Here is a 72089-nt window from a genome sequence, read left to right on the forward strand (position 1 = left end):
CATTTATGGATTGAAACAAGCATCTCGTAGCTGGAATCTTTGTTTTGATGAGAAGGTCAAAGAGTTTGGCTTCTCGAGAAGTGAAGATGAGTCTTGCGTGTATGTCAGAGCTAGTGGGAGTATAGTTAGCTTCTTGGTACTGTATGTGGATGACATACTACTTATAGGAAATGACATCCCAACCTTGCAGGAGGTTAAGTCCTGGCTTGGGAAGTGCTTTGCTATGAAGGACCTAGGGGAGGCTACCTATATCCTAGGGATAAGGATATTAAGAGAAAGGAGTAAGAGACTAATTGGACTTAGTCAGAGTACCTACTTGGATAAGGTGTTAAAAAGGTTCAACATGCAAAATTCCAAGAAAGGAGATTTACCGATCCAAAGCAATGCCAAACTGAGTAAGACTTAGAGTCCGAGTACAGAGGCAGAGATAGCTGAGATGAGCCAATTACCGTATGCTTCCGCTGTTGGCTCGATCATGTATGCAATGACTTGTACCCGCCCTGATGTGACATTTGCTTTGAGCATGGTCAGCAGGTATCAGGGGAACCCTAGCAAGGCTCATTGGACCGCGGTAAAGAACATTCTCAAGTATCTACGAAGGACTAAGGATTTGATCCTTACCCTTGGTGGGAGTGATGACTTGAGAGTATTAGGGTATAGTGATGCTGGTTTTCAGACTGATAGGGATAACTTCCGCTCTCAGTCGGGCTGGGTCTTTACCTTAAGTGGAGGGGCAATTTCTTGGAAGAGTTCCAAGCAGGAGACGGTGGCTGATTCGACTTGTGAATCAGAGTATATAGCAGCGAGTGAAGCAGCGAAGGAGGCGATATGGCTAAAGAACTTCATCGGAGACCTTGGAGTTGTACCAGCTATTAAGGAACCTATGGAGATTTTCTGTGACAACAATAGTGCGGTTGCCTTAGCCAAGGAACCAAGAGATCATGGCAGATCCCGACACATTGACAGAAAATATCACTTCATAAGACACAAGATTGAAGAAGGACTCCTCGTGACAAGGAGGATATCGTCGGATGAGAATCCTGCAGATCCCCTTACAAAGGGACTGATGAGGGTTAAGCATTTTCAGCATGCGAGGCGCATTAGGCTGAGGGACGATATTAGTTTTACAGATTAGATAGTTTTCCTGAAACTTGTAAAATGTAATCGACGTTTGATGATGAATAAAATTTGTGATTTATTTATGAGTAAAGTGTTACTATCATTGTCAATTATTTACTATTGTTTCAGTTTTGCATGCTTTGACTTCCAGAATAATTAATTTATTCAAACCTCCATAATTGGTCATACATCGGAAGTAGGTATGAATCAAGATTGTCATGAATTGGGTTTGTAGATGGCTAAAAGTGTTTAGACATGGAAATGGTTGCTGCAACGTTCATGAGTACTTATAAGTTATGAGTATTGGTATAAACCCACGCCCACTTGTATCACTTCATGGAATTTATCTCGAGTGATTGTGAGACGATAATATCATATAAGTCTTCAAACCTAGAGATATGAGTTGTTACCTATGAGTTGGTTGTGCATTGATTGCACGTAAACGCATCAGTAACTTGATGTTATAAAACGTGCCTTTGTGTACAATTTAACAAGTAGTAGAACAAGCATATGAGTCGAAGTTTATCTGTTCCTTCTAGAAATAGAAGCGATATTTGGGCCCCTCGATGATTTTGTGTTGACCCATGTACCGGGCCCGGTCAGAACTAAACTGATGTGTTCAGTAAAGTTCTTTGTCAAAAAAATCGGAAATCGAGAAACAACTGCCAGACAATAAGCAAGACATAGTTCCATGTGTTTGTCCGGTTGATATCATGAGAACAGAGGATTAAATGATCACTTGTCTTAAAATGGCGCTTCATAGTTCAACAGAGTTTTCGAGAGCTACGATTGCTGGTTGGTTCCTGAAGTTATATAGGCAAATAGAGTTATTAGACTTATCCAAGTGGGAGTCTGTTGGATAAGGTGTCTAAGTCCATAACTTATTTGGTATATACTTGACCCGACCCGGCATGGTCCATTTGGGTTGCATTTCACCCGAACAATTTATGGATAATTTTATGACAGTTATACACATATGTTTATTAATATATTATAAGTTATAATATATTAATGTGAGGTTATGTTATTTAATTAGTCTTAGTCTTAAATTAATTATGAATTAATTTAGAGATTAAAAGGAAGACTAATTAGATTATGGGCTATTGGTTTTATATGGTGTGGGCTAACACTCATTTGTTAATGGGCTAGGCTTGGATGGAAGTCCATGGATGATCCATGGAGCTTTTAACCCATGGATCCTTGGAAAAGGAAAGGTCATGGGTTATTAGGGTTTCAACCTAACCATGTACACTATATAAGCATGCTTATGGTGCATGAAATGGAAACTAGTGAACTAGTGTGTGTGCTTGTGTGTGGCCGAAATTAGTGTGTGTATACACTCTCTCAAAGTTTTCCAAGTGTTTGTGGTGATTTGTGATTCCATTTGAGGCATTCACATTATTGGTGCTTGGCCCTCAAACTCCTCAAGAATCAAACTCATCAAAAAGGTATGTAATCTCTTCTAACTCTTTTATGTTGAAATGTTCCCCATGCCATGTTAGATAGGTTATGAACCTTGGAAAATTATTATTTTGCATGTATTTAGATAAACATAGATCCAAGGTTTATTAGGGTTGCATGCACACTTAGGAAGTGTTAGATTGCTCAAAACCCAACAGAGACATCATATCTATAGAATTGTTTCTGATAGAGATTGGCCAAGTCTTGATGATTTTGAGTTATGACCTTACGAAAGAATCATTGCATAAAATGTTAGAATCTAGCATAAGTAACAAGAATTTGATATTCTTATACTTATGATAAGGACTAGGAGTTGTGAAATGAGTATGATTGGAAATGTGTTCATTTAATCTATTTCACAAAGTAAGGACCGTAGATAAGCATTGTGTGCATGCTGAGAGCATGGGACAAGTGTTGTAATAATTCAAGTAAGAAGTTGATTACCCGAAACAACAAATAATGAGTAATCAATAAGGTGATTAAATAAAATGTTTTATTTATATCCAGAGTTTGGGGCCATATGGGATTAGTATTATTCTTGTGTTTCACTTTGCATGTTTTGACTTCCTGAATAATTAAATTGGTTCAGAACAATCAAATTATTCGAACGAACCACAGTCGTTCATATGTTGGAAGTAGGTATGAACGAAGACTGTCGTGAATTGGTGTGTGTATTGTTTAAAGTGTATTAGACATAAGCAAATGTTTGATGCAACGTTCATGAGTGCTTATGAATATGATTTGAGCATTGGATTAAACCCACGCTCACTTGGATCACTTCATGAATTTTATCACGAGTGATTGGTGAGACGATAATATCTTATATTCTTGAAACCGAGATGTGTGAGTTGTATCTTGCGAGTCGGTTACACATTGATAATATGTAAACGCACCAATAACTTGGTGTTATAAAACATATTGTTGTGTGTGATTCGGTGAGTGAGTGCAAGCAAGCATTGAATCAAAGTTTATCCGTTCCTTTTATCCAAAGTAGGATAAAAGCGATATATTTGGGCCCTCGATGATTTAGTGATGACACCTAAGCGCTTGGCCAAGCTGGGACTAATTTGATGTGTTCAATTGTAGTCTGTTGTCAGTCGTCATAAATCGGAAATCGGGAAACAGTATAGAGAGAATGATTGAAATCCATGTCTCAGTCTATACGATATCTAGAATGGAGGAATATATGATCATTTATCTAAAGGACACGCTTCTGATAAAATCAGAGTTGACAATGGCTTTTGAAAGCTACGATTGCAGACCAGGATCTGAAGTCATACGCAGAATAGTTATTAGACTTATCCAAGTGGGAGAATGTTGGATTAGTGTCTAAGTCCATAACTATTTTGGTATGTACTTGACCCGATGGTGCATGGTCCTTTTGGGTTGCCTTCATCAAAGCAACTTGATAGGATGAATTATGAAGAGAAAGGATTAATTATGATTTATTAATATATTATGAGAATAATATATTAAAGGAGAAATCATATTGTTTAATTAATATTAGTCAATAATTCATTGATAATTAATTTTGTGGCTAAAAGAGATTAATTAAACTTAAGGGACTAGAACTGTAATTATAAGATAATTGCATTTAGGCTATGGATCACCTTAGAATAATAGGTTAGACGAATCCTATGGGGAAACCCATTAGAAATCGTCCAAGGGATATTCTAAAAGGGTCCATGGGCTGCTTAGGGCTTAAGCAGTCAAATTAGGGTTTCCTAGTTGAAAACCCTAATAGCCTACATGTATATATAGTACCCTTAAACCCCAAAAACGTGCTAAGAGTTCCACTAGGGTTTCTGGACGTTTTTGGGCAGCCTCCTCTCTCCTTATTCTTCATCCTCTTGCTCTTGGTGTTTGTGAGCCATTAGAGGAGTGACATTTGTGACTCTAAGCTTTCTAAAGCCATTACAAGGAGGATTTGAGATTGTTATTGCTACATAACAATCAAGGTAAGATCTAAAAACCTTTCACATGTTAATATGATTAATTGTATGCTAGAACTAGGGTTTAAAGTCTTGGATGAATTGCATGTACAATAGAGAAACCTAGATCCAAGCATTAGGGTTTACATGAGCACATAGGATGTTATTATAGCTAAAACCCTTCAGAGCCAATGGAAATTTTTTCTGATAGTGAAAGTGCAGTTGCCTTAGCCAATGAACCAAGGAATCACGGGAGATCCAGACACATTGACAGAAAATACCATTTCATCAGACATCGAATAGAAGAATGATTCATCGTGGCAAAGAGGGTATCATCGGATGAGAACCCGACATATCCCCTCACGAAGGGATTGAGTAGGGTTAAACATGGGCTGAAGGATGATATTAGTTTTAGTAGTTAGATAGCTCTGAAATTTGTAAAGTGTAATTGACATTTGATGATGAATAAAAGTTATGTTTATCTATGAGTAAAGTGTTGCTCTCTTTTGTCAATCGTTTACTATATTTCTTTTGCATGTTTTGACTTCCAGAATATTTATGTTATGTGTTACATATTATTCAAATTCTCCACAGTCGGTCGTATGTTGGAAGTAGGTATGAATCAAGACTGTCATGAGTTGGTTGTAGAGGTCTAAGATGTTGGATATGGCTACAACACTCATGAGTGCTCATAATTTCTGAGTATTGGATTCAACCCACGCTCACTGGTATCACTTCATGGAATTTATCTCGAGTGATCGTGAGACGGTAATATCATATAAGTCATCAAACCTAGAGATATGAATTTTTACCTATGAATTGGTTATACATTGATTGTATTAAAACGCATTGGTAACTTGATGTTATAAAACGTGCTTTTGTGTGTGATTCAACAAGTAGTAGAATAAGCATATGAGTCGAAGTTTATCTGTTCCTTCTTGGATTAGAAGCGATATTTGGGCCCCTCGATGATTTTGTTTTGACCCATGTACCGGGGCGGGTCAGAACTAAGTTGATGTGTTCGATTAAGTTCTTTGTCAAACAAATCAAAAATCGGGAAACAAACTGTTGGACAATAAGTAAGACATTGCTCCATGTATTTGTACGGTTGATATCTAGAACAGAGGATTATATGATCACTTATATTAAATGGCATAACATCATCTCCTCAGTTCCGACATACCTTGAAAAGAGCTATGATTGTTGATCGGTTCCTGAAGTCGTACTTGCAGTTATAGTTATTAGACTTATCCAAGTGGGAGACTGTTGGATAAGGTGTCTAAGTCCATAACTATTTATGGTATGTACTTGACCCGACCCGACATAGTCCATTTGGGTTGCATGGCATCATGCATTTGGATAAACTAAAATGAGAGAAATAACATTTATGGTTTATTAATATATTATAAGTTCTAATATATTAATAATATTATGTAATTAGTATTGATCAATAATTAATCGAAAATTAACTAAGTGATCAAAAAGGAGATTAATTAAATATATGGGTTGATTGTGTAAATCATCCATACTTAGATAGTGGGCTAGATGCTCCATGGATTATCAAGTTGGGCTAAGGTCCATAGGATGCTCCATGGGAGTTACAAACCCATGGGTCATGGAAATGAAGAGTCATGTCATATTAGGGTTTACATGGTATAACCCTAATTGTAACACACTATATAAATGATATGAAGCTCACCAAAATCGGTTACTAGTGGAAAAATAGAGGGCAAGCCGACTTCTAAGTGTAACATTCTCTCTCAAAGTTTATTCCAAGAGCATTTGGTGTTGTGTGAAACATTTGAAGCATCACACTTGAGGTGCTAGGCTCTCAAGGTTTTCAAGGAATCAAATCAACTACAAGGTATGTAATTCTAGCCATCTTTTATGTTTAAAGTTCCCATGTATGCTAGATAGGATTATGAACCTTAGAAAAAGTATTTTGCATGTATCTTAGTCAAACATAGATCCAAGGATTCTAGGGTTACATGAACACCTTAGGAGTGTTAGAATGCTCAAAACCCTTCAAATTGTTCGCAGCAGCAAGCTTTGAGGATGAAGCCTAGTTTAAGTAGAGGAGAGTTGTGACATCCCAAGATTTGTCATTTATAGTCCCTGTGGATGGGAGGGTGAAGCCATGAAAAGTCTAAGGGCTAAATTGCAATTTTGGGATCAGGAGGAGTACGTTGTGCGTACATAAGGGTACGTTGAGTGTACTAGGCGCGCCCTAGTACGCTGGGTGTACACTAGAAACCCTAATATTTAGGGTTTGGGGCTATATAAGCAACATTATGAGCACCCTCCCATACCCCAGCCTCCACGGCTTAGAGCCGTTTTCCCCAAACTCTAGCCATTTCCTTGAGTGTTTGAGCTTATTGAGTGTTTCTTGAGCATTTTAAGAAGAAGGTGTTGCATCAAGGAGTTGGAGAAGAAGATCAAGCTTGTAGATCTGAAGTTGGTTTGTGCCCTAGAAGCTCCAGAAGGTAAAAATCTTCAAACTTTATGCATATATGTATAAATCTTGCCATTTTTGCTTTAAAGAACCATTCCTTGTCCCAAAAAGTCCCAAGATGGTGCATGATGTGATTGGGACGAAATGAACTATCCTTCTAGACTCTTGAAGGGGTTTTGAGTGATAAAAATGAGGTCTCAATGGCTTAACATGTACCATGCATGGAGTAGGCAGGTCTTAATGGATTAAGACCAAGTATTAAGAGCTTTATGGACGTCCAAAGTGACAAAGTTCGTGACTTTATGGGTCCTAGACACATTTGGTCACTGGATCTGAATTTTGGGCTTAAGTGGTTAAGCCATTAAGCACTTATTCAGATTTTGGCAAACCACTACATACGCCCAACGTAATTCCAGTACGCCCAGCGTATTGGGTCAACCACCCCGATGGTGGTCAACATCGGGACGAGTATCCCCAGCGTACCAGAGGAGTATGCCCTGCGTACATCCTCTTTTGGGACTTTGACAATCGGGCTTCAGGTTTTGGGTTGTTTATGGACTAGTTGGATTTGGGCCTTTGCTGGACTTTATGAATATAATGTTTTGGGCCAAGTTTTGACAATGGATCTTGGAATTAGGCCCAATTAGGTAGTTAGGCCCAATTTAATGAGCTTTGCATAAGGACTTTCAAGGTTATGGACTTGGCATTGGGCCTTGGCCCAATAAAGAGAATGGACGTGATGGATTGTGTGGACCCTTAGTCAAGATTGTTACGTTGTGTAATGAATTAATATTCATTATTTTGATAGTTCGGGATTTTTGGTGAGGCATAGATTCGGGAGTTCGATTCTTCAGTTTAGATCGGCATTGCGAGGTGAGTTATCCTCACTGTACGTAATGGTCTAAGGCACCAAGGCTGACCATTTGATTTGTTATTTGGAATTGTTACTGTTGTGATATGTTAGCTCGGTATCCTTGTAGATAGGATGGTTATATGCTAGTATGATCTGTTAGATCGGTATCTTGGTAGATAGGATGTGGTTATGCTTAGTGACCTATAGTTTGGTCTGACTATCTGTATGCTAGTAGATAGGATGTGGTTATGCTTAGTGACCTATAGACCTAAATAGGCCATCCTATCACTGAACGATCAGTACTAGCATGCAAGTCTACATGCTCATGCATATAGGCCTATAAATGCATCTCTCCTAGTAGTATATCATGTAAATCATGAGCAGATCCTTAGCCCTAACTAGCATGTGATTCAAAAATTCACAAATCAAATCATATAATAAAATATAAATGCTTATTTTGGGAAAACTTACTTGAGCTCGGTCGATTGAATGCACCACACCCCTTTTCTTTTATTAGAAAACCCCTTTTATAAAAACATTTCTTTTTGAAAAATCTACCAAACCCTCATATTGAGTTCAAACACACCCAAGAGTATGCCAGAATCCCTCAAACTAAGGCTCTGATACCAACTTGTAATGTCCCAAAATTTAAGACTAAAATTTTTGACTTTTAAATTATTAAAACCAGCATCCAAGACAACATCATCAAAACCATAGTGAATCAAAGTGTATCAATAACATTCAAATATATAAGAGTAATATAAAATACGGAACGATGTGGTATGTGCACTGCAATCATCCCAGGCGCTTCCCCTTCTAACCAGAAGTTCTTGAAATACAAACTAAAAATCGTAAGCACAAATCTTAGTGGGTTCCCTAATATACCACATACCATACATATCAAACATATAATGGGCTCCGCTTGGTAGACAGATCTGTCAGTCATCAGGCCCCGCCCGATATACATATAAACATGTAAACATATAAACACATAAACACATGAAATAATCACAAAGATAAATATCATACATAATAGTCATTGGGCCCCGCCCGGTAAACATGTAAACACATAACATATGTAAGAGTAACGCTGACATCTAACATCCTAAACATAGCAAACCATGAGCCTGCATTGGTGCCTTCGACCCGCTAAATACAGTGAGGAAACTCACCTAAAGCCGTTGAATCTCACAATAAAATCTCGGTCTGCTGATCCAGAAAATCCCCGTGCGCTAGCACCATCAAATAATATCCAATTAATAATTGGATCTCAACCCATAATCAAGAATTTAAATTACTTGTCCAATATTCATGGTAAAAGACCATTTTACCCTTTTCTTACTTTGCCAAAACCAAGGCCCAACCCATTTGCTCAAAAATCCCAATTTCCTAAATGGCATCCCAAGGCCCAATATGGCCTAACTTCTTAATTGGGCCCAAAACCATCATGGACCTAATTCCAAGAAAGCCCAAAATCTATCTATGTTCCAAAGTCAGAAGTCCAATGGCCCAACAAGCCCCACACCCTAAAAGGCCCAAAATGGACATCCTGGGGAGTACGCCTTGCGTACCAGAAACGTACGCCCCACATAGTCACTCATAAAGCACAACGTACAAGCTGTTGATACATGATATCAGTATTACACTGAGCGTACTCCTATGTACGCCCAACGTACTCCTCAGAGGAAAAAAATCCATATTAAGTTCTTATTGGGTGAAGACAAGTCGTCCAAACACATATATGATCCCTAGAAAAGGTCTTAAACCATAAAGTTTCCAGCTTTACTCCCTTGCATGCCTTAATGGGACCCCAAATCCATTTCTAACCCTCTAAGCCCATAATATGAACACCAACTTAATCATGACTTACCCAAACCTATCAAGATAACATTTTTACGCACCCACAACCTCATAACCACTAGGATCCAACATTCTAAGCTCTTGGAGTAGCTCATACTCACAAAGATGACTTTAAGGACCAAAATAAACCCAAAAATACCCCATGCTAGATCTAGCACATAGAGCTAACAAGTTAGAAACTTTATACCTCCTCGAAGCTGATGAAGATGATTAAAGCATGGATCCACAAGCTCCAAGCCAGGCAATGCTTCCAATAAGAACTCCGTCTTCTCCATGGCATACCCAAATCACACCAAAAACCTCAAAATGCTCAAATGCAAGTTAGGGTTTAGAATATAGGGTTGAATGAGATGTAGGCTGAAGATAAGAGGGGTTGGAGTGGAGTTAAGGTCATTAAATAGGGTCCAAGACCCTAAATTAAGGTTTGCATGAGCCTGGAGTATGCCCAACGTACTTTAAATGATGCTCACGATCCTTCTGCCTAGTATGCCCAACGTACTAGGCTTGACCTTAAACCCACAAACTTCCGAAGGCCATAACTTCTTCGTTCTACGTCCGATTTCGACAATCCTTATATCCACAAAAATGTAATGAGAAACTCTACACTTCTATTAACCCCCATTGCCATAAAACTTTCAGAACTAAAATCTAAAATTTATAAAAAAAAAAAACCCAAATTGTCACTTTACCGATATATTCTTGGACTCCAAAACACAAACCGAACTCTCAGATCCTCTAACATATATTGTCTACACTTAAAGGGGTCTAAGTCTCAATCCCAAAGGCCCTAAGTGTGACATCCCCAAAATTACTTGGCCATAAAATACCGATTTAGTTTATGCTTTTTAAAATAAAATCAAAGTAATCTTCCAAAAGATGTTGCGAAATTTGTCCCCAAAATAAAATATGATAAAAATTGTCAAAGCATTTCCGAAAGAAATGTATTTTCATTATATAACAAAACCTCGGGATGTCATGTTCCGATACAGACCAAAAACATAAACAATACATTATAAGCCTTACAACAATTATTTACATCTACTGGCATATAATCCAAAAATCCCTCGTCATCAACCAACTATGCTCTGGGTCCACTACATCTAATATAAAGAAGCTGAGTGGGTCAGACTTGGGAGTCTAGTGAGCATATATGGTTTTCAACCCACAAATAATAATAAATTTATTAATTCCATCAGCCAATAATACATTTATTAATTTAATCAACCAACAACAACACTGAATACCCGTTCCCGTTATCCTCACTTTACGTCCCTAAACACATATCATAAGGGACCTAGCCTAAGGATTTTCATCGGGGTGACAACACTACTTTAGGATTTCTCAACAATTTTTGTCAAATAAGGCAACCACGAGGGGGATGGAGTACAGCAGAGAACCTATAGTTCATCAACACCTACAAGTTGCGAGCCTGATAGCACTAGACTGTCTAGAAAGGTCCGTGTTCGTCATCTATACTCAGCTAGATGACCACCACCACAACAACAACAACAACATCGAGGCCTCTCATCATTTTAGCACACATCAACTATTTCATCTACCTGTGTTTTACCCAACATATTTGTTGATAAAAAAAATACATATACATTTTAAAACTTGTATAAAACATCTATTCAACATCATCTCAAATAAACAAACAATATAATTACAGATAACACGTATTTTATAGAAAATACTTCATATCTATGTATAAGATGAAAGTGACTATACACTCAACTGATAAGACGACGGTTTGACAAAGCTTCTTCACTTAAAACATTTTTTTTTCGATAAAACTGGAATGTTTTCTCAAAAACCGATTTCACGCGGGTAGAGTTTTGTCTCGAAAAACTCTTTTCTTGGGATCTTCGGGCTCTCCGGGGTTTGCTTACGATGCTAGGATAATATTTTAGGTTTAGGGGTAATTTTTGCAATATAGAAGAAAGTATAGGGGTGAGAGGATGAAAATTGTAACAACAATTCAGCTGGCATCGTCCACTATTTATAGTGGCTGAACACTCTAGTTACGTTGGGCGTAACTCTATGGTACGCGGGACGTACTACTTCACCAGCCACTACGTTGGGCGTACGAAGGGATCATCTCGAACGCGTAAAGGCTACGAAATTGCGTCTATCATGCAAAGGAGTAGGTGACGTGGTCAACTTCAGACCGAGTACACGAGTACACTGGGCATACTCCGATTCTTCAAACTTAAAAAAAATTGTAACTGATATGTGCATAATTAGTTAATTATTTAGTATACATTTTTATTCATTTTTAACTAATTATGTGAATAATATGGACAAAAGGTACTTAATATTGTTTAAATTTTGTTTTCAGTTCAAAAGACATGCTTGGGAGTAAAAGGGAGCAAGGGAAAGCAATTGAAGACCAAAGAATGAAGATTGTGGAACAAAAGCCATCTACTCGGCGAGTACACGAGTATACTCGGCGAGTCCAGCTGAATATTCCAGAAGATAAACATGACTCCTGATCTAAGACGGATAACAACGAGTCTACTCGGCGAGTTGGGTCTGCTACTCGCCGAGTACCCCCTGTTTTGAGATATCTATAAAAATCAAACCTTTATCTGATGAGAGGACACTTTTGACGATTTTTGAAGATCCTTCTGCGATTAAGAACACTGGAAGACGCTGAGGAATTCTAATCTCCAACCTTTTGAAGAATTGAAGCAACTAGGTTAATCATTCCACTTAACTTTAGGATTTGAGTATGTCTAATCTAGTTGAACTTGTTTTTGTGTGTGATTTTACTGCAACTATGAACTAATTTCGTTTTTGTTTCTGTTTGGGGAATACCAAGGAACTCCTATGGTTTAATTCTTAGTTTTTGATTAATTGCTTATTGGTGATTTATTAAATTAAGTTTGTTAAAGACCCTTATGCCTTAATCATGATTATTTTTTGTTAATTAGAAGACAATTAAGCTGCATGAACATCTCTTAGTTGTTAACCTCATATGTCTAATGTGAACACTAATTCATATGCTTAGGAATAATGATTATGAAACTAAGATTAATAAGACAATAATTAGATTAATGTGTGAGCTTGTTTGAGAAACCATCAACAAGAGGTTAATTGATTTACTAAATTGATTCACCACTACAAATCTTAATTAATCCAAATTATTAATCTAGGGAATTAATTAGTTTAAACATTTGATCACCGCTTAAATTAGTTAATTGTCTAAGAGTTAGGAGTAATGAACATGAACCTAACCACTTTAATTGGTAGCCAATAACAATTAATCTATCATAAATACAAATAACCATAGGAGTGAATTGGTTGAACCTAAATAGAAACATCTTTATCAAATTTGGTGAATTAGTTGTTTGCTTTAGTCATTTAGTTAATTAAGTGTTGCTTAAGTTTCTAGTCTTGTAAAACTAGAAGAAAAACCTTTTACTTTCATTAATTGCTTTAGTTAAAAATTAGTTATTAGTTTAATTTTCCGTTCCCTGAGTTCGACACCTTACTTACTAAGCTATACTACTAAAAGACAGGTTCACCGCCTTTGTGTGCTAAATATATCAATAAAAGTAGGGATAAAACAAGTGTATTTTACACACATCAAGTTTTTGGCGCCGTTGTCGGGGAACGGTTCTAAATAATTAATCTAATTCCTAATTTTTTCGATCCTTTGTGTGAGTTTACTTGCATAAAGTTACTTTATTTCAGTTAGTAGTCAGTAATTAGGTTTTAGTATCTGTTTTAGTTCTAATAGTAAGCTTATAATTTTTTTCAAAAACACATTGGTACTCGCCGAGTGCAGTCGCTCCTACTCGGCGAGTACAAGCGTAATCAGCAGTTAATTTTCGATTTCTTTTAGTACATTTTTTTTGTTCTTTTTACGCTTTTATTCTGTTTATTTCAGGACTTTCATGACCAGAGGATCAAACACCCCGTTGGTACCCCTGTTTGAAGATCCCGAAACCGCATTGAAAAGAAACAAAGGAAAGGACGTGGAGAGTTCGAGTACACCAAAGAAGTCGCCCTTGTCCAATTTGAAGACTGTTTTTGGGAAAAAGAAGAGCAACAAGTCAAGAGCATCCAACGCTTCCTTAGTAATCGACGAACCGGCGAAGGAGGATATCGAGTACGAGACCGAGGAAGAAGAGGACCCGACATACGAGCACGAAACCGAGTCTGAGGAAGAGTTAGCTGTCACAATGGATAACATTGATGAAATCCCCATGGGAGAATGGAAGAAGAGGATGCGGGACGACACTGGCCCGGGACTTGTGCAACCCGCAATTCCCGCGACTGCTACCTTCGAGCTAAAGGGTCATATCCTAGCTTTACTAAAGGAAATACCTTTTTATGGAAAAGACCATGAAGATGCCTACAAACATTTGGATGAAGTCAATGATGTAGCTGATTACTTCAATGTTCTAAACGTGCCCCGCGAGACTCAGCTACTTCGTATGCTTCCGGTGACATTCAAAGGTGCTGCAAAAGACTGGCTCAAGTCACTTCCCCCCGGATCAGTCACCACTTGGGCCAAGATGAAAGAAGAATTCATTGATCACTTTTGCCCACCTTCCAAGATAGCCAAGTTGAAGAAGGCCATTGCTAACTTTGAACAACAAGCTGGAGAGTCGCTATATGAAGCATGGGAGAGGTACAAGAGCTTACTAAGAAACTGCCCACACCATGACCTAAACAGCCAGCAAGAAGTATCCATCTTCTATGATGGAGTTAATGTCACAACCAGGCAGTTACTAGACTCGCAAGGCCCGCTCACAAAGAAGCCACCCCCGGTGATCAAAGAATTGATTGAAGAATTCTCTAAACACTCTAGAGAATACCACAACCCTAGGCATGATGTCACTAGGGGAGCCACTTATGCAGCTACTGAAGACTTATCCGCGTTCATGGCTATGCTAAAAACAATGGATAGGAGGATGGATAAGATGGATCAAACAATCCATGCTATTCGGGTGGGTTGTGAAAACTGCAATGGGCCTCACCTCACTAGAGACTGTGATTTAGATGAGAATGGCAACAAGAAGGCGCAAGTGTGTTATTCAAGTGGGGACCGATTTGATGAAGACTGGCGCAAACAAAAGAAAGAGTGGCTCCCTTATGAAAAATACAAATAACCATAGGAGTGAATTGGTTGAACCTAAATAGAAACATCTTTATCAAATTTGGTGAATTAGTTGTTTGCTTTAGTCATTTAGTTAATTAAGTGTTGCTTAAGTTTCTAGTCTTGTAAAACTAGAAGAAAAACCTTTTACTTTCATTAATTGCTTTAGTTAAAAATTAGTTATTAGTTTAATTTTCCGTTCCCTGAGTTCGACACCTTACTTACTAAGCTATACTACTAAAAGACAGGTTCACTGCCTTTGTGTGCTAAATATATCAATAAAAGTAGGGATAAAACAAGTGCATTTTACACACATCAATAACTTTCGCATCCGAACTTCGTTTTTGATGTTTTTATATCCACACGTAGGTGAGACCATGCTCTACAACTTTCATTTAGACACCGTCGGTTAATTTTGACTTTATTTTTAAAGTTATATTTTTAACAGGTTGGGATAGGGAAAGTCTGTTAAAAATTCATAACTTCTTCATCCGACGTCCGTTTTGTCTGTCTTTTTACCGTTAAACTACAATCGATAATATCTACGATTCTCGTTTAGGTTGTGTTGGCTAAAGATCGTCCGATCTAAAATTCGAGTTTAGGTTGCATATCACTTTGCCAAGACTTAGAAAGTTCATAACTTCTTCATACGATGTCAGATTTGGACATTCTTTTTATGCACACTCTCGGTTTAACGTATACTACGACTTTCATTTAGATTGCTAAGGCTAAAAAGTGTTTTATCGTAAATTCACTTTTTACGTCATACAGCGTCGTGTTGGTTCAGTCGCGAAATTCAACATGTCATAACTCGAATTTTAGTATTTTATCTCCAAAATCCTTGTTTCAACCACTATAACTTTCTTCATAGATATCAGCTTTATCTAACATTTATTTTCGATGCTTATTTTTATACTTAATTCATTAAATCATAATAATTAAGTATAAAACACATAATACTCAAATAATACATCTTATTATCTCAAAACAAATTACAAATGTTGACCTAGACTATTACATCTGATGGGTTTTGGTCCTAAGAACATCCTATGTGCTCATACAAACCCTAATGCTTGGATCTAGGTTTCTCTATTGTACATGCAAGTTATCCAAGACTATAAACCTTAATTCTAGCATTCAAGTAATCATATTAACATGAGAATAGGTTTAAGATCATACCTTGATTGTTATGTAGCAATAACAATCCTAATTCCTCTTTGTATTGACTTTAGAAAGCCTAGAGTCACAAATGTCACTCCTTTAATGGTTCACAAACACCATAAGCAAGAGGATGAATAGGAGAGAGGAAGGAGGCTGCCCTAAAACGTGTGAAACCCTAGAATGAAGCTTAGCCACGTTTTTGGTCCTTAAGGGGTCTATATATAGTGAGGCTATTAGGGTTATCTAACAAGGAAACCCTAATTTGGATGCTTAAGCCCTAAGCAACCCATGGATCCCTTTCCTTAAGGCCTTGGACGATTTCCTTATGGGCTTCCCCATAGAATTCGTCCACTCCTTATTATAAGGCAATCCATGGCCCAAATTGCAGTTATCTTATAATTACAATTCCAGTCCCTTAAGTTTAATTAATCTCTTTTAGTCACAAAACTAATTACCAATTAATTACTGACTAATATTAATTAAACAATATGATCTCTCCTTTAATATATTATTCTCATAATATATTAATAAATCATATTTAATCCTTTCTCTCCATAATTCATCCTATCAAGTTGCTTTGGTGAAGGCAACCCAAAAGGACCATGCACCATCGGGTCAAGTACATACCAAAATAGTTATAGACTTAGACACTAATCCAACAGTCTCCCACTTGGATAAGTCTAATAACTATTATGCGTATGACTTAAGATCCTGATCTGCAATCGTAGCTTTCCAAAGCCGCTGTCAACTCTGATCCTATCAGATACACGTGTCCTTTAGATAAGGGATCATATATTCCTCCATGCTAGATATCATATGAGATATGATTTCAAATCATTCTCTTTGTACTATATCTCGATTTCCGATTTATGACGACTGACTAATTGAACAAATCAAATTAGCCCTAGCCCGACCAAACATTTACGTTTGTCATCACTAAATCATCGAGGGGCCCAAAGATATCGCTTTTATCCTACTTTGGATAAAAGGAACGGATAAACTTTGATACAATGCTTGCTTGCACTTACTCACCAAATCACACACAACAATATGTTTTATAACACCAAGTTACTAGTGCATTTACATATTATCAATGTGCAACCGCTTTGCAAGATACAACTCACACATCTCGGTTTCAACAATATAAGATGTTATCGTCTCACCAATCACTCGTGATACAATTCATGGAGTGATCCAAGTGAGCGTGGGTTTAATCCAATGCTCAAATTCATATTCATAAGCACTCATGAACGTTGCAGCAAACATTTGCTTATGTCTAATGCTCTTTAGACAATCCACACACCAATTCACGACAGTCTTCATTCATACTTACTTCCAACATATGAACGACTGTGGCCCGTTCGAATAATTCGATTATTCTTAATAAACTCAATTATTTTGGAAGTCAAAACATGCAAAGTGAAACACAAGAATAATACTAATCCCATATGGCCTCAAACCTTTGAGTATAAATAAAACTCCTTTTATTTATCACCATACCGATTACTCATTATTTGTCGTTTCGGGTAATCAACTTCTTACTTGAATTATTACACTTGTCCCATGCTCCTAGCATGCACACAATGTTTACCTATGGTTCTTACTTTGTGAAATAGATCAAATTGAAAACACTTCCAATCATTCTCATTTCACAACTCCAAATCCTTTTTCATAAGTGAAAGAATATCAAATTTTTGCTACTTATAGAATATGCTAGATTCTAATATCCTATGCAACGATCCTTTCGTAATGTCACTGCACCAAGGTCACAACGACTATTGCCAATGATATTACAAAGTCTTCTATCGGGGATTGTTACAAGACAATTCCTTAGATATGATGTCTCTCACTCAAAGTACATTCCTTTGAACATCCTTTTGCATAAAAGTTTCTAATCTAGTCATAGATTTTTCAATATTCAATTCCCAATATGGACACGCTTTCATATTTTCCATATGACTACTCATTCTTAATATAATCTTGTCTATTCGTAATAAAGTCGATATGGTCCATTCAATATGGAAACATTTCCATATTTTCCATATGACAACTCATCGTTAATAGAATCTTTTCTATTCATAATAATGTCGATATGGTCCATTCAATACCATGCTTCCAACTACTCACAAGCAACCAATCATCGTCGAACTTTGGATTGTCCTTTGATAGTTGTTTAATTATTTTAGTCAAAACCAATTCTAGTCCCTTTTCCCTCTAAATGCGCTAGACATTTGGAAAATTTTAGAATGGTCAAACATTAAAGCATTTGCAATCAATCATATACCCGAAGCGTATGGGACACGACGCATAATGCTTTATTTGCTATGTTCTCAAAATTTGAATTGTGAAGAGGAATGCCGTAATCATAATCGAAATTTTAAGAACACACTATGTACCTTTGACTAAATTTTATTAACATTCCACAACCTAAGCCTTTAGATTTGAAATGAAGCATAATATTCTCTCCCTTAATTATAACAAAACAACTATTCCATCCTTACAACTTTGCAAAGAATGACTCTTGTTTTCTATAATTAATATTGCCAACTTGCAATACTTTCCTTAATAATCATACAATCATAACATTTATGCTCCCACTATCATGATGATTATTATAAAACATAACACTTATGCTCCCACTAGCTTTGACATGCATTCAGAAACAGCCTAACTTTCAGAAAAACAATACTTATTGAATTTCTTAAGTTCATGTTTCCAATACCTAATGTTTTGATAATCTTTTATCAAGGCTTATACACCTTTGCCTTAGATAGTTCATGTGTGTGTCTAAACAATTGCCAAACCTCACAATTCAAATTATGGAAAGGGATACCGTAACCATAATCGAATTCGAGAATGCAATTTTACAATCACTATCTTCTTAAAATCTTTCTTAGTGAAAGTATTTCCTCACAATTATTTTCATGAAGGAGGAAATCTTATGACACTTAGATTTAAACGGTGTATTTGTTCCTATCCATGTGAATTTTTCACAACCAAAGTTTACGACAAATTCAAACTCATATGGATCGAACTTTCTTAATCTCGATTTCTTGCCTTATGGTAGCACAACTGCCCACCATGTCTTCCAATTAGTTAAGCAGCTCACCCTTTCCTATCAATGTACCTTTCATTCATTAAGGTGCCTTGCCTTTTATGCGTTTAAAATGAGAACTCATAGAACTCACATGCATAATTAACTCAATTGGAATGGCACAGAAACAAAATAATGTCAACACGATAGGTTGTAAACCTCAACTCGTGTGCCAGTAATGATCAATAAGGTCTATTTTGATTTGTTCTTGAAACCTTTCAAGACCATTAAGACTCCCACTGAATCCTTGACATATAAGATTCTCTTGTCAATAAACATTTCTGGACAAACAAATATTCAAGAGTTAGTGTGGTTTTTATCAAAACACTTCATAAATTGGTCCTAGTTGGTCTTTGTCTTATCCAAGACATCACAACTCTCCACATTTGATGAATGTTATAAACCTTCTTAATACTTATCACTCAATGTCGCAATCTTAACTCTAAGACTTGTTTTGGAACGAAGTATGATTGACCTCTTGATTTAACCATTTCTCCAATCCTTGATTCCTCTTCTTAAACATACAATTGTACTAAGACTCACTTAGAGGATCAATTGAGATATGGTTCTTAATTATTAAGACCTATCATAAAGCATAAAAGCTATTCTCCTTTCTTCTTAGAATGGAGAAACTTTTATCTTTCTGCCTACTTGATTCTTCTTATTCGTTCTGCTATTGATTTAAACTTTTTCAATCAATTCAGAATTACACTTAATCTTGTAAGTATAATCATATTTACTAAACCTTTAGTAAATCATGACGAATATCTTTGTTACTCTTACGGTGGACTTGATCAACACGCAACTTTGTGTATTCGATCTCTAAGTCCTTCACTTGACACTTTGTCAATGAATTAGTCTAATTTCCAAATATGAAATTTCTCATTCATCGTGCAACCAAGTTGCATGATTCCAAGTTTCTGTCCAATTGAAACTTGGGCGATGTGAAACTCTCCCTATTTGGTAAACTCTCGACTTTCCATAAATAACGTAATAAGAACCAAATCCATTATTGCTAATAATAGAAACATTCAAACATCAATTTTTCATATACGCCATTGCAAGGATAAATAAATAATATAAAATCAAAATTTATTTTATTGCGGAAAAAAAAATTGTCCTTACAATGCAATTCATTGAAAAACTATGCTAATACATCTTTCTTAGCAATCTAATTCTAACTCTAAGTAGTAGCTCAAGAATCTAATCTTCGAGAAATACGATCGAAATCCATTCATTCACGGTTAGATTCTGCTCACTTCTTCCTTTAAGCTTCCTTTCTTTTCTTCGATCCTACAAAACATCAATTGTAATCTTATCACATTATGTATTAAGAATCTAGAATAGAAGCTTAAAAGAGTTAGTTAATGGATTTTACCTATATTAGAGCCATACGTTTCGACTCTCCCTTCTCTTAGATCTCTTAGGTAAATAAGTCAGCTTCGTCTCCAATGCCCCTTCTCTTGGCAATAAAAGCAAATTGACTCTTTTGGAACAGGACATGGAACTACTTCAGACATTGCCTTTCTCTTATGATCAAACTTTTTGATCATAGCATGTCTTTCGTTGCCATTGTCTATGTCCATAAAGGTCTTGAAGGCAGATTCACCAATCAACTTTGCTCTTCTATTGCACCAAACCATTGCTGATTCAGCAGCAATAAGCATATATGTGAGATCTATAAGGCTCACGTCGCGGTTCATCATATAGTACTCTCTTACGAACTCACTATATGAGTTAGGAAGTGACTGAAGAACCCAATCAACAGCCATTTCCTCACAGACAACGGATCCCAACATTGTTAACCTATCCATGTGTGACTTCATCCCTAGGACGTGTGCACACACCGACTTTCCTTCTTTATGTTTACTTGCCAAAAGGGCTTGAGTGATCTTGAACTTTTCAAGCCTTTGAACTTGTGGGTTAGGGAGAATAATTGGAGGAGGTGGATGAAGTGAAGCATGATTTATTGTTCCTCGATCGAATCGTGAAATATCATCTTCATGTGGAAAGCTTATTCCACGAGATTTGGGAAGACCATAGTTGTTGAACTTTGACATCTACAAAATGGGAGAAAACAAACTCAAGTTAGTTGATTGATTGAGTCCTTAGTAAATCACCCAAATGAAATACTAAGGCTAGGACCCAACACAATATTCTACAACTCGGGAGAGGGATGCCGTAACCCAAATTGCAGAACATTTGAAGGTAAGTGAATGACGATTCACTAATTTCCACCATGAAAAACGAAAAATAAATTTAAGTTTTAATTCTATGAAAACTCCTAGAATCTTTGAGATTCATTGAATATTTCAATGGCATGTTTAAATCTCGATATGCCCCTCTTGTTTGTGACTGGGATGTCGAGGATCACAAAGCGGGTGTGAATAACCATGCAAACTACATGGTGCCCCCACATGTTACAATCACCTATTCGATGTGCCGGTAAACCACACACGCTCCACCGAACTATGACAAACATTGAGTCACCCTTTGTTACCTTTGCTTAGAACCATTTAGTGTGCCGGTAAACCACACACGCTCCACTAACGTCTTCGCAAGGGCACAAAGTGTAATTTCATGGAATTGCATCAATTCACTTTGCCTAAGTAACTAAGTTTGGGAATTTGAAAAACATTTAGTTACTTTTATACTTCATTATACTTATAATGGAAGGTTTCGTCCTATCCTACCCGTTCGGCTAACGACCCTTCACTAGTCAAGAGTGCGGTGGGTAAGAGTGGATACTCATTCAATCGCCATTTTATAGGAAATTTCCTTAAACACCCCTTATAGACCAGCTTCGTGAATGAGGCCTACTAACGGTAAAACTGACTTTTACTCATACATATATATAATGTTAGACTTTTAATGTTATATATATATATATATATATATATATATATATATATATATATATATATATATAGTATAGGGTGTATTTTACACTTTTAAAATATTAGGTGGTCAAATTTAACAATTATACTTTTAATTCAATTAAATTTTAAACCAAAAACTTTATGGATTTATTAAACTTCTTTTAATTATACACCTTAATTAATTAATAAAACCTTAAGGGTGTGATTTGAACTTTTTCAAAACAATACTAGAGTTTTAGAATTTAACATTCCTAATTAAAATTTTTAATCAACTTTTAAATTCCAAAACTTGAGGGCAAGTTTTGAAACATTTCAAAACATTAGGGTTTAGAATTTAAATATACATCAAAATTAAACTATTAATCAAAATTTAATTTTCAAAACTTAAGGGCAAGTTTTGAAACCTTTTTCAAAACATTAGGGTTTCAACTATTTAAATTTCAAAACAACAAAACTTTTGGGTTCAAATTTAAACTATAAAACCTAAAGGGGAAAACATGAAACTTTTCATAACAACAAGGATCAAATAACAAATAATCTAAATTAACATTTAATCACATAATTATCCATATTTGATTTATTTAATGATTTCTTGCAAAACAATTTACCAATTTAATCAAAATAATTAATCAATTATCACATAAGGAAACATATATTTTATTAATTGATAAATATCTTCAATTAGATCAAGAATATAGTCAAATCTATCATAAAATCGGATTTATATTGATCTAATATGATAAGACAACTATCCTTGAGCAAAAACAGCAAGAAATCCCGAAGTTTGCTCCATCTGACGAGTTGACTCGTCGAGTCAAGCATGGACTCGTCGAGTCAGCATGGACTCGGCGAGTTCAGCTATGGACTCGGCGAGTCCAGCCTCCAGAAACACAAAAAACGAATTTTTCAAACATATAATGCATTAATACAATAGAAACCAATCTAGGCTCTAATATCACTGATGAGTTTTGGTCCTAAGAACATCCTATGTGCTCATACAAACCCTAATGCTTGGATCTAGGTTTCTCTATTGTACATGCAAGTTATCCAAGACTATAAACCCTAATTCTAGCATTCAAGTAATCATATTAACATGAGAATAGGTTTAAGATCATACCTTGATTGTTATGTAGCAATAACAATCCCAATTCCTCGTTGTATTGACTTTAGAAAGCCTAGAGTCACAAATGTCACTCCTCTAATGGTTCACAAACACCATAAGCAAGAGGATGAAGAGGAGAGAGGAAGGAGGCTGCCCTAAAACGTGTGAAACCCTAGAATGAAGCTTAGCCACGTTTTTGGTCCTTAAGGGGTCTATATATAGTGAGGCTATTAGGGTTATCTAACAAGGAAACCCTAATTTGGATGCTTAAGCCCTAAGTAACCCATGGATCCCTTTCCTTAAGGCCTTGGATGATTTCCTTATGGGCTTCCCCATAGAATTCGCCCACTCCTTATTATAAGGCAATCCATGGTCCAAATTGCAATTATCTTATAATTACAATTCCAGTCCCTTAAGTTTAATTAATCTCTTTTAGTCACAAAACTAATTACCAATTAATTATTGACTAATATCAATTAAACAATATGATTTCTCCTTTAATATATTATTCTCATAATATATTAATAAATCATATTTAATCCTTTCTCTCCATAATTCATCCTATCAAGTTGCTTTGGTGAAGGCAACCCAAAAGGACCATGCACCATCGGGTCAACTACATACCAAAATAGTTATGGACTTAGACACTAATCCAACAACATCATCATTAATGTCTAGCGTAGAAACACGAACGTTACACTAAACCTTATGATAATCGGTCTCTGGGTCACGACCCTGAATTATGAAATGATTCGAAACAGGGTGTTACATAGGGTTTTTCTTATACAAGTTTAAAGGTGATGAAGGATGAGGGTGAAGGAAACCCTAGTCCCTCACTACCTTTAAATAGGGTCCAACTCCGAATTTAAGGTTTTACATTTGATCAAGTGTCACGTCGTGGCACTTAAATAACCCTTCCTGCGTAACACTGCCATGTCATGTCGTGACGGTGCTTCCCTCACGCCGTGACCACCTTGAAATCCATATTAACTTAATTTTCGTACCTCGAGGATTCGAATTTTACAGTTATGGGGGTTCAAATGAATATGGTTGAAGAAATTGAATAAATAAACAATTAAATAGTTCTTAAATTAATTGGGTTTAAAAATACTTAACTGTTGAACTTTCTAATAAACATCTCTTTATCATATTAATTATATTTAACTATATATAATAATAATAATAATAATAATAATAATAATAATAATAATAATAATAATAATTTTTTTTTTCTTGGGCAACATACAAGTGTTCTATTAGTTTTGTTATCATCTGAAAAAAGATATGACAAGTCACCAAAATGTTGTGATAACAACCATTTATTATAATTATTAATATTAAAACAATAATTAAAGGTAATAGTCTATGTAGTTAACGTGATCAAAATTTCAATAGCGACCACACACCGCTATTTGAAATTATAGTTATCATGGTGGTATAACGTTGATATAACAACCCTAATATTATATATAATTTTAATTTTATGTTATATATTTATATATAATTTATATAGTAGTGTATTAATACTATAAGTTTATATAGAATTGATATCATTAAAACTAAAAAGGCATATATGATCATAACTTCATAAATTAATAGTGAATTGTCAGTGTGACTATGTGAGGTAATACTTGGTAAATGATAAAGACTAAATCACAGTTTCACAAATTAACGAGTTTATAAGTGTGAAACACTGAAAAAGAAACATTTAACATTAAATCAATTACCATTCAAAGATTCACATGTGTAGGTAGATCATCGCAACTTAAATCATCGTGGTTTCCAAGCAGTAAAAAAAGAGACGAGAAAGATGTTACATGTCGTTCTTTGCTTTAAATGTTTTTTACTTTGTAGTTAATCAGTTTTGTTAATTGGGCTTATTAAAATGCAAATATAGTGACTCATTAGAAAGAGATTTAACTTGAAGTAGCTCACAATTGATTTTTTTTCTTTGACAAAATAACCAAATGACCAAAATGTGAACGAAAGTATAAATTCATGTATAGCGGTGATGAGGTTCGGGATAAATAGCGTCGTTAATAGCGCTAACACTATTTGAAAATAATGGTTCTGTATCACCACAAAACGCTATAGCACCACTAGCGCGCTATTGATAGGATATGTAATAACAAACCTATAATTTCGATCATTTTAAATAATAAACTTTGTTTTGATTTAAAAATATTTCACCTTTTATATTTTTCGATTTTAATACAATAGGGTTGAGGGTTTTTAAGAAGGCGAGAAGGGGGAGGTTAGGTTTTGTACCACTCAAGTCTCAAACATCATCTTCACTGTGAACGAGTGGAGAAAAAGTACAGATAGAGAGAGAGAGTAATAAGGTGAAATTTATTACTGACGTTTTTCTTGCCCTTATGAAGAAAAAAAGGAGATAATCATAAACTAAAAAACAAACCCCATTCGACTCGTACGACTACACCTTCCAATTGACTCCACCACCCTTTTCACATCTTCTTTTATCATCAGATCTATTTGCTCTCTCTTCCAGATCTGGGCGTCTCTTCTTCGACTTCATCATCAAGTTTCTGTTAGATCCAATCCTCACCTCTCTGTAGAAACCACTCACTGGATTTTTGATCAGGGTGTTATGAACTCGTAGAGGTTGGTATTTTTTGACCTATATTTGTTCCTTTTTTAATTTTCTGTATGTTTATAGCTAAGCTAGTTTCGAATTATCGTAGGAGCAGCTCAAAAACATTTGAAAAAAATGGGAAAAATCAAATTTGGGAGGTTTGATTTAGTTTGTGGAATAAAAGAGGGGAAATAGGAGTATTTCATCGGATCAAAATAGCGTTGATTATTTTATTCTTTAGCAAGTGATTCTGAGCAGCTCCGAATTTTATAGGAATTCGGATACTTTATTTGGTGGAAAAAATGGAAGAGGTTGGTACTCAACTAGCTCCTCCTTTATATATGTACAACACAATCGGTGCCGGAAGATTTCCCGATGCCCATCCGATGGCCAAGAAACGAAGCCTGCCGTATCAAAACCCAAACCTTATTCAACATCAGCAACAACAACAGTATCTACAAAGGTTAATCCCAACTTTAAATGAGCCACGGAACAGTTGGAACCCTAAAAATTGGGAATGGGATAGTTCAAGACTCGTGGCTAAACCCTTGGATATGATGGAGATTTCTAGAGAACAGCAACAGCAACAACACCATCATCAAACTGCTGTTAATCCTCCCAATCCCGATGGGTCAAAGAAGAGTCCAGTTGGTCAAAGGGAAGAAGATGAACGCCTCTTGTTGAAGCTTGGTGGTGGTGAGGAGGCAGCGACCAGGCCTAGCAAAAGGGTCCGATCTGGTTCACCTGGCAGTGGTTGTGCCGGGAATTATCCAATGTGTCAAGTTGATAACTGCAAAGAAGATCTATCCACTGCTAAAGACTACCATAGGCGTCACAAGGTTTGTGAGGTTCATAGTAAAGCTGGAAAAGCCCTAGTTGGAAAACAGATGCAAAGATTCTGTCAACAGTGTAGCAGGTTGGTTGATTCTTCAATCCATCACTTTCTTTTTCTTGAAACCTTTGCGCTAAATGACTAACTTACCCTTTTCACAAACTTGTTTCTAGGTTCCACCCTCTTTCTGAGTTTGACGAGGGGAAGAGAAGCTGTAGGCGTAGACTTGCAGGTCACAACAGGCGAAGAAGAAAGACACAGCCAGAAGATGTTGCTTTACAGTTATTAATCCCTGGAAATGGTGATAAAAATGGCGCCAATGACATGGATATTGTTGGTTTGCTAACAGTTTTAGCTCGTGCTCAAGGTAAACATTTTTTGTACGGTTATACCCCTCCTGTTTGACTTTAAACTTTCAGTACCCTGATATTTGTTCTTAAAAATATTAGGAAATGCAGAGGACATGAGCAGGAATTCTTCACCATTACCTAATAAAGATCAGCTTATGCAAATTCTCAACAAAATAAACTCTTTGCCTTTACCGGTTGACCCAGGGTCAAAACAACCAGTTCCTGGAAGCTTGACTAATGTTGACCAAGAGAAAACCTCTTCCGAGGTTCAAAAAGTCAACAAAAAAACCAGTTCATCAACCATGGACTTTCTTGGTGTTCTTTCAGGCTCTTCGGATGCACCTGAGCCATTGTCACAAAAAAGGAACCAAGTGATTGAGGCTGATAAGAACAAGACTAACTCTGGTTGTGTTAACCAAACCATGGTTCATTCTGGAGGAGAGAGAAGTAGCACTAGTTTTCAGTCTCGTGAGGATTCAGATTGTCAAGTGATGGACACACCCCTTAATTTACAGTTACAGCTGTTCAGTTCTTCACCTGAAGATGACAGTCCACCTAAGCTAGCATCAAGCAGGAAGTATTTCTCATCTGACAGTAGTAATCCAATGGAAGACAGGTCACCATCATCTTCGCCACCTGTCGTGCAAAGGCTTTTCCCAACAAAAGCTTCAAGAGAGAGAATGAAGCCTGAAAGTATGTCTACTAGTGGTGAAGTTACTGCAAATGTTAAAGCCACCATGTCTCTGGAGCTTTTTGGAGGGATGAATAATGGAGCTGATAATGTTTCCATTCAAAGCTCACCTTACAGAGCTGGGTACACGTCATCATCTGGTTCTGACCAATCACCTTCCAGCTTAAATTCTGATCCTCAGGTTGTTACACAATTAATACATTTATGAATCTTTTCTTCATGTGGAAGTCTAATTTGGTGTTTTTTTTATAGGATCGAACCGGGCGATTATCGTTTAAACTGTTTGACAAGGATCCGAGTCATTTGCCTGGGTCACTACGGACACAGGTGAGAAGGGGCGTTTTGGTCATTTTGCCTTGCTAATGAGAAATGAGAAAATTCTTGCTCTATTTTAACATGGTTTTGGTTTCTTGATTTTAGGTTTACAATTGGCTTTCTCAAAGTCCATCAGAGATGGAAGGATACATAAAGCCTGGTTGCGTGGTTCTTTCAATTTATTTGTCCATGTCATCGTCTTCTTGGGATCAAGTGAGTAAATTAGTTCTTAGCTATTAAAGCAGTGATCTTTCCCTCCTTTTTAAGATTTTTACTGAGTTGTGATTTTTCTTGCAGCTTGAAGGAAACTTTCTTCAGTATATCAATGCTCTTGTGCAAGAATCTGGTACTGATTTCTGGGGATCCGGAAGATTCTTAGCACATACTGAAAAGCAAATAGCTTCACATAAAGATGGTGAGTCATCAGTCGTGTTATTATATCTTGTTTTACACTTATATTATTGTTCATTTGTCTAAATCTTTCATGTTATGATATTTATCAGGCAAGGTCCATTTGTTCAAATCTTTGAAAGCATGGAGTTCGCCACAGTTGATTTCCATTTCTCCTCTAGCCGTTGTATCCGGAAAGGAGACTTCTTTTGTCCTAAGAGGCCGAAACCTAAGGACACCTGGCACCAAGTCTGTACCTATTCCTATACTAAATTAAGCTCAAATTATTAACACAGAGTGAAAATGTTAAAAAAAAATGAATTTCATGTTGTATCACAGAATCTATTGCACACATGCGGATGGATGTATACTGGAGGAAGCAACAGAATCAACAGATCAAGATTCTACATATGAGGAAATTAGCACACGTAGGTTCACAATTTGTGCACCTAGTGAACGTGGTCGATGTTTCATCGAGGTATATATCTATAATCCTTTTTAAAAATATTATCGAATCATGGTTTTATCAGAAACTTATGTTTTGAATTATATGAAACAGATAGAAAACGGTTTCAGAGGTACGAGTTTTCCTATAATCATTGCGGATTCTACTCTCTGCCAAGAATTGAACCTTTTGGAGGCTGAATTTGGTGAGGTCCAAAATAGGCAACCAAGTTTGGTGAAGGAAACCATACACTTTTTAAATGAGCTTGGATGGCTTTTCCAGAAAAAAAATGGAGGATCCGGATCTCATTATAGTCTCACTCGATTCAAATTCCTTCTTGTGTTCTCGGTTGAAAGAGATTTGTGTGGTTTAGTGAAAACTCTTTTAGGGATTCTTCTTCAAAAAGGCTCCGGGGGCATTACAGAAGACGATTCATCAATGGAGATGCTATATACAATTAACCTTTTAAACCGGGCTGTTAAAAGAAAATGCAAAAACATGGTTGATTTGCTCATACATTATTCAGTAGTTGGAGATACAGATACAGATTCTGCTGCTTCCAGAAAGTACATTTTCCCGCCAAATCTAGCGGGACCCGGCGGCATCACCCCCTTGCATTTGGCTGCTTGCACTTCTGATTCAGACGATATGGTTGATGCCTTGACAAACGACCCGAACGAGGTATTATTATTATTCCCATTTTGCCTTTCTTGGTGATTGTGGTTAAAGAGTAAGTGTTAATAATTAGTTTTTTGGTATATCTTAGGTTGGGTTGCTGAGCTGGAATTCTTCCTTGGATGCAAACGGGCTGTCACCATTTGTATACGCGACCATGAGAAACAACAACTCATACAACACATTAGTGGCACAAAAACTTGCAAACAGAATAGCGGGTCAAGTCTCTGTACATATCTCAAACGAGATAGAGCTTCAAACCGCAAGGAGGGTTGACCATGTTGACCACCATGAGCTTAGTTTCAGAGTGAGGGATCATCATGTGGGCACAAAATCTTGTTCAAAATGTGCGATTGTAACAGCAAAACACCCGAGAAGAATCCCGGGTTCACAAGGGTTGCTTCATCGTCCGTATATCCACTCCATGCTTGCAATAGCTGCGGTTTGTGTATGTGTGTGTTTGTTCCTTCGTGGGGCCCCCAATATCGGTTTGGTTGCTCCGTTTAAGTGGGAGAATTTGAACTTTGGTTCAATGTAAGAAAGAAAGAAAGAAAGAAAGAAAGAAACATATGGCACCACCTATGAAAAAGAATAAGTAGAGTTGATTAGAGAGCATAATTTTTAACTTTTGGGAAAGGTGAATAAGAAAAACGGGATCATTGATAACATTGCATGAGATAACGACGGTTTTTGTCCCCTGTTCTTGGTCTTTTACGTTCAAGTTCTTATTTGAAACCGAATGGAGACTTGTAGTAAGTAACATCAGGGGCGGATAAGACAATTGTGTCTTCTGGTTGATGTTATTAACCGTGGCTGACTTGTTACTAGTAGTTATTGTCTTTTAAGTATGTAAGTTTTTTTTTTTTTTTACTATAATAGCAGATAGCGTTTGTCTTCTCTTGTTTCTGTATATTGTTTTGCCAAATGGAAAAGGATCATATATTATATGTAATGTCTTCTCTTGTTCTTTGCTCAATAGATTATTTTTCATCATCTTTAGATTCTAAAACCAACCAACCAACAAAACACAAGATATTCATATAGAAATATAATAGTGTTTTTGTCGTATTGTTTTGGGTTAGGTTAGGTATAAAAAAGCATAAACGGCCGGCCTTAAAGAGCTCATATTTGGCACGTAATTGAGAATGAATATGTCATACGTAACCGACAAACAAATGTGAAGAATTTACGCCATCGTTTTCTTGTCTTTTGTATTGTTTTCATCTTCTAGAACTTTTCCATAAAAGCGAATTCAACAGAAAACCACTCCAGTCCTACTACCATGGCGAAAGTGGAGGTCGACGAGTGTCGAGGGGTGCTCAAAGTTTACAGTGATGGATCAATATGGCGATCAACTGAACCGAGCTTTCGAGTCTCTGTGGTTGACGATGGTTCGGTGCTCTGGAAAGACGTTCAGTTTGATCAACAAAACAACCTCCACCTCCGTCTTTACAAACCGGCTTCCGCTGTGGTCAAAAAGCTACCGGTGTTTTACTACATCCACGGCGGTGGTTTCTGCATCGGGTCACGAACATGGCCAAACTGTCAGAACTACTGTTTTAAACTGGCTCTGGCTTTACAAGCTGTAATTGTGGCTCCTGATTACCGGTTAGCCCCTGAGAACCGGCTTCCGTTGGCGGTGGAGGATGGGTTCACTTCCGTGAAGTGGCTCCAATCGCAGGCGGTGGCAGCTGAGCCTGACCCATGGCTGGTTGACTCGGCAGACTTTACACGTGTCTTCATCTCCGGTGACTCTGCTGGTGGTAACATTGCTCATAATATGGCGGTTCGGTTGAGGGCTGGTTCCAAGAGCTTGGAACCGGTTCAGGTTAAAGGCTATGTTCTCTTGGCACCCTTTTTTGGTGGGACCCAGTTAACGGAATCCGAGGCTCATGGTCCTAAAGACGCTTTCTTGAATTGGGAACTCATCGATAGGTTGAATTTACACTTTACACCCTTTTTGTTCTCAAATGTATGATTATGATTATCATCGGTGTTTTGAACCGGTTGATGTGTTTGTTGGTTAGGTTTTGGAGGTTATCGATTCCGGTTGGGGACACCATGGACCATCCTCTAGTGAACCCGTTTGGACCGGTTAGCTTGGATCTTGAACCGGTGGAGTTGGACCCAATGTTGGTGGTTTGTGGGGGTGCTGACCTATTGAAGGACAGAGCTAAAGACTACGCAGAAAGATTGAAGAAGTTGGGAAAAAAGGTGGAGTACGCAGAATTTGAAGGTCAGCAACATGGGTTCTTCACCATAGATCCAGATTCACAAGTATCCAAGGAATTGATGGAGATAATTAAAGACTTCATCAAACAGTATTCCATTTAATGATTGTATGCCTGTGGAAAGTTTGTAAAAGTTTCCATCCTTATGATAAAATTGAAAGGACGAATGTGGAATTAGTAATGAGTTTGTGTGATTTAGCGATTCTGTGTAGAATAAGTGAATGAAAAATGATTTTAATAGATATCATTTTTAGCTTTCTCTCTTGAAACTACGTTGAGTGGGTAATAGTGATAGAACGAATGTTACTATTTTAAAGTTCTGTCTAAGACCGGTTTCAAACAAAGAATTGAGGCAAGTGTTGTGAAATGGAAGTTTAGATCATGAAAAGCTTTTCAACTGTTAGACCATGAGATATGGGGGACGGTTTCCCTCCACCTAACCATCATCTCTTTCCATACCAATAATATTATTGTATATGTAATGATAGAAAAAGAAAAAGAAAAAGAAAAAGAAAAAAAAGAAGAAAATGATTGGCTGTAGTCTTCCATGATATTTATCATGAGACAAGTGTGTATGATTGTAGCATCAGGGATGATATGCACGACCGTGATAAGGTTGCCATCAGACCATGAACCCTCTGTCACCGGTATACCCTTTTGTCATAGGGTTTGTTTGAATGTTGATTATTTCGTTGAAATGATGACGGTTATTAATCTGAAATGTTAAGGAAAAAACGGATGAATGAAATGAAAGTTTATTGACAATGATAAAAATCCTTTCGTAAGTAAAATGCATATAATTATCATTTTTTACAAACTTAGCTAGTAGAAAATATATTTTATATTGTTATAACTAATATTAGATAAATGAAAATTTACTAACATAAATAAAGTATACATAGATTAACGATCTTATAATATAACACCCAAATAAATTTGTATAACAAAAAGAATATTAGCATGATAGCATCCAATCAACATGAATTAAAAAAATGAGTGCAAAGAAAGTTAAATTAATGAGAAAATGTGCACCCCTACCATTTACAAGGTAAGTGGGTCTATGGATGCGCATCTACTTTGCATAGAAGTAAAAATAATGGGAATGAAACTTACATAACCAATACACCCAATCCATTTCTTTACAGGTTATTGACATATAAATCCATTGGACACAAAATTACAAGACTTGCCACATATGGAAGATAACCTTCAAAATTTTTTAGAGATTGCTACTTTGGCTAATGATGATAGTACTAAAACGAAACCTTGTTTATTTTCATTGGGCCTACAACTTTTACTAACAGAGACATAAGAATAGAAAACAACCTTTTGCCTTGAAGTTATTTCACTTACACATTTCATCCAACAATTAATGTGCACATATTTCTTCAAGAAAACTAACAACTGCAAATGAAATTCAATCTAGTGTCGAAAACGAATGACAAAGAAAATGTGGGGAAAATAATCCAATACATACTTTTCTGTTCACATTGTTCTTGAGCACTTCTTTAGTTTGGACTTGAAATCAATTATCAATCTACTTTGTGTGTATAATTTTGTTGCAGATTGGATAGATTTTGATTGGTTACAAAATTCGATAAAAAGGGTAAAATAGGTAGTTTCCATTACTCGGGGGTTAGGAAGAATGAAAAACATGAAGGAATCACATTCCTTATTGAATACATATATAATTCCATTCCAATCACCAACCAAACATGCATTCTTTCATTCCTTCTTAATACTCCATTCTGTTCCTTGCGTGATTACCACATACTAAAGAGGGCTTGATCATTTAAATGGAAACGTGTCTGTGAGACGGTTAAAGGATCATGTCTTGCTTGGGACGTAGATATAGTTAAGTAACATAGTAAGGGCGTGTGTGTGTGATAGCAAAACAAATCGAACAACACTAATAAGAGTTTGTTAATGTTCGTTCGTTTAAGTTAACCGGATAGAAGAGGAGTGAATATGAACAAATAAACTAACGATTTTTATTTATTTATGTTCGTTTGTGTAAAAAATTATTTTGTTTGTGTTTGTTTTACAAAAATATAAATTTACATAAACAAACATAAATACACATAAACGGATGTAATTGTTAGGTTTCGGAGTCTATATGTGTTGTGTCTAAGTTTGATTGTGAAAGCTTTCACAGTTACATCTTAGTCTTCAATGTATAATTCCGATAGCATGTTTGGTTTTAGAGTTTTGTACACCTTAGGTTTCGTAGTGAATATTGCGTAATTGTTTTATAATGTGTTACTGCCTAGGTGTCGTAACCTTATTGGTTATTCTCTAACCGAATGCCTTTTTGTCAACCTACAAATAGGGATGTTAGTTAGAATGTAGAGTAAGCCTTTTGCAAGTTCTTACACTCAACAATTGTAATTGAAATTTCTTATTCTAAATCAAATTAGAAAATTATTTACTCTTTCGTATTATCATTTCTTGCTTTCAAACATGATTTCAATCATGCGAAACTAGTCTATCGATCCTACAAGTGGTATCAGAGCATGAAATCTTTGAACTGAGTTCAAATTGTTGAATTTTCTTGTGTTCTTCGAGTTTCTCGTTTGTCATTTCGATTTTCCTTGATCTCTTCCGCAATTACAATTGTTTGCAATTTGATTTGGAAATTCTTGTTCCAAAACTCGTTTTGATTTGAATTTCATATTTCAGTCATTGATTTGATCACATGTTCACTTTCAATTGAAATCATGGAAAAAGAAGACTCTCACATTGTTGCGTTCAATATATCGAGTAGTATTGGATCGAATACCAGAGTTCTAACTCTATTCCCGGATAATTACGAAGTGTGGGTGTTGCATTTTGAAGATTACTTCATTGGACACGAGAAGCATGGTTCATACATCTGGAAATCTATTAGTCAAGGTCCACATCTATTCTCGAAGACGAAATTTGTTTACTTTATTGCTGATTATGAAAGGCTTCGTGATAAGTGTACATACATGATCACTAAAGAGAAGGAGAAGCTTGAGAATGATTTGAAAGCGAAAAGGGAAATTCGCTTTGCACTTGCTCTAAATACTTTCAGGTTAGTGAGTTCATGCAAAACTACAAATGATATTTGGAACGTTTGATGGAGTTATATGTAGGCAACGACAATCAATTTCACTTTGTACAAACTTCATTGCTTTCGGACTTCGGTTCATTCAAATACAAGACTAGAAAGAGTATAGATCAGGTCTCTAAAAGATATAATCATTTGTTGAGCAGGCTGATGAAATATGATTTGGAACGTTCACTAATCGAGAAAAAGGTGAAATTTCTGCAAGGACTCCGTTCGGAATGGAAATCAATTGTGTTGACGGTGAAGGCTCATGAACAATTCAAAACGTACAAGTTGTTGCAAGTCATTGGGATTTAAATTTGCATGAAGATGAGGTCACTGAGGGAATAAAGTCAATTGCTAATGCTAGTCCATTGGATTTAATTACGAAAGAAAAGGTTTTCAAGGTGAAGATATCAAAGGAAAAGGTTTTTGTAGATTTTGATTCCGATGTTACAGATGATGAGTTTACAAGAGAAGAGATGGCTTTAATGGTGAGCAATCCCAAATAGTTTTTTTATGAAAAACTTTTCAAAGTTTAAGAATGACGGTAATTCAAGGTCTGAAAGTGGAGGTTCTAGATACAAAGGTTGTAATTCATTTCCCGATGAGAACAAAAGTGATGGCTATACGAATTATCAATAAAGTGATGATGAAAAGAAAGAGGCTGCTTGGTGATTCTGGTTACGATTGTAATTTATGCAATGGTAAAAATCACTTTGCATAGGATTGTGTGTTGAGAAATAAGAGTGAGAAGAAAGAGAAAATGAAGGATGAAGCGTATTATGTGAAGAAGATCGAGGATCTTAGGAAGATGAACGTTATACGGAAGGCACCGATTGTGGAGGAAGAGGATAGTGATGCAAGAAACATTTACGTTTGGTCTACAAACTCTCAGGATGAGGAAGTGCGAAGGCCATCTCACGACGCTTTGTTTGCTTCTAATGTTTCTACGGCTTCAAAGGATAGAAAATGTCTAATAGTGAAGAGTTCTAATTTTGATGGTCTAAGCTATAATTCTGAAGATGGAGATGATTCATACTAAACTCACATCATTCATGTTTATTAGAAAAGAGTACAGGGGAGCGCGTGGAAGCTTGTGAGAAGGTAACTGATAAGATACATTCTATGACGTGGAAGCTTGCGATAAGGTAACTGATAAGCTACATTCTATGATGTGGAAGCGTGTGATAAGGTAACTGATAAGGTACATTCTATTATTATATCCTTAAATATTTCGGCTTATCGTTATGATGATGAATTAAATGAATTAAGAGATACCATTTCATAATTAAGTGAAAGTCTATGATGGAAAGAAGAAAAGTATATAATCTTGATAACGATCTTAGTAGGTGCACTTTTAGAAATGAGGAAAGGAGGTTTAAAGTAGACAAATTAGAGATTGATATTTTTAAAGTTAGATATGATTTGGTTGTTATGAAGAATGATAATTGCAATGTTTTAAAAACCGGTTTTTTAATTGAACCGATCGGGTGATGTTTGTTTAACCGGATGGTCAAACCGGTTATATATTTTTATATGTTTTTAATTATCCTGCATACATTGATTACAAAACTTGTCATCTTTTTAGTATTACAAATGTAAATTGAATGCAACATATAAAAACAATCATTATACAAGCCAAAATCAAACAAAGAAGCCCAAAACAAACACAAAAATCCAAGACTCTTCGGTTCAATTCAGTCGGTTGAACTGGTTTTTTTTACCAAAACCGACCGGTTAAATCCGGTCAGAAAATTGTTATAAAACCGGTCCAAATCGAACCGTCGTCACCTCCGGTTCCCGGTTTGACCAGTTCAACCGGCCGGTTCAAACCGGTTTTTAAAACACTGGATAATTGTTTGTTAACAAATCAAAGAAACATCTTTTGTCACATTGCTAAATGAATGCATATACAATTAACTCAACTTTATCATAACAATGCAATTTCAGAACAAATTCGTTGTGATATGCTTCAAAATATCGTGAAAGAGAAAAAAGGTTATCCAAAAGAGTTGATTCTAAAAGCAAAAGCTTTCATTAACAATCAAAGAACATTTGTGGAAATTAATCTTTGTGAAAAGAAGACCAACGTTTTCAAAATGGTGAAAAATGTGAATGATATTCTGATTGTGAAATCTTTTTGGATTGATAAGACCAAATTTTTTCCAGTTGTTAACTCCAAATCGAAAATCTCACAAGGGCCGAATAGGGTTTTGATTCCTAAATTGGTGTAATTTTGTAGGTGATTCATGACGAACAATATGATTCAGAATGGTATATTGATAACGACTATTTGCATCACATGATCGGAAGGAAATCACAGTTATGAGATTTTCGAAGTTTGAAGGATGTTGGAAGAGTAAAATATGGAAACAATGCAACCGGTGAAATAAAAGGATTTAAAATGATTACGAATGAATAATTCACAATATGAAAGGCAATGTATGTTAAAGGTTTACAACACAATCTTATTACTGTGTCACAACTTGTTGTAGGTCTGAAAGTGTCATTTGATAAAGAATCCAAGAAGATGCTATTGAAGCAAAGAGAAAAGACGAAATGTATCCTTTAGATATTAAACCACTTGAAGGAAAACCATCCATTTGATTACTTTAGAGAGCTTCTTCTGATGATAGTTGTCTATGGAACCAAAGTTTATCACATTTGAACTTCAAAGATATAAATAAAATTGTTCTTGGTGATTTGTTGTGAGGTATTCCGTTACTTAAATATGGCAAAGATAATTTGTGCGCAACTTGTGGACCAGGTGTAGGGAAATTTAGGGTTTGTGGTGGAGATCTGGATACCAACTTGGATCGTGATATCACTTTCCGAACTAATATTTCTACCCTATGTCTGGGTTATAAGAAATTCAGCCTAGGATAATCCAAGTGGACACTTACGATTCTAGGCACAGAAATCGTAAGCCAATATGCTAGAGGATTCTGTGAAAGTATGATGAAAAACGAGAGCTTAAGATCGTATCTCTCTCTTCTGAAAAGAAGATCCGTTTATATAATAAATGATATTAGGGTTTCATTAGGGTTGGGCCGCTATGAGTTCCTTTGGAAACAAGTCAGGGTAATCCGGATTTTAATGAGGATTTAGGGTTACCAAAACTAACGGCGTTAGTTTTACCATAATCACCCTCAGCGGGACCCCACCCAGGGGCGCTGCCCCTAGACCCCGCCAAAGGGGCACTACCCCCGGACCCCTGACTAGTCGTCGAACCGGCTACTAATTTGATCTTATACATGTGTGCACTCCGCACCAATCCGTACACATATTAGATAACAAATTCAGAAGCCCCTTAGCTCACATGCTAATTCCAGTTACATAAAATGACATGGTGACACTAAAATCACCAACATTGGGAAAGAAAAACTGTAAAAGTCACTCTTCTATCATGAATATTGCTTCATATAGATCTGTGTGGTCCATCATATATTGAAAGCATTGTTGGTAATGAGTATATTCTTGTTATTGTTGATGATTTTTCTAGATTTACATGGGTTTATTTTCTTAAGCATAAATATGAAACCACTCAGAAGATGATTGACTTTTTGAAACAAGTTGAGTTCCAACTACAAAAGCTTATGAGGAAGATTCGTAGTGATGATGACACATAATTCAAAAACCACATTTTTGAGGAATTCCTGACAAAAAAGGAATCAATCACAATTTCTCATTCCCATACACACCTCAACAGAACGACATGGTTGAAAGGTGAAACCGATCTCTTTGTGAAGCTGTCAGAACAATGCTTTCATTTGCTAACTTAACTTTTTATTTCTTAGCTAATGCTATCAGAACCACATGCTTTACTTCAAATAAATCTTACATTCATAAATGATTTTTGATAACTCCACTTGAGATATTAAATAATTGTAAACCTAATGTGATATTCTTTAATGTATTTGGTTTCAGGTGCTTTATTTTCAATTCCAAATAGTATCACAATAAATTTGATGAGAAGGCCGATGATGCTATTTTCTTAGGATATTCTCTTACATCAAAGCTTACATAGTTCTCAACAAGAATTTTTGAAAGATTGAAGAAAGTTACTATGTTACATTTGATGACAAATTCATCAAATATTTTCAAAATGAAGTGACTCCTTGTGAATAAATTTTTTCTTAAACATGTTCCAAAATTTCTTAAATTGTGACGTTCGATGAAAATTTTATTTGATTCTTTGACGAACCTAAACGTGCTATTAACTCTGAAGCAAAGACTACTGAAAATGAAGGAGATGAATTGCTTAAGATCGTTGATGATGCAATCAATGATATTCAAGTACAAGTTGAGGGGGGAGCCCATAATCTCAAATTCGGAAATCAAGTTGTTGATGAAATTGTTTATCCAAATGATATAGGTGTCAGAGAACCTAATCTTTAGCATGTTGAGGGGGAGGGTCTTTTAATTCCGATGGAAAATGCTTAGGGGGAGCAAAATGTTTCTGAGAAAGTTCAAATTAAAACGACCAATGCTAATATCCAGGGGAGAGTCCGATGAATGGTGATGATAATATCCAGGAGGAGAGTCTGATGAGTGAAGATGGTGGTGATTATTCTAAAACTAAAGAAGTTAATTTTGAAATCATTCTAGAATATGATCCTACTTATCCTCTGATGTTGAAATGGACAAAAGATCATCTAAAGACACAAATCATTGGCAATCCAGCTACAAGTGTTTTAACTCATGCTCAATAAAAAGAAAGACAAACTTTGTTAAGCACAATTAAGGAGTTTTGCATGTTTAATTCTTTTATCTCAAAAAATGAACCAAAAATGGTGAAGATGGCTCTTGGTCAGAAATAAAGTGTGGCATTTGATTCCAAACCTCCAGATTCTTAACTTGTGTGTCTCATATGGGATTTTAGAAATAATTTAGATAAAGAAGGCAATATGGTGTGAAACAAGGCATGACCCATTGTGAAGGGCTATTTTCAAGAGGAAGGGATAGACTTTAAAGAGACATTTGCTCCTGTTGCGAGACTTGAAGCCATTCATATTTTCTTAGCTTATGTTGCACATAAGAACTTTGAAGTTTTTCAAATTGATGTCAAATGTGCATTTCTGAATGGCGAGCTTGAAGAAGCAATGTATGTTGAACAACCTCCAGGTTTTGTGAATGAAAAATATCTAGATGATTGCTATATTTTCGATAAAGAAGTTTATGGTTTGAAACAAGCTCCAAGGGCAAGGTATGATACTCTTACTCGTTTTCATAAACTATTAAAATTTAAACAAGGTTTAGTCCATCCAACTTTCTTTCACAAAAAGGTTGGGGATCATTTGATGGTTGTCCAAATTTATGTTGATGATATTATTTTCGGTTTAATAAATCCTAAATTGACTGCTGAATTTCAAACTTTAATGGAAACTAAATTTGAGATGAGATCAATGGGTCCTATTAACTTTTTTCTTAGTTTGAATACAAGACAGAGTAAAGAGCGAATATTCATCAACTAGGAAGCTTTCACAAAGACTTTATTGACGAAGTTCGAACGAATGGTGAGTCTAAAGTTAAAACCCCGATGACGTTCAAAACGAAGCTAACACCTTCACTTGACAAACCAACTACAACATCATTTTTATCGTAGTATTATTGGGTCATCACTTTATCTTACATCTAGTAGACCTGATATCATGTTTTCTTTTTGTTATTGTGCTAGGCATCAACTGAATCCAAGGGAACCACATATGATGGTTTTGAAGAATATTTTATGATACCTTTGCAATGCAACATCCTTAGGCTTCAGGTATTTGGCAAATACATGTTTCTTTGTATAAGCATACTCCAATGCCGATCTTGGTGGATGTGGTTTGGATCGCAAAAGCATAACTGGAGGGTGTCAATTCTTGGATGGAAAGCTTGTTAGTTGGCAATCTAAGAAACCAAAGTGTGTTTCACTTTCTACTGTAGAGGTTGAATACATAGTTGCAGCTGCTTGCACTTCTCAAATCATATGGATACAAAGTCAATTAAGAGATGATGCCATAAATATGAAGAAGATTCCTTTGTATAGTGACTCCGAAGGTACTATCAAAATTTGTCACAATCCAGTTCAATATTCAAAGACAAAACATCTCACACTCCAATATAATTTTATCAAGGATCATGCAGAAGATGGAAATATGGAGATTCATTTTTTTAAATCATCAGATCAACTTGCCGATATCTTCAAAAAGGCAATACCTAATGTTGATTTTATGCGTATAATTCAAGGAATTAGGATGATGGAAGCTGAATTGGTCCCACAATCAAACTGAAAGTGGGTATTGTTCAATTGCGACGGGCTCTGAGGCGTCAGAACGTATCAAACTAGGTAAAATTTCACTGTTTTATCTTGCACGTTAGTTTTTCAATTTTTAGTTACTGTTCATTTCTAATGGGATTTGATCCATCGGAACACATCGTAGTCAGTTTTTTTCTTTACTTTTATTCCTTAGTTTACAGTTCATTTGTGATGGACTCCGAGCCATCATAGTCCATTAGAGTCTTACATTTTTTTTGTTTGTTCATTTCAAAATCCAAAAATATTTTCTCTCTTAAAACACTTGAAGATTCTAGAAGATTCAAAAAAGATCGCAGTTCAAGACACAAAGGAAAAACACTAAGGAACTCGAAATCAAGCAATGTATTATACTTGAGAAAAATTAGTGCTGCAAATCTTCATAAACATCAATCATGTCTAATGTTTAGTAGAGAACCGTAATACTCTACATATGTTCCTATTAGATATTTAAGAACGCGTTCGGAAACACACATATTTGTAAATCATTACGGATTACGATTACCGATGACTACTACGTTATGGAATTCAATTAATATCAATGATTGTAGTATTATGTCTTATATTTTCAACAATACTTTCGTGCGACTCATCTCTCCTTCAACTAATTGTAATGGGACAAAGCAATGTCCCACAAAAGATCAACGAGTGATCATTCATCACCAACGCAATCACAGCTTTAGTCGAGTGAACAATCAAACAATGCCTCTGAACAAAGTAAAGATTGGAGCAACAACCGGAGAAATAATAGTAGCATTTCAAGGGATTGCACATACGGAACATTCATGAGCTACAAACCTAGATCCTTCTACAAAACTAAAGGGGTTGTAGGAATGACTCTTTGGATCTAAAAGACAGAATCCGTCTTCCAAATAAGCTTCTGTCCGAATGGTTGCAAAGTACAATTTGCAGCTAGAATGGTTGCAAAGTACAATTTGCAGCTTGTACTTTTTTTGATGCGGCATTAACACGGTGGAATAGCCATGCAAACACAATGGGCATCAGTATTGCAAACTCCATGAATTGGGTAGAGTAACAGATACCCAAGAAAATCATGGTTTTCTTTAAATTTGAAAAACAACATTTACATTTTTTTTGAAACGACAAATATAACCTAATCCTAAACTACTCCTAATATCACCTATGTACCCGACGGGTCTTGAACCCTCGACCTTAAGGAAGGAGGGAAACATTGGGTACCGCTGGGCTACAGGCCCTTTGAAAAACAACATTTACATAATCATGATAAAACACTTATATAATGCAAGTATCTTATTTGATATTGGTGGTATCAAACTTTTATTCAGTAAATGGTGTTTATTAACTATATATAGTGCATTATTAATTTTCAACGAAAAAATTAAAACAAAGATATACTTGATAAATGTGTTGTTGTCGGATTGGTTAAAACATTAAATGGATTGAAAATGATTGACCATAACATTACCTACTTAATTTTCATAACGTGTCGGTCTGTTTACTTACGGGTTGAAAACTCTTACCCAAACTCATTTATTTCGTGTCAGTTTTTCAAGTCATGCCTGTTTTTACCAGCTATAAAGAGAGGTGTTGTCCCCTATTGTTGCTCTTGTTGCCTTATAAAATCGAAGATCTTGCATTGGCTTTTTTTTTCCAATTCATCATTCATGTTATTTATTTCAATTATCTAAACTATTGTTAATTATTTATATTAAAGAGTTTAGCCAATATTAAAAAGCAACTTCTAAATAGGATAACTAATGCCATCTTTCAATCGAGAATATTACTCTATAGTTCCTACTCACCATTTTAATGTCATCAATATTCAATACCATTTAACCATTTTGATGTCAATTACTTTCTTTAAACTCCAATATTTAATAAGTACAAAAGAATCTCAGATTATGCTTTCCATGAAAGTGTAATAAGAAGACAAAATATTTTGGATAATATTTGTTTAACCTATAAGTCAATAACCATAACCATATATGCAGATTAGAAACCACCCTACAACCTCCAAACTCAAAATATATCTATAAAAAGTTGTAAAAGAATAAGAAAGTGTTTTAGTTTATATAGTTGGTAAAAATATTAAAACTAAAGCAACAACCAAGGCGAAGATGATTTTTGGTTTCAACTCCTTTGAAAAATATGGTTTTGGTTTTGTCTCCTCGGCCATAATTCCTTGTTCAAACTGTTGTAGTTGTCGCTATCTGTCTTCTTCATTTCTTTTAACTTGCGTTCAATTTATTCTTTCCTTAATTTATCTGACTTATTGTTAAACCCCACCATTGTTTTTTCCTTTTCTTCATCCTTAGGTATCTCATTCAAACAAGCAAACATTGAATCTCTTACTATTAATTTTATAGGTTCCTTGGTTTTGATCATATGATTAAATTTCCCAACTAATCTCCCCATAGTTTGATAATAATTGTGAGTGTGCTTTGTCTTATTTTTTCCGTGTTCAACTATTGAAAATACTTTGAATCACTATAGTGGATTTTGTTTCATCCGCAGCTTGAAATGGAATTTGTACTTCTTTTCCTTTTTCATTTTCTTCATGTGTTTTCCTTATTTTTAAAGCCGACACTCTAGGTTTTAATACATTATCTTCTAAGGATCTCATTTTTTTTTGAAATTTGTATATAATTCAAAATTCAAGCTATTTATCTCTTTGAAATGTAGTCTAAGAATCATACATTGTGTTGATATATGTACCTTCAGGTGCTCAACTATATCCCTAAGGCATGTTGACATTCATAATGGATTCCTATATTTGAAATAGAACTCTTATGATTGCTTGATTTTGCAAATGAACAAATTTTCATCTTTTAAGCACAATGGTTTATAGTGTATCATATCCTCCACTTTGTGTATATGCTTCAAGAACAAAAACCAACAATGAACTACAACATATTGTATAATACATGATAGAAAAATTGTTCAAAATTTTGTGTTAGAAAGTAAAAAGAGTGAAATCATACCTTGCTATCAATAAACTCACTTGAAGCCTCTACAGAAAACATAGAAATCATGTCATCCATATCTTTGACTACCTTGTCAACACTTATGAATCCTTGTAAATCATCAAGAACTATTTCAAGATTGTTACTGCTGGCCCTACATGTGGGTTTGGTCTCCTCGTTTTGATCTTTCTTCTGATAACCAAATGAACCAAACTGAATCTTTATATCAAGGCTCACTAATGTATCATGGAAGATCAATACGGGTACAAGAGGAGCTTCCATAACTTTAATTTCTGTTTGTTTTTCATCACATACATAAGGAAAATCAATCATTACCTGTGAAATTGTAGTATGATATATGATTGGATAATTGCTAGCTTCTATCTCCTGTTTATGATTGGAAATATTGATTGATTGTGTTATTATATCATCATCTCGATTTGTAGTATCTTCAACATTTTCCATAATTACCATTTGAGATTAGTTATTATCATTAGTTATCTCCAATGGCTGTACAACCGTATTGACTAATTTTGTTGCATTATCTTGGCTGCAAGTATTTTGAGCACCACCCATGACCATAATTTGAGATTTAATGTCTTGACAATTGAAATTCATCGTCCTCCATTCTAGATTCTTAAGTTTCTCCCAAATCATTAAGATCTAATACTTCATTACTACTTGAATCTAAACTATTAACAACCGTCACTTCAATATGCACATTCTCCATTGGATCACGAGTAAAGTCTGGGTCTTCATTTGTCTCAATTACATCATTAGTAGAAAATAAGTTGACGATCATTAATTGATATTTTGAGTCCTCCAATGGCTTTGGAGATGATTCTAATTCAAAATCTTTTTCTAAGAACGCCTCTTCATTCTTGTTTGCTAAAATCACAGATTCGGTAGCAGGTTGTTGGATATAAAATCACAAATTCCATAGTAGCAGCAGTAGCAGCATGCTGTTTTTGAGTTGATAGATTTTCTTGGCCATTCTTTTTCGTACTCTTCGTGATCGACTTTTACAAAAACGCAACAAAGGTTTTTTTCCCTATTCAACATCCTCGTTTTTAAACCCAAAAGGGTTACCTATCGGGGGGTTTTTTCTTTGGTTTGACTATTACAAGCACATCAGAGATGCTAAAGTTGAGTTTTCATTTTCAATTTTCAATGAAAATTAGAAAACACGTTTGGTTGGAACCGGTAGAGTTTTCATTTTCCATTTAGAAATTTGAAAAACTTTGGAAAATTGTAAATATCATTATTCTTATTCACATAAAATTTGAAAAACTGAAATTTTTTATTTTCTTAGAAAACTTTGGAAAATTGAATGAATCAAACGGATTTTCAAAATTTCCGTTTTTCTTGGAAAAATTTCCTCAACCAAACGCACCCTAACTGTTTTACCAACCCTTTTTAATACCAAGTTTACCAATCGATTCATCCTTGGCTATTTTTTCTTCTACAAGTTTGATCACACAATCAATTCTTCTTAAACATCTACCTTCTTGAAGTGTTATATCAACCAACTTAATTTCCTTTTCTTGAATACTATTCTAGCCCCCGCAAATTGTTTTATTTTGAGTCATATAAAATGTTTTTTTTTTTTTCTTAACCAATATAATAGTTTTATTGAACACACACAAATAGTTTTTTCTTTAACCATATATAGCAGCTTAAAATATCATTTCCGTTAGAGTCGTATTCCAAGTTGATAAAACGTTTTTAAGCCTTATTTCAATAGTAAATCAGTTTTATATACGATTTTCCCAACCATATAAATCAATTATCAACATTTTTATAAATTGATATTTCCCAAAACCTCAAAAATCAATTTTTTCCAATTCTTATAGATTGATTTTCTCAAACGATTTTCCATTGGCCTTCTTTAGAGGTTATTTAAACTCGTTTTTATCATGGGTATAATCAAATATGAACTTTCTCTTTTTGACTGTGGCACAAGGATTTCCCTTCGGAAAGTAAAGCTGAGAGATCTTTTGGCTCAAGTTGCTTATGATTATTTGGTTCTTTTGGAGGAAAGATGTTTGGAATCATCCACAGCTCATGGATTTTATTGTTTTTTTGTGTTATTTCCGCATCGTTTATTTCTATAACAAATGATAAAAAATAATTTAAGTACTTTAAATCAAATTTTCAAGCTCTTACAAATTGATTTTTCTAGCTCTCATTAATTGATTTTCCCTCGGCCACTTTTAGAGGTTATCTAAAATCATTTTTTATCATGGCTAAATTAAAATATGAAGTTCCACTTCTGGACCATTGCACAAGGTTTTTTTTGGCAAGTGAAGATGATAAATCTTATGTCTCAAGTTGCTTATGATGATGCGTTGGATTATTGTGGAGGAGAGATATGTGGATTTGTCCACAATTGACGAGACTTAATTTTGGATTAAACTCTTTTGGAGTTTCTGGTTATTGTCTTATCTATTACCGACTTTTCAGAGGCTTTCAGCTTTAGGTGTGTGGGGATACCAAGATCCTATGACTTGTTCATTGAAGAAAATTAATTTTGAAGATCATCTAACTTGTTCAAACATTATAATACTATACCGTTTTTTCTAAAATTTAATATCTTAAGGTATTTTCAAGATTTTTATATTGAACGTATTTTTCAAGCATTATGATAACGTAAACGTATTTTGTCCATTAGGAAATATTTTATATGCTATCATATGAAGACTAATTTAGGGGGTATGTTATATGTTACGGTATGAAGACTAATTCAGTACGAGCGACTTGCCATCATTACAAGTTATTTTTTGATGCATTTATAATACTTTAAGGGTACTTTTGAGGTACTTGTGTTGAATTGAAGGTTCGTATTCAATGGTGTTTGGGTGATTTTAACTATCACCGTTTTTACATCTTTTTTGTTTGAGAGATTTTAGTACTGAGTAATTTTTTGCACTACTTACTTTTCGACTTATTTCTTCTAAAGTTTGAAGGTTATTTTGTTGAAGAACGGTTTCATCTAAACGAGGAGTTTTTTGAAGATGCACTGGAACCAATTTCCATGGCAAACTTTTATTTTCCATGAAATGTTTATTATTGGCTTTATTGGAGCTGAATTTACTCCATAATAAGGTTAGTTAAATGGTTATCAAGTTAACCTGCTAGATAGCAAATTTTCCTATTAATTAAGGGTTTTAGAGTTTGTTTAGGACTCTTTTTAAGTTAACATATAAAGCTATTTATATGTTAAGTTTTAATCATTCAATTTCATCTACTTTCTGTCCCTTCCTAGGAGGTTTATGACCCATGAACCTTCTTAACAAGATTGTCGTTTTCATAATGGTTTTTCCTAATTTTGAGTTTCACTCTATATCGAGGTGTTCAATTGTTATTCGTGTTGATTTGTTACGTTCCAAGAATCATCATATTTATCGTCGATTTTTCCTCGTTGATCTTTTGTATACATCTTTCACTCATATCACTCACACATAGTTTCATTAGGCGTACACATTCTAATCTTGCTAATGTAGTGTTTCCTAAATTCTTCATTTGTATTCCATTCTTCCATAAATCTTTCCACCTAAAGTAATTAAATAACATGTTAGTTGTGGATCGCGTATTGAATATCAATTTCGAAAGCATATAACTAACAAGAAAAATACCAACCCAATTAGCACCTAGACCATGAAGTGAAGATTTATCTTCACTCGATGCAAAATTTCTCTTTGCATTCGCATCTTGTTTGTACATTTAGAAAATTTGTTTTTGTAGATTTAATCAACATAAAGTTATTATTTTCATATTTATATTTTTTTGTGTGTAAGATGCAAAAATTTGCAAGAAATATTGACATATAAACATTTCTTCAAACTATTTAATGTGCATACGCTTGTTGGCAGACGTCATCTACGACTTGGAACTGAACTTGTAGGCTTTTCTCTTTTCATTTTATACCTCATATATATTTTCCTATTACCAAGATAGTCACTTCATGTAACATCCGGATTCCCAGGTATCCTATGTTAAGTATTTATATTGAATTTATGAGGGGAACTCGACGAGTAGGCACTCTGACTCGCTGAGTGGGATCACGCATTTTTGGTCTGATTTAATGAGGGACTCGACGATTCCATGAGTGGACTCGGCGAGTCCACGCTATTTAATGAAACCCTAAATCCTTGGGTTTGGGACCTGTTTAAGGACCCTTATAGCCACCATTTGCGGCTAACAAACCCTTGAGAGAAACCCTAATAGTGCCTGAGCGTTTATGAGAGAGAAGAAGCCATTATTGGACTTTTGTGGGTTTGTTTTGCAAGAAGAAGTTGATTCCAGCTTAGAGGAGGCCAAGGAGGTTGCATATTTGTGGATTTCAAGTAGAGGGCATCATCTTTGAGGTAGCATATCAACCCTCTTTCTGTTTTGTTAAATAGTTCATGGATCTAGGGTTTCCTATACCCTTTATTGGGTTGATTTGTTGAGAATAAGGTCACTTATCATGTTTAGACTTCAGATCTGACCCATAGTGGTCTAGAGAATGTTATCCATCTTGCTTTATGTTGGGTTATGGAAGAAATGGACTTAGAGTGTTGTATTTGGGACTAAATCATCAAGTAGTGTCATTTGGACGTTGCATGAGTATCAAGTTCGAACCTTTACGTGCTTATTGAGCTTGGGGAGGTTAGATCTAAGGATTAGAGGAACAGATCTGACCTCAAAAGGTCATTTGAGTTTGAGCATGGCAGCAACTCGCCGAGTCCATAAGTGGACTCGACGAGTCGAGTCGGGGTTGACCCACAATTCGTGTCAGATGTGACCCGTCGAGTGGAAGGATGATTCGACGAGTCAAGAGAGGCTGAAAGGATTCAGAGAAACCGCATGGACTCGCTGGGTCGCCCATGTGCACTCGACGAGTCGGGTCAAAGTTTAACCATCGACTTTCGTTAACTTTAGGGTTTTGGTCAAGACTGATTCAGGAACGTTCAGGGTTGGGTAGAATGACCTTCTACCCAGTTGTAGAGATGTGATCAAGAGAGAATTCTGATCAGGATGTTATCTGAATAATAGGAGGAGGCTAAGTCGGGACATTGAGCATGAGAGTTTATCCGACTTCATTGAGGTGAGTCTTCTCACTATACTGTACCTGGAAGGGTACCTGTGTGTGACCAGAAGGTCTTATATGCTATGAGATGTATGATTTATATGTTGTTATGTGATATGTATGTGTTATGAATGTTATGTATGTTATGGACCGGAAGGTCAAGAGGTTATGGACCGGAAGGTCAAGAGGTTATAGACCGGAAGGTCGATACGGGTATGACCGGAAGGTCTACCGGGATTCGGGACGGAAGTCCCTTGAGACATATGGATCGGAAGATCCTGCTGAGTTATGGATTGGAAAGGCGTATGTGTGTATGTGGTATATTGGGGAACTCACTAAGCATTTATGCTTACAGCTGTTGTGTTATGTGTTTCAGGTACTAGCGAGGACCGTGGGAAGGCGCCGACATAATCCGTACACACTCATAGAGATTATGTTGAGATTCTGGGATTATTTTGTTATGATAACATTGGATACATTATATTTTGATATGGTTTTGATGATTAAAAGTGTGATTTAAAAATGAAAATTTGTTTGGAAAATTTACGTTGTTACACTTCAATTTTAAAATGTTATCTTTTAAAGTGTCTATTTTCTTCTCTAAAATTTGCATAGAATAAAAAATGGTTCAACTTTTGAGTAAATTTAACAGCTTTTCAGCCTCCATTTTAGGAAAGCAATATTCTATATACATTCAAGCTATAATAATGAGGAGTCTGGTAGTGAGCGGTCACATTATAACAATGTTTGATGATAATTGTAGTACAATAATAAGATAAAGTAGCTATTGATATATGTATCTTCAGACGCTCATGTATTTTGTATTTATGGTCGATAACCTCTTATCATATGCTCCACTGTATGTGTATTCTTTAAGAACAAAAACAAAGCCATGAGCTATTATATACAATAATGCATGATGGAAATTTGGCGGATTCTATATTGAGAAGAAAAAGGAATGGAACCAATAATCATAATATTATACCTAGTTATCAATATCTTTAGCCTTCTTGCCTTTCTCCATGAAACATTTAATAGTTTCTAAATATAGAAGCTTTGATTTACGTAACTTCTTTCAAGACATTGTTGGGAAAATTGCCTCAAAGATCCCCAACAAGCCCCCTAAAGGTTAATAATAGAGAAAATAACTTAACACAAAATCAAAGAAAAATCATGGGGCTCCATAGAGAAAGATTCATTATATGATAATTAGTTACAATCACATAGACAACCTATCAAGCCTCCTCTAAATTTTCTCTCATTATATGATAATTTGTTACAATCACATAGACAACCTATCAAGCCTCCACTAAATTACACCCATACACTCCATAATTTTGACTAAGACTTTTCAACACTCTAAAAACAAGAGAAAGAAAAGAAAGAATCAAACACTTCGAGTGTATTGATTGGGGCACATTGAAACTAAATTGTTGGATTATTTTATAACCTTGGAGTCCTCCCAAGCTTCATTCTTCACCCGATGTGGGATGAAAAACACTATTCATTCATTTAGCCAAAGCTCAACAGTTTTTTTTTTACAACAAGAAATTTATTAAACACTAGCGAGACGCTAGAAAGATATAGCTTAAGTAGAATTACTTATTAGATTGGGCTGACCGATCCATTTAACATTCTTATCTTGCTTAATTCCACTCCTAATCCAAAGGAACGAGAGAATTTGTACCTTATAGAAGATAGACTTTCAATTTTTAAACTTACCATTGAATACCTTGTCATTTCTATAGGACCATATCACAAAAAAAAAGAGCCAACAAAATTGTTCCAATGTTGATCTTCATTTTCTTATTATCATCACTAGTTGTAATCTTATTTAACAGGTCTTCCATAGAGCTTGAAGTAACTGAAATCTCACTCCACCAATTATAAAGAATAGCTAAAACTTCCTTTCCTATAGACCACTCAAGAAAGAGATGGTTTTTAGATTCCTCCTTCGAGAGACATATAGGACACATAAAAGACGTGACTTTGATTCCTCTATCGCTTAAATTCTTCAAAGTCGCCAGTCTTTCCAAACGAGCCCTCCATAAAAGGATGTTGACTTTGCTAGGAATATTTTTATTCCAGTACGTAACATTTTGACTATAACTCAATGTTTTGTTGTCAACTAATTTTCGAAGAGAGGCTATTGTGAAAACACCATGTTCCTCCAAACTCCATTCTCAACCAACATCCATTCTCAGAAACATATCATTAAGTTCCACATTTATCTTGTTGAGGTCACTATTGATGTTGCTAATGACTCCCCATGTTCCACTTCTGTATGCGGCTGAACGAGACCTCCCTAAGCTACCATCAGAACCATGAAGTGCTTTAATCACCTCGGTCCAAAGAGAAACTTGATCATGTTTGAATTTCCACCACCATTTACAAAGAAACGCAAAATTAAGAGCTTGAAAACTACCAGTTTCTAGACCTCCCGATGCTTTTGAGCTCAAGACCTTATTCCAAGCAACCCATACAACTTTTCTCTTATTCAAATTTCCATCCCAAAGGAAGTTACATCTGATATTTTCAAGCTTCTTATAATTTCAATCGGTGCTTTACACAAATAGAACATATAGGAACCATGGTGTCCAAGAACCAATTTGCAAAGAACTAGCCTTCCGCCAAAAGAGATGCATCAAGCTTTCCAAGAAGACAACTTATTTTGGAATTTATCAACCAAACATTGCCAATTGTTTTTTCTCGTGATGCTTCTGCCTACTGGTAACCCAAGATAATGGAAGGGAAGGTTTCTGTCTATACAAGACAACTCTCTTGCTAAATCCCCAACCTCGCGACGACTAACCCCTACTCCCATACTTATGCTCTTAGAAAAGTTTATACTTTATAATTATACCATAAGAGACATGGAAACATCTAAGAAATCTCATTAGGTTTTTGGCATTTTCCGTTGACCTTTTCCGAGAAACAAAGTATCATCTGTAAACTGGAAGATCGAGAGTTTTGGACCATTATTAGGCAAATCTATCCCTTTATAAAACCCTTTTTCCATTGCTTCAAACAACGCCACTTTTAATCCTTCCATAACAATGATAAATAGAAACGGCGAAAGGGGGTCTCCCTGCCGAATCCTATTTTGAAGCTTGAATTGTTTTGTTGCTGCCCCGTTAACCAATACCGATACTCTTGGCGACGAGATAATAGCTAACATCCAATTTCTCTGTAACATATCGATGTTGAGGTATTTACAATTTTAACCCTATGTATGAATAAATATTGCATTTTAGTCCCTAGGTATAAGAAAGAGTGCAAATGGATCATTGTGGCATTTTGGGGATTTTGAGCTAAGGAAAGTACGATGGGCATACATTGTGTACGTTGAGTGTACTAGGGCGGACTCTAGTACGATGGGCGTACACCGTGTACGTGGGGCGTTGGGAGGTTCAAACCCTAATTTTTAGGGTTTGATCCATATTAAGCATCATTATAGCCTCATTTATCATTCTCTCATCAACCCCCATCTGAGAATTCAACCCTCTAGCAAAACCTAAGTGAGAATAGTATTTTGATCTTATTTGTGTGCCTTTTTGGTGCTCTTGAAGAAGGAGAAGTTGGTGCAAGGACCTTGAAGCTTTAAAGAAACTTAGATATAGTATTTCCGACTTACTAGAAACCTCCTAGAAGTAAAAATTTCATAACTTGATCACTCTATCTTGTAGATCTAGCCATTTCTTCATTTAGGGCATTTTTGGTCCTAAATATGGTGATTCTTGAGCATGGCATGCTCTTAACCCAATAAGTTGTCCTTTCAAACCTTATGAGGGGTCTTGAGCCATACAAATGTGCTCTTGATGCTTAGTTTTACTCCATGTATGCTATATAAGGTCTTAAGGCATTAAGATGTTGAGATTTTGTATATTAAACACTTAATGGACATGCAAAGTCATAAAGTTGGAAACTTTATGACTCTTGATGGTATTTTAGCCTTGGACCTGCAATTGGATGTGTTAAGTTGAAGAAATAAGCACTTAATAGGTTAAGAAGGGGATTGTAGCATATGTTGGGCGTACCAAAGGGTACGCTGTGTGTACGTTGATCTGGCCCCGACGCCTCAGACAACTAGTACGCCCCACGTACCTCCAGAGTACGCCCCACATACGAAGCTTGAGTCTACTCGGCTGAGTTGACTTGGTTGTGTTGACTAGGTTGACTCGTTGATTTTGACCAGTTTTGACCACGGGTATTTTGGGGGAGATGTTATTAATTTAGAATGGAAATGTTTTGAAATTTTGGATTTGGGTTGAGCCGGTATTTGGGAGCAGAGTATCGATCAACTATTCGTCAGATTGTGACATGAGTTTTCCTCAATGTACTTATGGGTCGAAGGCACCAAGGCCGGCTCATTGGATTGATATCCTGGTTTACCGTATGTTCTATGTTGTAGTGATCTGTTAGATCTGTATCATGGTATATAGGATGTTGCTATGATATAGTGTTTGGTTAGATCTGTATGACTACCTGTATATGCTAGCTATTGATTGTTATGGTATATGTGGATATGTGATGGAGTACCGGGTTGAGGCGGTCCTGCTTTGTGTTGAAGGCCAAGATACCCAGGGCGGTCTAGATAGACTAAAGGCCTGCGAGGCGGACCAGTTAGGTTGAAGGCCCGGAGAGCAATCCATATAGGTTGAAGGCCCAGTGAGGCAGTTCGGTCATGTTAAAGGCTCTGTATGCATGTTGTTGTTTGCTATGTTTATGTGGTGGTACTTTGGGGGAACTCACTAAGAGTTGGCTTACAGTTTTAGTTTTGTTTCAGGTATTTCAGAGGATCGTGGCAAGGCGAAGACATGATCGTACACATCCTTGGTTTCATGTTTTTGATCTTGGGAGACTATGTTTTTAGATAATGTTTTGGAAACAATGGTTTTGTAAACACTTCTTTTTAGTAAATGGGTTGTTTTGAAAAGTTTAATCTTGATATGATTTTTGAGACGTTACATTCTCCATAACTCTCCAAAGCCTATCTGAACCATCATGTCATCCAAAAATTTACAATTGAGATTATCAAAGGCTCTCTCAAAATCGAGCTTGAATATCATCATTTTTTTTCTTCCTTTTTTTTAGCCCACCTTTCCACTTCATTTACCATCAGAGGTCCTTCCATAATGTTTCTGCCTTTACAAAGGCAGTTTGTTCTTTGCTAATAATCACGGGCAAAACCTTTTTATGTCTCTTGGCTAAGGTTTTTGAAATCACCTTACTCACACATCCTATAAGGTTTATGGGCATGTAATCTGAAAGGTTTGAGAATCATATTTTCAACTATTCAAACGACACTCTCTTTATCTTAACCTACATCATGTTTCATATTTTTACCAAAAATGGACCCAAACGTTTCCATTTTTTGTGCCGCACCACCATGCACCATGGACAAGGAACTCACATTGGTATGTGCTTGGGTCGGAGTTTCAAATATTAATTAAATTGGTACCCCGCAAAGGTTTTCTACTTTTTGGAGCCGCATTACGGATATGCTTCACAATGAAATGGGTCGTGAACCCTATCGAACACACCACCAACTCAACTCAAAGTGGAAGGATTTATACCAAAAGGGGTCGAAGTTCAACGGCATCCATAGCCTCTTAAATCAACATTTGAATGAATGATGGTAAATCTAATATTTTAGAGGCGGCCAACGAGCAATACAAATTGGAAAATAACAGGAGGGACTTTATCCATGAAGCAACTTGAATGTTCTTTAAACTTATATTTTTAGTGATGTTTTTTAAGTAATTCTTAGTAATGTTTGTCGTTTATTAATATGTAATATTTATATATTTATTACTATGTAATGTTGTTTTTATTAATGAATCATGTTATATTTATTTTTATGTTTATTTAGTAAGTAAAATGTTTAAATTAAAAATTATTATTTGTATTAAAAAATAAATAAGTAGGTGAAAGTGAAAGAGTAGTATAACATAGGTTGAAAGAACAAGTGAAAGATCTAGTGAGAAATAAAGTGGCTCTGACATGGTACATAATGGAATATTGGAGAGTATAGAGTATATTACATAACCAAAGTGAATGAAGTAGACATCTAGGTGCCTTATTTTTTTTTGCCTTAAATGGTATAAATAGGAACTCTTAGATGTCATTATTTACGTGCTTTCAATTTAATTATCAATCTATTTTTGTAGAATTATCTTTGTAACTTCTCTGAGTACAATCATTTGGTGCCTTTATTCACTTCAATCACCGTGTGTTCTTTATAATTCAATCTAATTCTGTAGTTTGGTAAGTGATCTGGTATCTACAGTGTTCATCAATGATTTTGGAACAGAAAATGATATCGAAATGCTGTGGAGATGTTTTACAATGATTTTTTTTCATTGATGGCTAGTGTTTTTGGTTTAATAATAATCTTGGAGGAAAACATTTTGTTCCTCATCTTTCATCTAGTTGAAGAGGATAAACATGTTGCATGAATCTGGAAGGGGCACAAGACAATGTATTTGTCAAATCATTCAAAATTAATTTTTTGATATCTAAATCTAAAGATATCTGGAAAAAAAATTACTTCTTCCTTTAAAATCGTCATTCTGTTTTTGATGAATATGAGTTTCATCTTGTTTGGATTTTGGGTTTCATCTGATTGGAGTTGTAAATCTTGGTCAGAAACTTCAAAATTTTGATATAGATAACACTTTCCAACACCACACGAAAGCCAATTTCCGACATATATGATCATTAATCAAAGAGCTCTATCTATTGATTTATGTGCAAGATCAAACATTATACTTTCCAACAAAATCTGATGTACTGAAAGATGTAAAAAAAAAAAAAAAAAAAAAAAAAAACTATACCACGTTAATTTAACCATATTTACAAAACCTAGAAACTGTCATGTAGCATTACATAACTCAAAATCAGGAATCTACCTATAAAAAATTAATAAAAAACAAAGAAAACTATTATACTGCTGCACATATCTAATGTTGCTTAAAAAGAATATAAGAGCTGCACCGACAGCGGTTACCATCTTCCACAATTGTGGGTACCGCCTTCTGTCTCCAACTGTGAGTGTCGCAGCCAATGGGTTTTCAGTCTCATTTGCCTCTTTTGGCGTCACAATCTTTTCATCATGCACTCTGTTGTCACCAACTGTTCTCTTTCTTTCCTTTCTTCTTAAACGTTTTTCTCTCACCTACACAAACTCAAATCGGTTACATTTTCCCAATAAAATAATTTTACATGTTTTTGAGTCCGGGGACATTGTCATTTATCACCCCATGTTAACTGTGGGGTACTGTGTTTTAACTTTTTATATGTTTGTGTGGTCAATGTGTACATGTATGAACCAAAACCTTTTCTACAACGCAAAAGAAAAATACAATGAAAAAAATACATTTAAAAGTTATACCTTCTGTCTCTGCTCGGCTTCCTTTTGAGCTCGCAACTCAGCCCGTTTTTGGGCATTTTCAGCATTTCGTGTCTTCCTCTCGATTGACTCGTTCATTTTTCTCTTTTCCTCCGATTGCACTTGCTCTTTTAAATTGAATTCGATCTCTTTTTTACTAAGTTCATCTTCCTTCTTATCAACCTCCACCATAGTTTTTTCCATTTCTTCGTCCTCCGTTATCTCACTCAAACAAATGAACTTTGAATCTCTTACTACAAATTTAACTGGTTTTGTGGTTTTCATTATACGATTACTCTTTCTAGCCACTTTCCAGATAGTTTGGTTCTCAGGGGTTGGAGTCGTCTTTTTCCTTTGTTCTACTTTTGAAACCAATGAAACGGATTCGGTTTCACTTGAGATAGAAACTGAATTCGTAGCAATTCTTTCGCATATATTGCTCACACACGAAACTGTCTTTTTTCCTTGTTCAACTTTTGAAACTACTGAAGTGGATTCCAATTTACTTGAGATAGGAACTGCTTTCACAGCAATTCTTTCATTCATATGACTCTCAGGTGAAGTTTCAACAAGTGTCCTTGGTGTGGTCCTACTAATATTGTCTTTCCTAAATTCTTCATTTGAGTTCGATTCTTCCATTATTTTTTCCACCTAAAGTAATTAAAAAACATGTTAGCCACAAACCACATACTAAATATGAAATTAGAATATCGAGAAGATAAGATAACGAACCTGATTAACACACGGTTGATGAAGTGCAACTTTATCTCCACCAGATGCAAAAGTCCTTGCTGCAGTCGCATCTTCTCTGTACATATAGAAAAGTTTTTTCTGCAGATTCAATCAATAGAAAATTATAATTATTATTATTATGTTTCATTTTGTGTAAGATGCAAAAATTTACAACATACCTTGTCATATAAACGTTTCTTCAAACTATATAAATGTGTATAAGCTTGTTGGCAGACTTTTTCTGCAGCTTGGAATCGAGCTCGTAGTTCTTTTCCCTTTTGGTATTCTTCATCATATATTTTTCCTATTACTAAGGCAGCCACTTCAGCTTTTAAAACATTATCTTTTAAAGAGTCAACTTCCTCCTTTATATTCTGCATTGAATAAAAAATGGATCAACTTTTAGGAAATCTAACAGCCCTTTTAAGCCGTTAGGGAAGCATTATTGTCAATCAAATAAAATTCAAGTTACACAATAATGAGATCCGGCAATAAGTTATCTAGCTATAACAAAATTTGATGACCACTGTAGCTCTAGAAGAAAGAAATAAAAATGTAGATTATGTAGTATATAAATAAAGTAGTGATTGATATACGTACATTCAGGAGCTCCTTTATTTTCTTTTTCTGGTTTTGAATCTCTATCATTTGCTCCACTTTATGCATATGCTTCAAGAACAAAAACAAACCATGAGTTAGAATATAAAGCAATGCATGATAGAAAATTGGCCATATTGTATTTTGGGTAGAAAAAAGGAATGTAATCAATAATCATAGCATCATACCCAGTTATCTATATCTTCAGCCTTGGTGACTTGTTTCATCAAAAGTAGAATAGATTCTAAATCTGACCGCTTTGATTTACGTAACTTCTTTGCAGCTGTTACCTCCAAGTACGCATTTTTGAGTACCTCGTAATGGGCTTTCAATATTGCCTATTCAAGAAGAAGAAATCAAAGTACTTATATGAGTATATAATATTAAACTTTATAATAAAACATGGTATCAAAGACTTACAAAACTCTTACCCTATTCTCTTGAATTTCAGCCCCGATTGCATATCTGCACATTATCTTCTCATCAAGTTGCAACTGAGCATTTTTAATCTGTTCCTTGAGCTCTTCATCATCAAATCTTGGAACCCTGTTATATGGTTGAACCACATCATTCATGCAGTGAGTCGCCTTGTCAGCACTTTTGTTTTGTATATCATCAAGAATTCTGTCTGGAGTGTTAATGTTGACTCCACGTATGGGTTCAGCCTCAGCCTCCCTGCTCAAGACTTCCAACACAAGATTTAGGTTATTGGGATCTTTCTCATGAACACCGAATGAGCCAAACTGAAACTTTATTTCAGGGCACTCAAATGTATTTGGGAAGATTAATTTGGGTTTCTTTACTTCAAATTCATTTTGTTTATCATCAAAAGCATCAACACGCTGATGCTCTGTAACTCGAGGAACCCCATGTTTTTCTAATAACATCTCCCCATTCTTGTTTTCTGACTTCACAGGCTGTTGAGTATTTGTTTGAGTTTTATCAACACTCACTTCTACCAACTCTGAAATTATAGTCTCATCTCTAATTTGAACATCGATAGCTTCTGTCTCAACTTGTTCAGTCTCTTTGGCCATTTGTGTTGCATAATCTGGGCTCAAAGTATTGATTACATTAGTAGTAGACAGCAAAAACCGAGAGGCTGTGTTTTGGGATTTTGAGTCCTCCAATGGTTGAGAAGTCTCGGTTGTAATCAAACTCCAGTCTGTGTTGGTTATTTTCCTAGACTCAAGATCAACTGTTTCCACTACTACATTTTCTGACTCATTTACCTTCTCTACTTCAAGATGATTCCCATTTGTTTCTCTTTTAATATTCACTTCTTCGTTGACACCTTTCACCTGACAATCCTTTGCAGTTGCAGACTCAAGATCAATGGAATCAGTCTCCAATCCAGAGACTTCGTTTCTAAAACCCTTATCAACGATCACCTCAACATGTCCAACGAGAATATCAGAATCACCAGAAAGAAATTTACCATTCTCAGTTCCAACCTCATATACACCGGCCATTATGAAACAGTCACACAGTTTGTTTCCAGAAAAAGAATAAGCAGCAATAAAATAAAGATCGTCGAATACCTACAATCAAATATCAGAGGGGTTAATTACGACTTACGATTCAAATAATTCGTATAAGATGAGGAATGAACGGTGATCACAAGCGTAAAAATAGGAACGAAGAGTTGGATGAAGAACACGCGGGAGAGGAGTCTCTATGTTTTCTTATAATTTTCTCGGTATTTTGTTTTTGGAAAGCAACAATGTATATCCTTAATATATTTATTTAACTTTTTTGTAATTTAAAGTTTTGAATTTATATTATCCGTATTTATAATTTATAATTTATATTCTTCAACGACCCTTTTTAATTCATCCATATAATTCTGAAGTTAACTAACTATTATGCCCTGAGTTAAAAATAGGGAAAATGACTTAAAAGTCCAACGAAGTTTCAAAACCATTCAAAAAACTCCAATAATGTTTTTTCTGTTCAAAAAAACCAAACAAACTTAAACTTTTGTCTAAAAAGTCCAACAAAGTTCCAAACCGTTCAGAAAATTCCAATTTTGTTTTGTTTAAGTTCGTTAGGGTTTTTTTTTTGAACAGTCAAAACATGATTGGGGTTTCTAAACGTTTTGGAACCTTTGTTGGTCTAACAAGTCATTTTTCCGATACGGTAATAAATCACGTCATATGTTTCTCTTATTTGACTTTCAAGAAAGTGTAACTTAGTTGGGCTTTTTAGACAAAATGTTAAGTTTGTTGGGTTTTTTTGAACAGACAAAACATGATTGAGATTTTTTGAATGGTTTGGAAACTTCGTTGGGCTTTTAAGTCATTTTCCCTTATTTATATATATATATATATATATATATATATATATATATATATATATATATATATATATATATTAAAGAGAGAGAAACCCAATGACTTGTTTCCAAACACGCCACACGCCTCCATCTTCTCCTTCGGCGCAACAATCATCCTTTAGGATTACAACAATCTTCAGCATAACATAAGATAAATATAAATATTACAAGTTATTTAATTTTGTAATCAATCCACCATCCATTTTACTACATAAGATAAAATAAAGATTGCTTTTTCTAACTTGTTGCAATCTTTCGGCGCTACATCGAAGTGAATGTTGGCAACACCTGATCAAAAGCCAAGAGAAAAAGACTTCATGAGGATCCTAATTAAGCAGCAGGGGCAAAAGGGTCTTTAAACTGAATACTTCATGCCATCATGAGGGAAACCAATAAATAATCTTGATACTCCATGGCTCCACCAACCACAACCAGTTTGAAACTAATGGGGAATCACAGCTGGGAAAAAAAAAAAAAACAGCCAAAACCAATATGCAAATTTCAGCAAGTGGATACTCTGCATCTGATCAACTGTTCCAACTATAAAGTTCTACAATCAAATATAAATTCCTTCCGTAATAACTAAGGCCATCTCCAATGGGAGTTCAATGGGAGGTTTAATGGGGAGTTTAATCTCATTAAACCCAAAATCCTCATCATCGTAGAAAAATGACTAGGATTCAATGGAATGGGGAGTTCAATCCCCATTGAACTCTATATTCTCTCTCCTCTCTCTCAAACACACACACACACACACACATATATATATATATATATATATATATATATATATATATATATATATATAATTTTTTATTTTTTATTTTAAATTAATGTTAATTTTAATTGTAGTTTTTAATTTTTAATTTCATGTTAATTAATTTTTTTTAAATAACAATAAATAAAAAGAAAATGATAAATGATGTGACAATCCATTAAATTGTATAGAGTTTAATGGAGTGTAGAGTTTAATGAGTAAAGTTGTATAATGAGTGGAATGTATATGTGTCAATCTATTGAACTCATATGAGTTCAATGCATTGGAGATGGTCTAACTAACATGTAACTGAGTCGACCATACTTTGACATAAACAAACCCAGCAATATTATGCTGTAACCGTAAACCTACCAAACCTGTAGGTTATGGCTTTAATTTTACACACACAAAAAGAATTGAAACCACACAAACACCCAACCGCAGCCCAATGGGACACAAAATAATTACAAAAATGAAAAGAAAAGGGATCTGTATTGCTCAAAATTCCCATATGAAGCCAACCAAAAAGATTTTGATGACGAAGAAACATAATTATGATGATTTATGGACCGAAGCTCCAGAAAATACGAATGAACAAAATAAAAAAAATAAAAAGATATAAATTGTCTATACTGTGAATTTTACCCAGCTCCAAAAGAAAGAAACCTGGATGCCATAATAATAAATAAATAAATAAATAAAGCGTGAACAAATTTCCGGAAAGTATTCAAATGCGTTTTTTTTATTTAAATGGGGGCATAATTGTCCCTTATCCATAAAATTATGTGGACGAATAAAAAAAAGGTTATGGAAGAATCATCACCTTTTTATAAATATCTATTTTTTATTATTTTGTTTTAATTTTAGAGAAAATGACAAAAATAGCCATTTACACTAATTATATTACAAAAATAGCCAAAAAAACCGAAGTTGCAAAAATAACCATGAATTTCGCAGATGAAATAGTCCCATCTGTGAAATGGGCTTTCCATTTGCGAATGTACAATAGCTGCTTGTACATTCGCAGGTGGTTTATTTTATTTATTTATTTTTTTCTCTATATATATTGAAATTGTAGGGTAAAATCGCAGATGGAATAGCCCCATCTGCGATTTACTCTGATTCCATCTGTGAAATTGCGGTTAATTTTTTAATTTTTTTTTCTTTTTTTTTAAGTTTAACTATGAAATCAATTGGTTTGACTACGAAATAATGTTGCCGAACAAGAAGTTAAAGTTATGAATAAGCGTGTGGTAGATAAAACTAAAAAGAAAAAAAAATTCAAATCAAAAAAATGAAAAAAAAAAAAAAAGCATGTTTACGGGCATTATGTTGATATTGGTGATGTACGTTTAGATATAACTGAGCTACAAACCAATTGATTTCATAGTTAAACTTTTATATATATATATATATATATATATATATATATATATATATATATATATATATATATATATATAAAATAACCGCAATTTCACAGATGGAATCAGAGTAAATCGCAGATGGGGCTATTCCATCTGCGATTTTACCCTATAATTTCAATATATATAGAGAAAAAAAATAAAAATAAAAAAATAAACCATCTGCGAATGTACAAGCAGCTAAAGCACAGTTGTGCTTTACCTGCTTGTACATTCGCAGATGGAAAGCTCATTTCACAGATGAGACTATTCAATCTGCGAAATTCATGATTATTTTTGCAACTTCGATTTTTTTTGTCTATTTTGTAATGTAATTAATGTAAATGGCTATTTTTATCGTTTTTTTTTAATTTTATGATCATCCTCCATTTTTATTTTATTTTTATCATGTTTATCTCAAATATTAGAGATATTATACAGGAGATCTTTCGGATGCCATCCTATATTTTTGTCTCTTTCTTTTTAATGGAGATCAATATGGGAAAATATCTTTGTTAACCGTTACCATTATCCAATTTTCATACAACGTTTATTAATCTTATTTAATAAATAAATAAATATTGTATAATATAATAAGAATAGTAACATTATTTGTCCCTAAAGCATCGTCTTTCCCTTTACTAGACCAGAAGACATATGTGTCATTTTAACTTCATTTCATTTCACCTCTCTTTACTCTTCAAAATCTAAGAAACAGTCAACTTTCATTTCATCTTTTATTTTTCCATTACCAAATTCATAGTAAAGATTTATATAGACGTTGCAAGTAAACGAGCAACAAACTGTGCCGCAATTATAAGTTTTAATATATATTTTTTATTTTTAAATATATTTTATATCAATATTATACATTTTTTTGTCTAGAATTAAAAACCATATATATATATATATATATATATATATATATATATATATATATATATATATATATAATTTAATTAAATATTATAAAAAAATTAAAAATAGCATTTTCTAGCCATGGTCGATCACAATCAAATTAGAAGAGAGCTAGAGTGTAGGAGGCTACCCTGCGCGGGAAAACTCTTACTTAAACCCCACTCAGGATGTGTTGTTCCCTAAAGTGGTGATAGTCCACATCATCAAACTGCAAACATCGGTTCAAATGCACGTTATGGTCTTACTATGATATGTATCTTTCTGGTTTTTGTAACCTATTATATACAAGAAAAAAGATAAAACTATTGCATATGTAAGTTTTTTTTCCAAGAAATGGTAAGAGAATTAATCAAATCATCGATATAACCATAGATTTCTCAGGCCCTACCTGTAAAATCAACAATATAGGTTGTGTAATTGCCACAGTGAGATGTGGAATCCACTTATTGAACTCTGAAATTGATTGACTCTGATCATATACTATGTAAGTCACTTTTCATTTTAATACATACATTTTCACAACTTTCTATCTATAAAAATAGAAGAAAAATGACAACAATCTACCCCGGACATTAAGTTTATTCGTCTTTTATAAGTTTCTTCTATTTATGTAGCCTTTTTTATGTTATTTGGTTAAATTTGGAGTGGCAATATAATGAGCTTATGATATTTCTTGGTAATTTCCAATCGTTGCACTACAAGAATAGCTATCAATGGCGACGACACCTATCCTGATGACTAATGTCAATGCTAAAAGTACGGTTATGCTGACGACATGTCATTGCTATAGCTTTTGCCAACTTTGACCAAAAATGTTTGACCTGAAGCGCTATGTTGACGACATGTTGTCGTCATTGATCCTGCGGGAATGACAAATTTTTTCACGGTCTTTTGAAATCCTATGTCGAGAAGTCGTCGGTATAGGTTACGACAAATGTAATTTCCATTTATTTTAATTCCATGGTGTAGAAAATCGAAACGACGCAGCTTTGGGAAAGCTATCCCGACGACTTGTCGTCGGCATGCCACGTAACCATCCGCGTGAAATATCTATCTTGACGACTTGTCGTCGGCATAGCTTTTTAATTTTTAATTTTTTCATTTCAGCAAATAAATCAAACGACGTCATTTATCTAAACCCTATATCGACGACAAGTCGTCGGGATATGGTTTCACCTTCTAGATCAAGTCATACGCGGCCTCAGTTGCAGCAGTACACCCCTCCCTTTTCTCTCTTGATTTTGTCCGACGATTTCGTCCTTCCGGACATTCGTTTCACCGACGACATCAAGCAACACATCCATCTCGTTTCCCATTCAATTTCCAATGTCCCCCCACCCCCCACCCCACCCATATTCTAATTTGAGTGATTCTGGTTCAAAGTTGCCACCACCGACGACCACAAAGTCCATCGGTGACCACCTTGAAAGAGTTTATTCACTGGTAATCACTGAATTTAGATATCATTAAACTAGACCAAGGTGGCTTTAAATACTAGAACTTACAAAGAGATAACAAACTATAGCTAGTAAAAAGGAAAAACTAGAAAAGCGGAAATAGCTTAAGACCTGGTATTATCACGTGTGCAAATCCCACTTGACTTGACCCAGCCAGCTTTATTTGAATTCTTTTATTCTTGAGCTAACGACATCTAAAGTCCATCAAACCCTCCCTCAAACATGACTAGGTTTCCATGTCTTGTTTGCCTTTGAGAGAATAAACACCCAATCTTTCTCTTAACCTTATAAAATTATCATGATGCAATGGCTTGGTTAAGATGTTTGCCACCTGCTCCCTGGTATCAACATACTCCAATGCAATTGCTCCATCAGCTACCAATTCTCTTAGGAAATGAAATCTTACTCCATTGTGCTTACACTTTCCATGGAAAACAGTATTCCTTGATAGCCGTATGGCTGAAGTGTTGTCACATTTTATCACACTTTCACCCATCTGATGCACACCAAGTTCTTCCGGTATTTCTCGAGTCCAAATAGCTTGACAGACACATGACGCAACAGCTACCTATTTAGCTTCTGTGGATGATAAAGCTACTATTCTTTGTTTCTTTGATGACCACGAGACAGCTGCTCCATCCCACAAAATCACATTTCCAGAGGTACTTTTCTTGTCAGTGAGATATCCAGCGAAATCGCTATCTGTAAAAATTTCCATCTTGCCCTTGCCTCCTTTCTTGTACCAGATCCTATAATCCAAAGTTCCTTGTATGTACCTCGGTACTCGTTTGGCTGTTGCAAAGTGAAACTCAGTTGGTTTGACCATGAACCGGCTTATGAAACTCACTGCAAACTGTATGTCGGGCCTTGTGGTAGTGATGTACATTAAACTACCCACTAATTGTTTAAATAAAGTTTCATTTGCTGGTTCACCTTCATCATTATTTAGTCTGCGTCCCGGAACTATTGGGTTTATGATTGGACTACACTCTAACATCTTGAAGCGGGTTAGTATTTCAACTGCATATTTTCTCTGTGAAATGTGAATGCCAACTGAGTTTTGTATCACTTCAATGCCCAGAAAGTACCTCATATTTCCCAAGTCTGTCATCTCGAACTCAGCCTTCATAGAGCTCTTGAAATCATTCATCATCTTCTCATCATTTCCTGTGAAAAGTAGGTCATCGACATACACATTAACAAACAATAGCTTTCCTCCTGCCTGTTCTTTAATGAATAAAGTGTGCTCAATCTTGCTTCTAGTAAAGCCATCATGGATAAAGTGAGCCTCAATGCGACTATACCAGGTCCTAGGGGCCTGTTTAAATCCATACAGTGCCTTCTGAAGCTTATACACTTTGTGTTCATCATTCTTCACAACATATCCTTGTGGGTGTTGTACATATAAATCTTCTTGCAGAGTTCCATGGAGAAATGTTGATTTCACATCCATTTGATAAATACTCCAACTTCTTTATGCTGCAAGTGCAAGAATCAAACGTATGGTATCCATCCTAGCCACTGGAGCATATACTTCCATGTAATCTACTCCATATTTTTGACCATAGCCTCAAGCCACCAACCTTGCTTTGTGTTTCTCGGTCTCGCCTTTTTCGTTCAACTTTGTCTTATATACCCACTTTACCCCAATGCACTTGGCACCCTTTGGTAGATCAACTAGTTACCAGGTTTGGTTTTTCTCAATCATCTCCATCTCACTATCCATTGCTTTCTTCCATTTGGCTTCTTTCACAGCATCTTCATAACAAGTAGGATCCTGATGAATTATTTCCATGACATTTATTTCTTCTTCTTCTTCTAAATCTAGTTCATCACCTGTGACATAATCCTGCAGGTATCTTTGGGTTCTTTGCTGTCTTCCCTACCTAATTGTGGTGGTGTTCGGACCTACTTCATCGTTTGACTGATCTGATTCAGTCACTTCATGTTGTTCATCACCATGATCATTAATAAAGACATAGTCTTTATCGATGAAGTCATAATTTCCCCATGAGAGTTGTTCTTTTTCTATACTTTCTTCTTTACCTTGACACCAATTCGGCAATTCCAGCCTTTGTGTTCTTCAAAAATCACATCTCTACTTGTTATGACCTTCATTGTTTCCGGATTGATCAGACGGTAAGCCTTTGATTCCTCACTTACACCTGTTAAAACACAAACAACACTCTTGTTTTCAAGTTTAGATCTCTTCTCCTTTGGTACATGAACATGTGCCAAACAACCCCAAATTCGAAAATTTTGGACTGTGGGCTTCAAACTACTCCAGGCTTCTTGTGGTGTCATGTATGATAGAGCTTTAGTTGTACTTCTATTCAACACATAGAAACTCCAGCATGTTGCGTCAGCCCAAAACATTTTGGGCATATTCTTGGCTGAAAGAAGAGTTACCACCATGTTAATTACTGTTCTGTTCTTCCGCTCTGCAACCCCATTTTGTTGCAGGGTAAAGTTGGTGGTTAACTGTCTTCTGATACCATGTTCATTGTCGTACTTGTCAAAGTCCTTATAAAGGTACTCTCCTCCTCTATCTGTTCTAAGTGCCTTCACTACCTTCCCAGTTTCAGTTTCTACTTTGCTCTTGAAGTCTTTGAAGCTTTCAAAGGCTTGTGATTTTTCTGTTAGCAAATAGACCCAACCTTTGCGACTAAAGTCATCAATAAAACTCAAGAAGTACTTCTTGCCTGTATGAGATGCTGGAGTGATTGGTCCACAAATATCCGAGTGTACCAACTCTAAGACTTCTTTCGCACGCCATGAGCTTATCTTTGGTATGGCCTCTCTTGTCTGTTTTCCTATCATACGATCTCCACATACTGAAGTATCAGTAACCAACTTGGGTAGATCACACACCATGCCTTTGTGTTGAAGGGTCTTTAAATTGGTTTTACTTATGTGCCCCAACCGTTCATGCCATAGCTTGGCCACATCATCATCACTGGAGTATAAGCATCCTTCTGAGTTCTGTATTATGCTCTTCATCATCATTTGTATCTTCACTGAGTGGATACATACGATTTGTGCTCATACCTGATTGAAAGATCAAGCCTTTATCTGGATGAAATACCTTACATACATCAGATTGAAAAAGAAAGGACAGACCCTTTTGTTGCAATTGCCCAATGTTGAGGAGTTCTTTAGATCTGGAACATAGTACACATCCTTTATCACATAGGTTGCACCATTCAACACAATCTTTACATCTCCCTTTCCTTCCACAGTCATCCGAGCGTTGTTGCCTAGCTTTACAGTGTTTGAGAAGCCTTGGTCAAAACCTACAAACCTTTCTTTGTTTCCACACATGTGATTTGAACATCCAAAATATAAGAACCACAACAGTCCTCTATTTTCATCATTTGATTTCACCATGAGCACATCCTGTTCTTCTTCACTTCCTTCAATCATAAGCATGACTTCCTCATTTTCTTCAAACCCTGCATAGTTTGCCTCCTTTGAATTAGGGCATTCATAAGAATAATGCCCTAATTTATGACAATTGTAACATTCAATTGTCTCTTTGTTTACTTATTGTCGTCCTCTACTGCGGCTCCTTCCTCTGAAGCTTGATCGACCTCTTCCACATCCTTTAGAGTTAGGACTGCTCCCTGTATCAGCCTTTAGTGCGTGTTCTTCTTCCCTTTCATTCTTCTTGAACTTTTTCTCATGGACGATTAAAGAGCTCTGCAATTCTTTTATAGACATCTGTTCAATGTCCTTTGATTCTTCAATAGACACCACCACCAACATGTATTTTTCAGTTAGGGTTCGAAGGATTTTCTCTACAATCTTGACATCATTCATTTCTTCTCCATTGCTTCTCATCTGATTAGAGATTGTTAAAACCCTACCAAAGTATTCAAGTATGGTTTCATTTGTCTTCATCTCTAAGACTTCAAAATCTCTACGGAGCTTCTGCATGTCACACCCCCGAACCAGACGGCGGAAACGTCCGAGGGCTATTGTGACTTAATTGAATACCATCACAATGAATATACATGAAACATAACATCATACATCACCAAGCATTGAAGTATTACAACTGGTAGCGTTTACATTCAGTACATTGATCCATAACATTACATGCCCAAAAGTAAATTGTTTGATACTAATTAAACAAACAGCAAGACATTACTGAGTACATTTTTCCCTTTCGATTTACCTGTTACCTGAGAATACAAGTATTTTGAAAAACGTCAACATATGAAATGTTGGTGAGTTCATAAGTAATGTTTGAAATATAATGTTTTGTATTGTTTTGAAAACCACCAGAAAATCCGATATTTTCTGAAAAGAGCATAGTATAAAAAGTGTGAAGATCCGTAAGTATGCTTGTTTGTTTCTATAAATGTAAAAAAAAAGAATTTGTTAAACTTGGTATGCATCTCGTAGGTGTATGAATTGAAAACCCCTAGGAAAACCCGATGTTTTCCTAATACTTTGAATTAAGCGTCTTATATTTTGTTATTTTGTTGCGACGTGTGTATTCGATGAGTCCCGGTGACATTGGATTAATTATGGATTGTGAATTGTTATAAACACACATTAATGAAAATGACTAGTTTACAACTATACAATCGATCCCTTAGGCGTCGTTCGTACTATTCACTTAATCCAACCACCCGACTTCTCATAGCCCCACAACTGAGGAGGAAAAGAGGGTACGAAGCCCCCGATATTTCCATAAGTCGTTCAAGGCTATCGTGAATGCGAAGGGCCCTTAGCCCGACTCGCATTGGTGAATTCTCGACTTCGCTAGCAGTACCAAAGGACCCTTGGGGCCCAACAGCACAAAAGCCGTTGAAAGTCCTTTTACACGGAATTATGTCATATAAGACCTAACTACATGTAAGCGAGTTTCCTTCGGGCCTAAAGATCATGTTATTTGGCTAGCTAGGCCCAACAAGCACGATTTGAAACTTTCGGGCCCAAAGATGGTGTATCAACGTTTGGTGTATTCCCACGTGTGTATTGACTTCCCGAAATTTCCGCGTGTGTATTGAAGTAGCGTCGTGTTATTAAGTTTGGATTCGTTATTGATTCGAGACCGAATCAGTTCGTTTGATAACGATTTTGGGTGTTGAAGGTGTATTATATTTCGTCGATAGTCCTGGTACTAGTATTCCATCCTAACAGATTTATTGTTTAAAATCACTAGAATTTTTCTTTTGCAGCCCCTTTCTTTTGGATAAATTTTCAATTTTGGCCCTTTGTATAAAAGAACTTCTGTTTTAGTCCTTAAACCATTTTTCTTGACACTTTAGTATCAAAACTTATTGAAAGGGTATTTTTCAGCTTAAGTTTATTTGAAAAACAGTTTTAGTCCCTCAAGATGAAGTTTTCTCGGCTGAAACCTCAATTTTCGCAATTTTTACATTTTTGGCCCAAAATAGAAAATTTTTGCATCTTTAGTCCCTTTTGAATATGAAAAGTATTTTTAACCCTTGAAATGGACTTGGAGCACCAGTAGTCCTCTGTTTTATAGAAAAATACAGATTCAGCTCCTCTAGTTTGAATATCTCGCAATTTGGGCCTTGTTGGACCGAAAAGTGCATTTTTGGCCCATTAGGTTTAAAATTTTCCATTTTAGTCCTTCAAAAGAGTAATTTTCCAGAAAATACATTTTTGAAACTTTTTTAACTCATCTCAACCATCAGAATTTGTATTTTGACATTTTGGGCCCTTTAACTTTATATTTTTAACATTTAAAGTCCAAAAATGGGATTTTAGCCCAAAGGAGTTCATATTAACCAACTTGGTTATTTTTCTAGAGTTGATTTGTATGAAATAATATGATTTATACTTATTTCATTCAACATAATGTAGATCTCGGTTTTGAGTTCCTTTTTGACTAGATCCAACACCATAATCACATAAGAACATGTAAATAAACATAGAAATCACACAAAGCATACATACACTCATAGATCTACACATTTTCTTGTATTCTCCCCCAAAAAATAGGGGGTATAAAGCTCACCTTTGGGTGTGGTTTCGGTTTTGGAGAAGAGATGGAAAGAAATGAGGTGATTTTCGGCCCTAGCAACCTTTCCTTGAAGATCTCGAGTTTAGGAGCTTCTAAGGTGCAAGATCACAAGATTGAATGAATTTAGAAGAGATTTTTATGAAGTGAAGGGAGTTAGATCATAAGTTAGCCATTAACTTACCTTAGATGATGAATCACTTTATGAAGATCCTTAAGCTTCTAGCCAAATTTTCAAGATCTTGGATGGAGAGAGTGGGTGATTCTTGAGTAATTTAGAGAGTGTTTTTGTGAGGTGTGTGTGTGTGTGCTCTCGGCCGAAACAAGAAGGGAGGGAAGGAGTGAGAAGCTTGACAAGATTGTTGCATGGAGATATATGTGTTGCATGGAAAACCTAAGGACAAAAATGAGGTGTCATGAAATAAGTCAACTCTTCCTTTTCTTTTGGGCTTGTCTTGGGCCGAGAATAGAGAGAGGAGAGAAAGGATTTTTGGGCTTTTTGCCCCTAAGCCCATATTAGAGTTAGGTTGAATGATTGTTGGCCTTATAAAATACAAGTGTGATTTTTATGCTTTATTAGGCTAGATTAGGTTAATTATGGTCCATAGTAATTGATTTATTTCATTCTAGGCCCAATATGGCCCAAAATGTTGGAAATAAATGAAAGTGGGTCCAATTAGAGCCCATTTAAGGTTCTAAGCCCAAGATAGCCAAGTTGGAAGCTTATTGGCCCCTTGGGCCCAATAAGGAAGTCCTAGTCCAAAATGCACCTACACAAGAACTTCTAGGGTTTCCAATTACTTGTTGACTATTTGAAATGCTTGTATGGTGTACTTGATTGAAATTTTGTTGCCATGAAGTAAGTATCTTACATGCACTTAAGTTTTTGATTCAACATTTTACTTGAGTGTTGTGATTACAAGACACAAAATTTCTAGTTGTGACACTGCAGCATGGATTTCTTCACACGATCATTCCCTGCAAGCCTTTTCTTCATTGATTCCCAGACAACCTTGGATGTTCTTCGGTCGAGGATCTGCTCAAACTTGACACGGTCAATTGCTTGGTACATGTAATGTTTAACCTGCAAGTCCTTCATTCTTAGTTCTTCTAATTTCTTCTTCTTTGCCTCACTCTGCGCAACACCCACCATTGGCTCTCTAATGCCTGGATCGATTAGGTTCCAAACCTGTTTTGCACGCATCAAATTCTCCATCATCTCACTCCAATGTTCGTAATGACTATCGAAGACATGAACCTTCAACTTATCATCATTCATCTCGCTTCTCTCTTTTAGTGATCTGAATTTCGCTCTGATACCAGATGAAAGAGTTTATTCACTGGTAATCACTGAATTTCGATATCATTAAACTAGGGCAAAGTGGCTTTAAATACTAGAACTTACAAAGAGATAACAAACTATAGCTAGTAAAAAGGAAAAACTAGAAAAGCGGAAATAGCTTAAGACTTGGTATTATCTGTCACAACTGTAAATTTTGAGCCATGTAATCTATACATTCAAGTTAATGTGAATCAGAAACTTCAAGTAAATACATTACACAAGTACTACAAGT

At 35.5% G+C, this 72089-nt stretch overlaps 4 protein-coding genes and 1 non-coding gene across 7 annotated transcripts; 2 read left to right on the forward strand and 3 right to left on the reverse strand.

Moving 5' to 3' along the window:
- Positions 1-14247: 14247 nt before the first annotated feature.
- Positions 14248-14354, reverse strand: LOC145077502 (small nucleolar RNA R71). Its single transcript, XR_013693244.1, has one exon. It is a non-coding gene; the product is annotated as a small nucleolar RNA R71 (small nucleolar RNA).
- A 10976-nt stretch (positions 14355-25330) lies between these two features.
- On the forward strand, positions 25331-30286 carry LOC145072516 (squamosa promoter-binding-like protein 14). 3 transcript variants are annotated; one of them, XM_079018957.1, is made up of 11 exons: positions 25331-25641; positions 25722-26528; positions 26618-26811; positions 26894-27666; positions 27738-27812; positions 27906-28013; positions 28098-28215; positions 28304-28439; positions 28530-28668; positions 28750-29316; positions 29402-30286. In XM_079018957.1, the coding sequence occupies exons 2-11, from the start codon at positions 25915-25917 to the stop codon at positions 29846-29848; spliced, it is 3171 nt and encodes a 1056-aa protein (XP_078875083.1). In that variant the 5' UTR covers positions 25331-25641; positions 25722-25914; the 3' UTR covers positions 29849-30286. The 3 variants fall into 3 exon arrangements, with proteins under 3 accessions (XP_078875083.1, XP_078875084.1, XP_078875085.1); XM_079018958.1 differs by having other exon boundaries at positions 25728-26528; XM_079018959.1 differs by having other exon boundaries at positions 25886-26528.
- Positions 30287-30440: 154 nt separating this feature from the next.
- On the forward strand, positions 30441-31813 carry LOC145072517 (strigolactones hydrolase CXE15-like). The gene is made up of 2 exons (XM_079018960.1): positions 30441-31245; positions 31338-31813. The coding sequence occupies exons 1-2, from the start codon at positions 30593-30595 to the stop codon at positions 31642-31644; spliced, it is 960 nt and encodes a 319-aa protein (XP_078875086.1). The 5' UTR covers positions 30441-30592; the 3' UTR covers positions 31645-31813.
- A 23955-nt stretch (positions 31814-55768) lies between these two features.
- LOC145077262 (uncharacterized) lies at positions 55769-57145 on the reverse strand. The gene is made up of 3 exons (XM_079023000.1): positions 57051-57145; positions 56322-56969; positions 55769-56105 (listed from the first exon to the last, which is right to left on the reverse strand). The coding sequence occupies exons 1-3, from the start codon at positions 57132-57134 to the stop codon at positions 55836-55838; spliced, it is 1002 nt and encodes a 333-aa protein (XP_078879126.1). The 5' UTR covers positions 57135-57145; the 3' UTR covers positions 55769-55835.
- A 10432-nt stretch (positions 57146-67577) lies between these two features.
- Positions 67578-68453, reverse strand: LOC145075769 (uncharacterized). Its single transcript, XM_079021891.1, has 2 exons — positions 68108-68453; positions 67578-68017 (listed from the first exon to the last, which is right to left on the reverse strand). The coding sequence occupies exons 1-2, from the start codon at positions 68451-68453 to the stop codon at positions 67578-67580; spliced, it is 786 nt and encodes a 261-aa protein (XP_078878017.1).
- Between the last annotated feature and the right edge of the window lie 3636 nt (positions 68454-72089).

Source organism: Lactuca serriola, chromosome 9, assembly GCF_051521515.1.
Source record: "Lactuca serriola cultivar US96UC23 chromosome 9, Lser_US96UC23_V15, whole genome shotgun sequence".
Lineage (NCBI taxonomy): Eukaryota > Viridiplantae > Streptophyta > Magnoliopsida > Asterales > Asteraceae > Lactuca > Lactuca serriola.

Coding starts and splice junctions, on each gene's coding strand:
- LOC145072516 (XM_079018957.1), top strand. CDS start 25,915: ATGGAAGAGGTTGGTACTCAACTAGCTCCTCCTTTATATATGTACAAC. Junction 26,529..26,617: donor TTCTGTCAACAGTGTAGCAG/GTTGGTTGATTC, acceptor ACTTGTTTCTAG/GTTCCACCCTCTTTCTGAGT. Junction 28,440..28,529: donor CTAAGGACACCTGGCACCAA/GTCTGTACCTAT, acceptor GTTGTATCACAG/AATCTATTGCACACATGCGG.
- LOC145072517 (XM_079018960.1), top strand. CDS start 30,593: ATGGCGAAAGTGGAGGTCGACGAGTGTCGAGGGGTGCTCAAAGTTTAC. Junction 31,246..31,337: donor AATTGGGAACTCATCGATAG/GTTGAATTTACA, acceptor TTTGTTGGTTAG/GTTTTGGAGGTTATCGATTC.
- LOC145077262 (XM_079023000.1), bottom strand. CDS start 57,134: ATGTACAGAGAAGATGCGACTGCAGCAAGGACTTTTGCATCTGGTGGA. Junction 56,970..57,050: donor ATCAACCGTGTGTTAATCAG/GTTCGTTATCTT, acceptor TAATTACTTTAG/GTGGAAAAAATAATGGAAGA. Junction 56,106..56,321: donor AAGCCGAGCAGAGACAGAAG/GTATAACTTTTA, acceptor GAGTTTGTGTAG/GTGAGAGAAAAACGTTTAAG.
- LOC145075769 (XM_079021891.1), bottom strand. CDS start 68,453: ATGCAGAAGCTCCGTAGAGATTTTGAAGTCTTAGAGATGAAGACAAAT. Junction 68,018..68,107: donor CTCTAAAGGATGTGGAAGAG/GTCGATCAAGCT, acceptor GTCATAAATTAG/GGCATTATTCTTATGAATGC.